Here is a 60948-nt window from a genome sequence, read left to right on the forward strand (position 1 = left end):
ACCGTTGAGATATGAAGGTTGTAATGGGCAGAGGCTGGTATGGGTTGGGGAGCCAGGCCAAGCAAGATTGCCAGAGGCCTTTGTAACTGCTTACTGCGGCTGTACTGGTCTGGAACCAGCTCCAAGTCAAATATATGTACAAAGAGGAGGCTCGAACCCCGCCTGGTAGGCCAGGCCTGCCCGCCTTGCTGCCTCCACTGGGGAGATAAGGAAGCAAAGACACAGAGAGGTTAACACAGTCACATGAATGTAAATAAGGTAGTCAAGAATTAACCTCATTAGGAAATACCTAATTCCTGACTTCTTAAAGGATTCAAGCTACTGAATTTCTGCCAACCTGAGGTTTTCATGAGCTTCCAGAGGAAAAAAAAAATGCTCCAAATGATGTCACCATTATAATGACAGTGTGGGACTGCTGGGGTCTCAGGGGCAGACTGGCTGGCCATCAGTTGGTTACTCTGGATTCTTGGCATTGTTTAGTTAAGATTTTTGGTTTTAAGTTTTTGCGAGTGAACCAGAATGCTCGTGGCATGTACTGATGTGTCATTTTGCAGGGCCCAAATTTAAATCACAGCACTGGGGAGCTGGCGTGCTGGAAAGCCTAACAGCCAGTAAGTAAGCCCAGCCTGCTGCCCAGTGGCTACATTTCAACATTGCTGCTTTGGTGCCACTTGTCATTGACCTAGAATTCTCAAGAGACAATATTTTTTTAATAAACTTGGTTTTCTATAAAATACTAGAGGCCCGGTGCTCGAAATTTGTGCACAGGTAGGGTCCCTAGGCCTGGCTGGCAATCAGGGCCAATCAGGTTCCCCGCTTCCTCCTTCTCTTGCTCCCTCAGCGCCCCAATGCCACTGCTGGTCACCCGCCATGTTCCACACCACCCCCTGGTGGTCAGTGCATGTCCTAGTGAGCGATCGAACTTCCATTCTCCTGGTTGAACTCCTGAGGGGACACTTTGCATATTAGCCTTTTATATGTATAGATGGTTCCTTGAAAAATAAGTCAACTTGTCTTGGTGATAGAAGGCAAGAGTAAGAGAAGTTTAAATTTATGTGGGTCTTTAAAAATGGAAGTTTGGGGTAAACTAGCATAGTGAAAGATTGAGGACATACAGAGGGCCGAGAGACATATGAAAACATGCTCGAAGTCACTAATCATCTGAGAGATGCAAATCAAAACAACAATGAGGTACCATCTCACACCCTTCAGAATGGCTATCATCAACAAATCAACAAATGACAAGTGCTGGCGAGGATGTGGAGAAAAAGGAACCCTCTTGCACTGCTGGTGGGAATGCAGACTGGTGCAGCCACTGTGAAAAACAGTATGGAGTTTCCTCAAAAAACTAAAAATGGAACTCCCATTTGACTCAGTAATCCCACTTCTAGGACTATATTCCAAGAAACTAGAAACACCCATCAGAAAGGATATATGCACCCCTGTGTTCATAGCAGCACAATTTACAATAGCTAAGATTTGGAAACAGCCTAAGTGCCCATCAGCAGATGAGTGGATTAGAAAACTGTGGTATATCTACACAATGGAATACTACACTGCTGGAAAAAAAAGGAACTCTTACCATTTGTAAAAGCATGGATGGAACTTGAGAGCATTATGCTAAGCGAAGTAAGCCAGTCAGAGAAAGATAAATATCACATGATCTTACTCATATGTGGGATATAATGATCAACATAAACTGATGAACAAAAATAGATTCAGAGACAAGGGAGCGGGGTAGAGATCAACCAAAGGACTTGTATGCATGCGTATTAGCATAACCAATGGACACAGACACTGGGGCAGTGGGGGCTTGCCCATGGGGGTGGGAGTGGCAGGGGGAGGGGTCAATTGGGGATAAAGGAGACATATGTAATAGTTTAAACCAGTGGTCGGCAAACCGCGGCTCGTAAGCCACATGCGGCTCTTTGGCCTCTTGAGTGTGGCTCTTCCACAAAATACCATGGTCTGGGCGAGTCTATTTTGAAGAAGTGGCGTTAGAAGAAGTTTAAGTTTAAAAAAATTGGCTCTCAAAAGAAATTTCAATCGTTGTACTGTTGATATTTGGCTCTGTTGACTAATGAGTTTGCCGACCACTGCTTTAAACAATTTTTTAAAAAAGAAAGATTGGACTCAGTGGGTGTTCACATCTCAAAAGTGACAAAGTTCACCTTCTTTTCTATACAATAATTTTAAAGCAATTTATTAAACCATAGCAGTCAACAGCAATAACAATAACAAAACAAACGAAAAAACCCCCGCCTCTTTGGTGAACAGGAGAAGAAATTTTACAGTAGTTGAAAAAGTATTTGATTGTGTAGCAGGAAGATGTAACCATAGATGGAAATGGGGTTCTGGAGTAAGGCCATTACCCAAGCAAAGATTTCCATATATACAAATTTAGGATTCACAAAGGTCTCAAGCTATTAGTCTGGAAAACACTGGAGGCCCACTGGCCTCACCCCATCAACCTGCTCATTCTTCAATTTTTACCCCCACTCCCAGCCCAGCCCAAATAGGCTGTCATGGTGGCATGCCATCTAGTGGTCAAGATGGTCACTGCAAGTAGCTGCCTCAGGCTTTATGGTTTGATTTCATTACACCGTCATTCATTCATTTGTTCATTCAATGGATTGTTATTGTGTGCCTGATAACATAGTAGAGAACAATATAGACATGGTCTTTCCTTCAGGAACCTCAGAACCCAGTGTGGGGATCAGACACAATATACAATATGAAGGTAGGTTCATGGCATATTATAGGGAACTAACAGAGCAGAGGATGGTCAGGGAAGACTTCCCAGAGGAAGTTCCACCAATGCTGGGACCTGAAGGATGAGTAGCAGTTCATTAAGCAAAGGGGGGGTGGGGGAGGGCAAGTGAAGAGACAGTCTTCCAGGCAGAGGGGACAGCATGCCTAAAAGCCAGGAGTGAAGACAGCACTATCAGCTCACACTGGGCTTTAGGCTTTGTTAAGAACTTTGAAGTCCATCCTTGGAGCAGTGAGAGCCATTTGCTTTCAGGAAAAAATTAAGGAAGCATATAGAATTTAAATTGCTTCCAGGCCCTGGCTTACACCTCTTCCTCATAGGGTCCATTCCCTCACAACTACACCTCCTCCAAGAGTGGCATGGTGTTGTTCTTTGATTTTTTTGTTTTCTCCCAGGCTGAGTTCTTCGTCCCACATGCCCTTGATCTCTCTTTTCTGTCTGTCAGCAAAGAAGTTTTTCTCACATTGTAATCATTCCTGAGCCAGGGCAGAGATTCAGCTCTTGCAAGAATAGCTCTGGAAATGCCAAATTCCTTTTGAGGGCCAAAGTCCTTGATGGGGGGACAATGGCTACTCTCAGGGTGAGGTCCTGGGACCCTTGTGCATCAGCATCCTCTGGAGTGTTTGTTAAAGAGGTGGCTTCCCAGATCCCAGTCTGGGCCTGCTCAGTCCTCACCCAGAGCGGAGTGGGCCTGGGAGGGGCACCGTGCCACAGGTGACTGCAGCTCAACTAGGTTAGAAGCACAGGTGCAGTGGTCAAGAGCACAGGCTCGGGATCACTCCCTCCATGGTCCGGTCCCAGCCCTGCCTTAACTTTCATGTGGCTCAGCTTAGGCTGTTACTTCATCTTAACCTTAGGCCAATTACTTCATCTCCCTAAGCCACTGCTTCCTGTTCTTGAAAATGAGAATAATAATCATAAACGTACCTGATAGGGTTATGGAGAGAAGTAGACGCAGTTAAAGCATTCAATGCACTTGGCTCAGAGTCTGGCATACAGGAAGTGCTCAATAAAGATTAAAGAACAGAAATGGTCATGTCTTGAGCCTCTTTTTAGTCATAAATGGGCACGGGGGTTAATGGCAGCAGACCTGGATAATCAGGGGCCAGAATCTGGGATTGAACACACCCAGAGGAGTGGGCTAGTGCGAAGGAAAGGAGGCCTAGGGGTGTCAGACAGGTTACCCAGAGAGGAGGGGCAGAGCCAGCAGACCAGACAAGCAGACTGTCTTGGGGCAGCTGGGAAAGGGTAACAGAGGGTCCCAACTGCACAGCAAAAGGAAGTGGAAGTAAAATCTCCACGAAACGTTCAGAGAATCTGATAGAAAGCTCAGCTCTGCCAACTCTAGATAACAGTCAATTCTTGCCACTATAAATCAGCTTAAGGAGGAAAAAAAGGACTATTTGGTTCATTTCACTAAAAAAGGCCAGGGATAGTTGAATCTGCTTTTAAGCAGTGTCATCGCGAACCAGTCTCCAGACCTTGGCTCTACTTCCTTCTGTCTTAGCTTTGTCCTCAGGCAGACTTGCTCTTTGTAGTGGCCAAAGCCAACCAGCAGCTCCAAATGTATTTTTGCAGGTAGCAACCCTGGTAAAGAGACAGCACTTCTTCTGCAATTGCTCCAGCAAAATTCCTGAGGCTGACAGTTATTGGCTCGGCTTTGGTCACATGCCCATCTCTGAACCACTCACTGTGACCAGTGAAATGGAATGTTCTGATTGGCCAGGCCTGTATCATGCATCCAATCTGGTGTCCAGGATTGGGTCAACCCCACCCAAACTACATGAACTGAACATGAAGAGTTCCCTGAATAAGATAGGAGCCCAGTTTCTGCAAGAAGGGATGAGAGCAAGCCTAACAAGGGGTGTCCTCAGTTTGTGTATGAGACACTCGTGTGGTCGGCTGTGTCTGGAGTGAAGTACCTGGGCACCTGAACATTCATGTAGCTCTGCTGTGGCCACCACAGGCGTGGTTCTTGGGTGCGGGACTGTCGCAGCACCAGGCGGCAGGTAGGAGGAGTCTCTCCCGAGAGAACGATGGCACCACAGATGGTGCTTGCTGAAAAGGCAGTTCCAGGGAGCAGCAGGCACAGCTGGTTTGCACAAGCCCTCAGCTAGATTCACCTGGTGTCCTTCAGGAGAGGTTGTAAAGGACAAAAACTCAGCGACCTAATGGGGGTGGGGAGTAGGAAGAGGCTAAAATGCCTTCAGCTCTCCAGAAGGCTAGAGGTTCTCAACCAGGGCACCCACAGTCCACAGGAAACTGGCAGCCATGGCTGGGGAGGTGTTAGGGATAATGTCCCTCCTCAGCCACTCTTGCCCCCCTTCCCTTCTTTCCAGGCCATCCCACCCCACTCAGCACCCTCTGAACTATGCATTCCTTCTCTGAGTGCATCCCTCACTCCCGATACACACCTCTTGAACCCTTGTATTCATTCAACAACTAGATTACTGCCTACAGTGGGCCATGCCCTGTGCCTGCAGCTACACTGAGTCCCCAGGCACAGTGCACAGCTTCACAGAACACACAGCTTTAGAAAGCGTGCATTTTTTATTTTTAATTGCACACGTTATACATGACATGATCCTCCTTGTAAAATATTCCAACAGCATACTTACTACTGAAGCTGCTTGACTCCCAACTCCAGCCAGCCTTTCTCAAAAATACTCAAGAAGTATTTTAACAGCTATACAGCAAATAAGTAACCTCAAATACTTGTCTACAAATGGATGTCCTAATATGTTCACATGCAGAAATATAGTGCTTTTGTTTTGTGGATGTTTTATAAATAGGTCCAAAATGGGTACACCAAGTCTTTCCCCTACCCTATCCCCCAGCTACTCAATGGTCTCTCAGAGCAGCTGGTGAAGGTCACCAGTTTCCTTCAGATAAGTAAGGCCAGAAGTCAGCAAAACTTGTCTGTAAATGGCCAGACCATCAATATTTTAGGTTCTGCAGGCCTATGGTCTCTATCAAAACTAATAGACTCTGCCATTGTATTGAGAAAGTAGCCATAGACAGACAATGCACAAATGAATGAGCATGGCCGTGTGCCAATAAAACTTTATTTATGGGCATTGAAATTTGAATTTCAGGTCATTTTCACATGTAATGAAATATTATTATTATTATTTTTAAATAAATCTTTATTCAGATTATTACAATTATTTCTCCTTTTCCCCCCCATAGCTCCCCTCCACCCATTTCCCACCCCACCTTCTGCCCTTACCTCCCCCCCCCACTGTCCTCATCCATAGGTGTATGATTTTTGTCCAGTCTCTTCATGAACCCCCCATACCCCTTTCCCCCTGAGAATTATCAGTCCACTCCCTTTCTATGCCCCTGATTCTATTATATTCACCAGATTATTCTGTCCCTCAGGTTTTTAATTCACTTGATTTTTAGGTTCACTTGTTGATAGATATGTATTTGTTGTTCATAATTTTTATCTTTACTTTTTTCTTCTTCCTCTTCTTTAAGAATACCTTTCAGCATTTCATATAATACTGGTTTGGTGGTGATGAACTCCTTTAGCTTTTTCTTGTCTGTGAAACTCTTTATCTTCCCTTCAATTCTGAATGATAGCTTTGCTGGGTAGAGTAATCTTGGTTGTAGGTTCTTGCTATTCATCACATTGAAAATTTCTTGCCACTCCCGTCTGGCCTGCATAGTTTCTGTTGACAAGTCAGCTGACAGTCGTATGGGTGCTCCCTTGTAGGTAACTAACTGTTTTTCTCTTGCTGCTTTTAATATTCTCTCTTTGTCTTTTGCTCTTGGCATTTTAATTATGATGTGTCTTGGTGTGGTCCTCTTTGGATTCCTTTTGTTTGGGGTTCTGTGGGCTTCCTGGACTTGTAAGTCTATTTCTTTCACCAGGTGGGGGAAGTTTTCAGTCATTATTTCTTCAAATAGGTTTTCAGTATCTTGCTCTCTCTCTTCTTCTGGCACCCCCATAATTCTGATGTTGGTACGCTTGAAGTTGTCCCAGAGTCTTCTTACATTATCTTCAACTTTTTGGATTTTTTTTTTTTGCTTTTTGCTTTTTCGGTTGAGTGTTTTTTGCTTCTTTGTAATTCAATTCTTTGACTTGATTTTTGTGTTCCTCTTGTCTGTTTTTGGGTCTCTGTATAATATTTTTTATTTCAGTCAGTGTATGTTTAATTTCTAGTTGGTCCTTTTTCATATCTTTGAGGGTCTCGTTATATTTATCGGCCTTTTCTAGGATATTCTTAAAAAGCCTTATAACCGTGGTTTTGAATTCTATATCCAGTCGTTTGTTTTCCTCCATTTCTTTCGTTTGTGATCTGATTCTTTTTTTTTTTTTAAATATATTTTATTGATTTTTTACAGAGAGGAAGGAAGAGGGATAGATAGTCAGAAACATCGATGAGAGAGAAACATCGATCAGCTGCCTCCTGCACACCTCCCACTGGGGATGTGCCCGCAACCAAGGTACATGCCCTTGACCGGAATCGAACCTGGGACCTTTCAGTCCGCAGGCTGACGCTCTATCCACTGAGCCAAACCGGTTTTGGCAATGATCTGATTCTTTGACGCCGCATTTTCATTGCTTCCCTGAGTTGGTAAGGTATATTTGTGTGCTAGGTTTCCAATATGGCCCAGTGGGTCTGCCTCCCCAGTTAACCTGAGGTGGACACTCTTGGTGCACCCCTTTGTGGACTGTGTGTACAGCCTTGTTGTAATTAAGTCTTTATTGTTGTTGGTATCACTGGGAAGAATTGACCTCCAGGCCAGTTGGCTGTAAGGATCAGCTGTGTCTATGCTGGGAGAAGTTCGGTGCTGGAGACAGCCTTATAGGATTAGACTTGCCAAATTGCAATAGCCTCTGTGCTCAGCTTGGATGGGGTGGAGTCTCAGTCTTGGCTTCCCGTCAGCCTTGCCCTTGCGCGCACGTGCGTGCCTTCAGACCTCTGCCTTCCCGGCTCCCGAGTCTCCGCCCGAGAGTCCAGACTCCCCCCACAAGAGCGTGGGTCCCCAGGGGCTCGCCTGGAACTGAGGTTCACTGCAGTCAAAACTGGGGCTCAGTGCATTCAGGAGCCTCTGACTCCCTTCCACTAGGGAAAGCCTGTGGCAACCTCCGCAGCCTTTGTGCGCACTGGCATGCGCGCGCTTTCAGTCCTCCGCCTTCCCCGGCTCCCGAGTCTCCGCCCCAGAGTCCAGACTTCCCCCGTAAGAGCGTGGGTCCCCAGGGGCTCGCCCGGAACTGGGGTTCAGTGCAGTCAGAACTGGGGTTCAGTGCGGTCGGGGGCTTCCTTCCCCCTTCCACCAGAGAAAGTCAGCCAGGCTTTCAGCCGCCCTTTCTCTCTGCGCGCACAAAGACCCTTTGCCGTACCTCCAATTCTCTGTGAGCTTTTCTCTTTCCTTCTAGTTGTAGAATTTTCACTCATCCAGCTTTCCTGTGGTTCTGGATGGTGTCCGTTCTGTCTTTTAGTTGTAGTTTTGAAATTGTTGTGCGAGGCAGCAGTTTAGGTGTTTACCTATGCCGCCATCTTGGTTTCTCCTATTATTATTATTTTTATTGTCTTCCAACTGTTGAAAATCTAAACACCATTCTTAGCTCACTGACTACCAAGACAGGCAACAGGCTGGATTTGGCCCACGGGCTGTAGTGTGCCCACCTGGTCTGGCCACAAAAAAGCAAGTGTACACAAGCATTCTTTCCCCTCACTTTCACATGAGGGGCGCACGCTGCACACATTGTTCTAGACCTTGATTTTCTCACTTGGTGATATGTCTTAGAGATCATGCCACATTAGTTCATACAAAGCTTGTGCTGTCTTCTAAGCCTTGAAGAAATCCAACTGGTCCAGGGAGCATTTCGTGACCAGCAGAACGACTAGGTCAGGCTGGAACATAGGGGTGTTTCAGAACAGGTCCTAGGACCCTGGGAAGCAGGTCCTTTTGCTGGAAACATCCACATAGCATCATTCAAACAGAACTGGGGGAAAAGTTGGGTGTCAATTAAAGCCATCCCATCAGGAGACTAAGGCCCTAGCTAGGGAAGTGACTTGTTCCAGGTCACACAGCTAATCGGGTATGAAGCTACAAGTGCAGCCCAGGTTCTGATTCCAAGCCACTGCTCTTTCCTGATACATGTGGAATCAAAGGATTCACCTCTAAACCCCTCCCTGAGCTCCTCTACTCCTAATTGGAGACCATGACCTTTCCCAGAAGGCAGCATAGAATGGAACTTAAGGACCCTGGTTTTCAAACCAGACGGCCCTGGATTCAAATCCCAGCTCGGCCCCTGAGGCAAGCTACTTTACCCTTTGAGCATCAATGTCTTCCTCTTTGATAGTTAATCTTATCTGCTTCACAGGATTATAGTCATATTTAATATTTCCTATCTTGCAGTTTAATGTCAGATTTAAATGAGCCAAATGCATTGCCGGGTTATACGTAAGCACACAATAAACAGCCTATTATTTTTCCCTCTAGTTCTCTTCTTGGTGAATCAGCTGTAAGGGTATAAAGACTAATTTGTCATAGTGTAGGAAACACACTGGTCAGACTCCATGGAGGTGGGTGGATCACTGTTACTTCATTTGGCTTGAGTTAGTTGCTGCCTCCCAAGTCCTTTAATGAATCGCCATTCACAGCAGAGGGACTGTCCGCACCCTCCTGTATCGCCACTGTGTTAAATTAGAAAGAGCTGAAAATGAGATTTCCTCTGAGCTCAGCGGTCTCTCAACCTCGGTCACTGTGGGAATCACTTAGGGGAATATTTCCAAACACCAAGGACTGGGCCCCATCCCCTCTCTTATCCTGATCAAATTGTTTGGGAGTGGGGTCCGGGCAGCGTAAGCTGCCGCAGTAATTCTGATTGAAGTTGGGTGCGAGAGCCACTGGTTTGAAGACCACTTCTGAATCACATGGAAGGTGGGGCCCCTTCCATTCAGTAGGTCTGGGCAGGACTATGAATTTGCATTAACAACTTACCATGTGATGTTGATGGTGGCGATCCGGGGAACACCCTTTGATAACTGCTGATGCCAATGAACCTGAGGGGACCTCTGTGGGTGATTCCTTCCCAGCATCTTTTCCCCTTTGGGTAAGAGCTGCTGACTTGCCTTTAGTGAACTACCCCTCCTCACCTCTTAGGTCATAAGGTATAAGTGATACTCATCCCACCTCCCAGCTTCAGGAGTGGGAACATGACCAAGTCTGGCCAATCAACAGAATCCATATCCCAGCTCTCATGAATGACTGGTTCACCCAGGGGCATGTCATTTAGCAGAATCCAGTGAGGTGTAGCCATGGGACTTGGTGGGAGCCCTGGGGAAGAGGCACTAGGCTAACAAGATGTAAGCCTGGAGCTGCTGCTGACCGCTTGTCTTTGCGTGAGAAGAACCTGCCTGGGGATGAGGCAGCCACAGGAAAGCAGAAGAGACAGAGAGACCAGGTCCTGATGACACCCTCCAGCCAAGCCTGACCCTAGGCCTGAAATTTTCAGTTATATGAGCATAAATTCCCTTTCTCACTTAAGCCAGTTTGGGGTGGGTTTTTGTTCTGTGCAACTTGGAGTGCTGACTACATGGGGCACTTAAGTATCTTCCCCCCAGAGAGTGGGGCTCTAGCCTCATCAAGCAATGAGCTTCAAAAAGGCCCCGAATTGAGCAGCAGAATTCTTAGAGGTCACTTAGTCTCACCCCCTCCTTGTTTATGTGGGGAGACTTGGGGGACAAGAAGGGGCAAGGACTTGTCCTAGGTCACGCATTCATCAAAGCCAATGGGATATCAGCCTTTGGTTCTGTCAATAAATACAGCCCAACCAGTGGGGTGATAACAGCCAGGGTGTGGTGCCAAAACACTAACCAAGTCTCCTTCTCAAGGACACCCCTGGGGACAAGGACTTTAAGCATCAAAAAATTGCCCTTTTCTCAGTGTCTCACTTTCCCTAATTACACTTGAACCAACAAACACATAATTATTATTGTTTTTAATCATATTTAATATTGTTTTTAATCATAAATGGAGTGGATGGACATGAAAACAATTTTCAGGGGACAAAGATGCACAAAAAGGGGAAAATGAAATCCTCCAATAATCTCCCCACTTGCACTGATACTGAAATTTTGGTAGCATATTCTTTTGTGTTTGTTTGCTTTTTCTATGAAAACTAGAGGCCCAGTGCACGAAATTTGTGCACTCAGGAGGGGGTCCCTGAGCCCAGCCTGTGCCCTCTCACAATCCGGGAGCCCTCGCAGTCGGACATCCTTAGTGCTGTGGTGGAGGCGGGAGAGGCTCCCACCACTGCTGCTGCGCTTGCCAGCCACGAGCCCGGCTTCTGGCTGAGCGGCGCTCCCCTAGTGGGAGCGCACTGACCACCAGGGGGCATCTCCTGCATTGAGCATATGCCCCCTGGTGGTCAGTTCACGTCATAGTGATCAGTCATTCTACCATTCCATCTATTTGCATATTAGCCTTTTATTATATAGGATTTATATCAGGCAAGGTGGGGATTAGCTCTGGGGGACCCAAACTATTCTCCTGAGGAAGGAATGGGGGCGGGGGAGGCTTGGAAGTGAGAGTGGGAGAGCGATCTTCCACTCCCGGGGGTTGTATCAGACAGGGCTCTGGTGCGAGCATTAGAAACTGAAGTGAAGGGGATTTCTTCCGAAGGCCGGTGGAAGCCTGCATAACTGATGAAAGACAGCAAGAGCAGGTGAGGGTCAGCAGGGGTTAAGGCAGGGGTGGGCAAACTTTTTGACTCGAGGGCCACAATGGGTTCTTAAACTGGACCAGAGGGCCGGAACAAAAGCATGGATGGAGTGTTTGTGTGAACTAATATAAATTCAAAGTAAAGGAGCGGAGGGGAGAGCAAGAGAACCGGATAGAACAGCCGGATCCGGCCCGCGGGCCGTAGTTTGCTCACGGCTGGGTTAAGGGAACTCTGAGGGCCAGAAAGCAGGAAGCAGGCAAAGCAGTCATTGCCTCTAACGGGGACAGAGGCGGGGATGCTATCAATGACCCCACAGCTGCTATTGCCACAAACGGAATGGCCAGAAACCATTCCCTTGTCCTTGCCAGAGTCAACATCTTTAGAAAAAGCATTTTAGGTCACATGTCCCCACTGATTCACCCAGGTGAGGAGAGGAGGGAGCTGACCCCTTTGACCTCAACCGGAGGAGGCCAGCTGTGGGAGGAAGGAGCTAAGAATGACCTCCTGTCTTAAGACAGTCAGGGAGCGGCCGTTTCCCTTAATGAAACTGGGGTGCTTTTAGGAGGGGAATGGGTGCTGTACTGTCCCAAACCAAGAGCCTAGAGTGAGCCTAGAGAGAGCCAGTGCTTGAGGCTACTGCTTCTAGGGACAGTGTGCATGCAAGTCAGGAGTCTTGATCCTTGGTCCCAGCTTGGCCATTAGCTTGCTGTGTGATCCTGAGCAAGTTGCTGGAGCTCTCTGAGCTCCACATCCCTCCTCAGGCAAATAACATCTGCACTGCCCACCCAAGGGCCTGCAGTTAAGGTTTGAATGAAGTTAAGGTTGTGGAAATCTAGAAAAAACAAGATAAAGAATTATTAACAAGATGTAACACAGGGAGATCTGCTGCTGCAATGTTGGCTTTTCTGTGTCTGCAAAGTTGAGAAACAGGGTTCTGGTTTAGAAAAACAGCTGTTCAGGGATGTGTGTGTGTGTGTGTGTCCCTCTCTCTCTGATTCCATGTTCCTCTCTGTCTCTGTCTCTTCTTTCGCCCCCTGCTCTCTGTCTCTCTCTCCCTCGCCCTCGCCTCCCCCACCTTCCCCCACTCTTAGCCAGGCCAGAGCTAAGGTGTTCTCACAAGTGGCAGCTGGGCCCTTTTAGACCAGTTCTTCCCTCCCCTGATGGCTGTGGTTGGCAAGATCAGACCAAGTCAAGACAGCCTGTGTTTTTCTGGGGCTCTGGTTCAGGATTGGAAGGCGGGGCATTTCAGTCTCTTGCACGTCCCAGGAGTGTGTGCAAAAGGGACCTCAGTGACAGATGGGGGCAGACAGACCCCAGACTGCTGCACTCAGCTCCTGGGGAGGAGAGACGTGAGGGGATCCTCCGGCACTTGGTGACTGATGGCTTCGAGCCAAGGTAGGCGGCACTGATGCCCTCAGCTCAGCCCTGCTTCCTGCCCATCCCGGCCTCTGCCAGCTGTCCTGCCGCTGCAGCCTCTGGGGTCCAATTCTGACTCCCACACCTCCTCGCTGTGTAACCTTGGGCAAGTCATTAACCTCTTCTCACCTCGATTTCTTTGTCTGGAGGGTGAAGGTGATAAGAAGCGAGTTGTAAGGATCAGGTTGATCAATAGCATAGCATGGAGCAGCAGTTGGCACACAGGCTGCCCGCCAAATCTGGCTCACCACCTATTTTCATATGACCTGCAAGCTAAGAAAGGAGTTTGTATTTCTAAATGGTTGGAAGGAAAAAAATCAAAAGAAGAGTAATATTTCGTGACACTGAAGATGACATGAAATTCAAATTTCATGTGTCTCTAAGTAAAGTTTTATTAGCCCAGTCATGCCCATTTATTCATGTACTGTCTGCAAGTGCTTTTAGACTGGATAGTTGAGACAGAGACTCAATGTCTAAAATACTACTGGCCCTTTACAGAAGAAGTTTGCCTATCCTTGGCACAGGTTTAAAAGTACAAACCACCTGGGTTCAAATCTCTGCTCTGTCACTCATTTTGTGATTTTGGAAAGGTCACTTAATCTACACATGCCTTCGTTTCTTCTTCTGTACGATGGGACTAATAATTGTTTTTATGGCTTCTTTAGAGGATTAAGTGAGTTTATATCTGTAGGGCACCAGGACCATGTCTGTACATAGTATTATGGAAGTAAAAAATGAAATCATATGTATAAAGAACTAAGCTTATATTGTGGGTTTTGGAGTCAGTGGACAACTGTTGTTTTTTGTCAGACACTCGAATGAAGACCTCTGATAAAAGCTGGTAGCATACATTGGGGGAGGGGGTGCGGGTGGGTGGGAGTCATCAGAGAGAGACACACGAGCCACGGATTGGATTGGATTCCCAGAGGCTCTGTCTAGATCAAATGCACTGAGTTACAGATGATAATTTGGAGGCATAAACCTAAACCTAAGTGAGGCCAGTTACTCTACAAAGATATCAACGTGTGTTTTGCTTTTTTGCTTTTTTTTGCTACATTGAAGAATATTTTTTAAAAATAAGAGCTGATTTCTTGTCTCCTCCCTAACCACTTCACCTCCCCAAGAGGACAAGATTTTTGACCCATGGAATCTTGAAAAGCAGTTGAAAATGGAATCAGTTTTCTCAAGGGGGATGAGGGATTGAAGACTTGAGGTGACCAGGGAGACATGTCAGCAGCATGTGTGACATCATTTAAATACCAAAGTGAGTGCAATCTCAGGCTGCATTAATGGAGTAGGTCTTGTAGAGGGAGGTGATATCCTTCACTCTACTCTGCCCAGCCTGTATCCTATTCTGGGCAATTTAAAAGGAAAATGGACACAGTTGGTGATATCCCCAGACCTTCTCATCAGTTGCACTGGATTTCTCCCCACCCTTATCATCCCTGGCCACCAGGAGCAATTGATAAGTGCTATTAGCTTCTCTCTTCCAAATGTTCTCATTTAAGTGGGACTCACCCAATTCTCTCCTGGTGAAAGCATGCCTGGAAAATGAGTCCTGCTGCAGGTCAAGAATTCTACTTTATCAGCAGCTACAAAAACATTAACCAGGTCCCTGGGGGCAGAGTTCAGCCTGTTTGGCAGCTCCTGGCATCACCTGGCCTCAGGAGATCCTGCGTCCCCCAGTGGTTTCAGAGACTGCGCGGTTCATCTCTAATTCTTCAAGGCCCCCTGCCATGTATCTGCAGCCTAATTTCCCAACCTTACCTTCCATTACCCCCTTTATACATACACAACTCAGCCAAAGGAGAGCACAGTTCAGCTTTTTCAAAAAACATGCTATATTAGTTGTTTTTTCATTGCAAAGGGCAGAATGCCAACTCAGACCGGGTTGACCGAAAAAGGAAAGTTTATTGGCTCATGTGACTGAGATATGCAGGGTTGTCTGGCATCAGGCCCAGGTGAATCCAGCCGCTTAGGGTCTCTCTGTCTTTGTCTCTCAGCTCTATGTTAGCTTCATTCTCAGACCAGCTTTCCCCTCAGAAGTTGCAAAAATGGTTGCTAAACGCTTGCAGCTCAACAGCCTAAGTAGAAATAAAATTTCTCTCCCCCAAGAGTTTTAGCCTAAGGCTCAGGAATTGACTGTCATGGAACAGACTGGGGTTCTGTGAGAACAATTGTTATTCCCATTTTGCAGAAGAAGAAACTGAGGCACACATATAGATTAAGTGACCTTCCCAACGTTATAAAATTAGTGACAGGACAGAGATTTGTCCACCCCAAATCAAGTCCTGTGGCAAGAGGCATTAAACACAGTGACTGAACAGACCTAAGTCACATGCCCAGGCTGCAGGGGATGAAACCACCTAAGAGTTGGGGATACCAAGGGGGTCAGTGTTGCTTACACCAAAGGGCTTGAGAGTGGGAAAGAGTGAGTCCCTAAAAGACTATGTGCAGTCTGCAGTTAGGAGCCAGAGAAACTGGTGATGGACAGGCAACAGTATGTGCCCACCACAGCATACATGGTATTCATCCTCCCAACAACCTAGTAGACTGGTAGTAAAGGAACTAAAGCCAGGAAGAGGACTCTGGGTGCTGGAGGGAAAGTCCCACGTTGGCTATGGTGGAAGACTGGGAGAAAGGATAAGAGAGCCATGGGGAGGATTTTGAACTTTGAAAGTCAACCTTATTACAAGGATTATGGCTAATGAAAAGCGAGATGCCTCTGGAGCTTGGGCACAGCCAAGGAGCAGGAGAGAAATTGTGCTCAGACACCACCCAACACCTTTTCCTTCTTCCTTCCTTCCTTCCTTCCTTCCTTCCTTCCTTCCTTCCTTCCTTCCTTCCTCCCTCCCTCCCTCCCTTTCTTCCTTCCTTCCTTCCTTCTTGAAGAGCCCTGTTCTATTCAGGTGTACACTTAGCACAGGTGAATCATAATTGGTCCAAGCCCGTCATGATGCTCCCACCCCTCTTGCCAATGATTGGATGAGGTATGAGCATGTGATGAGATTCTGACCAATGATACACACAGGGCTTTTCAGAACCATTTTCTCCACTGAAAGAGAAACACTCAAGAAGAAACAGACCAGACTCCTATGATGGACACTGTCATGTCTGAAAGTAGAACAGCTATCTTTTAACCAAGAAGAGACCCAGTTGAAACCAGAAAAAAGCAGAACAGAAAAATGGAAAGGACCTGAGCCCTTGATTATGACACTGAACCACCGAATTAACCAACCCTAGAGTCATTCTATTTTGGGACTTCTTAGAATTTTGTGTAATAACTCTCCCTTATTGTTTAGGCCAATTCCATTGGTGTCCTCTCTTATTGTAGCCATAGCACATTAAGTGACTCAAATAGGCTTTGTCTATTGAGAGAGTTCTTAAAGAGAGAGGACTGAAATTTCCAACACCAGTCATTGAGGCTCTAGGCAAGCCACATGGCCATTCTGGGAAGTGTAGAATGGTGGAAAGAAGATATGCTTCAGAGACTCATGCTTCTAGATCCATGCCCTTAAACACATTAATTCACCTCTCTGGGCCTCAGTGTTTTCATCTATAAAATGGAAGAATAATCTGCAACTTTATCAAGTTGTGAGGATTAAGACCATGCATGGGGTTTTGACATACAGTTACAATGGCTAATTATGGAAGGATAGCTTTTGTCTACATATCCTTGGACCAGGATCTCAATGATATCCAAACAATGACTTATAAAGTGGTGACATTTTACTAGAATTCCCTCAAAAGCTTTTTGAAAAGTCCCTATTTCTGGACTCCATTCATGGAGGTCACATTCAATAGATCTGAAATTAGATCTGTGAATTAGTCAGGATTCTCTCAGTTGCAAGTGGCAGAAACCCAACTCAAACTGGTTGAAGGGGAGATGGGGGGAGAGGAAGGCAATTTATTGGCTCGTGTGTCTGAATAGCCCAGGGTAGTGGTCGGCAAACTGCGGCTCGAGAGCCACATGCAGCTTGCGAGCTGCGGTTGGCTGCTCTGTTGACTAATGAGTTTGCCGACCACTGACCTAGATTCTCGATTCCAATAATTACAGGCTGTTGTTGTTCCTTGTGATTAAGCCCCTATCCCAGTGGTTGGCAAACTCATCAGTCAACAGAGTGGCAAACCGCGGCTCGCGAGCCGCATGTGGCTCACGAGCTGCAGTTTGCCGACCACTGGCCCAGGGGGATAAGCATCCGATATGGCTGGATCCAGGTGTTCACAACATGTCAGGAGGCAAGTCTGTCTGTCTGTCTCTTGTCCCTGGTCATGGTTTGCCTCTGTGTTAGCTTCATTCTTAGCCAACAGTTTCAACCTGACAGCTACCAGCCTAAGGCATCTGGAAAAGAGAGCATCTTTCCCCCTACAGCTCTGCCAAATCCTGGGGCTGCCATCCAGCCAGGCTTTGACTTTGGGCTGACGGTTTTGTCTCTGATTGGCCCGGTCTGGGGAGCATGCTTGCCTCTGGAGACCAAGTGAGTAGGGTCTCCAGCCAAACCACATGGGTTGTGTGTGGGCAGGGAGGGCTCTGGAAGAGAACACGGAGGCCATCCTCAGGGGAAGAGAAGTGGGTGCTGAGCAGGCAAACATGGCTCGGAATCTGTATTTCTTACCAACTCACCCAGTTGATTCTGATGCACAGACATATTTAGAAAAGATTAGAACACTGGTTTTAGGACTTCTTAGAGCCACAGTATCCCTTTCTTCCTAGGAAATCTTAAACAGGAGAAAATAAAATAGATCCAAAAACAGCCCTGAGCTGCTGGTGGAAGGCGGGTTTGGGGGACTTCCCATCACCCCCCCACCCCCCGCCCCCGCCCAGCAGCCCTGAAGGTCCCCAGGGGCTCCCCTGAGCTCCCTCATTTCATTGCTCTTTGAAGTCCCTTTCTTTCTGATTCCAACCCTGTATTTGGTGAACAGACAGGGCAAGGGCGGGGAGAGTCCCGAAGAGCTCACCTAATGCTGTCTCCCCTCCAGCACCCACCCCTCCCTTAAAGCCAGTGCCAGAGGATAAATAGGAATAGGAGGGGCCCGTGGCTGACTTAGAAGGGGCATCAGACAAGCCACATCGGGATGTTTCTGGCTTTGAAAGCCCATCCTGGCTGGAGGCCAACCGGCTTCATGGGCTCTGCAGAGCACCAGGCCCTGGGATGCGTGGGCGTTGATGACCGCCTGTCTGCCGGTGACAGAGGGGACGTCGCAGCGCCTGCATCAGTTGCAGCAGAGGGAGTGCTACAGGGACACACTGGCTGGGGAGGAGACGTGGTGGAGGATGAAGTCAATTTCACACTTTATTAGTCAGTCCCGGGCCAATTAAGGCCATCCTGAAACTGGGCTGCGGCCCCAACTCTCCCTCCTCCCTTTACCAGCAAGAAAGGCCTCTGTCGCCTGAAATTCTTCTTGTTGAAGGAGCAACATTTTTTTCTATTCAAAATCCCGAAGCATTCAAACAAGGAGTTGGGATCCCTTTTATTCTGCAAGAGAGGCCTGCCAGGCTGAGAGCTGAACAAATCTGATGTGTGTGGACCAGCAAAAACAGGGCCGCTAGTTAAATTTGAATTTCAGATAAACCATCAGTAATTTTTCCACATAAGCATGTTTCATTTGGCACACACCAAAGAGGATGTGGATTTAGCATTGAACAGGATGGATAAAATCCCTGCCTTTGAGGAGCTTACTTTCCAACGGGTGAGTCAGACAACAAACAAGAAAATAAGAGGGAGTGATACGGTGGATAATGACAGTAAGACAGGGTGATGCGACAGTGAGTGACAGGGATTAAGGTGGGAAGCTTCCCAGGCGGCGTGGCCAATGCTTCTTCTCCGGAAAAGCTGATGGAGAAGGTGACCTGTGTGACAAGAAGTCAGGCCTGGGTAGATCTGGGGGGCAGGCGCCCCAGGGAAGGGAAGAGCCAGTGCAAAGTCCCAGAGTCAGAAACAGCTTGCAGGGGTCCTCAAACTACGGCCCGCGGGCCACATGCGGCCCGCCGAGGACATTTATCCGGCCCGCCGGGTGCCGCTGCCTGTCCTGCTTAGCAGCCGACTCGTCCCAGGCCCGCAGTGCGCATAGGAATTTGTTCATAGTTTTTTTTTTAAACTATAGTCCGGCCCTCCAATGGTCTGAGGGACAGTAAACTGGCCCCCTGTTTAAAAAGTTTGAGGACCCCTGGTTAGAGTCTTTGAGGACTAGGAAGAAAGCCGGCAGGAGCGCAGGAGTGGGGAGAAAACCACAGTACATGGGGGGCGGGGGGGGGAGCGAGGCGGGGGAGTGAGAGGGAGGCAGGGCCCATCACACAGGGCCTCTAGGGCAGAGCTAGGAGTTGGGGTTTTGTTCCGTTTTAAGCAGAGGTGTGACATTCTCTAACTTACTTTTTCCAAGAATCACTGTGCTCTGCGGAGAGTGGGCTGAGGGTGAGGGAAAGGGTGGGACCCGAGAGACCCGCAGGAGGCCCTGCAGGAGCCGGGTGAGAGGTGACGCTGCTGTACCTGCAGTGGAGATGGTGGAGCAGGAGACGGGGACCAGGTTGGGAAGGTTTTAGAGATCTCGCTGAAGGATTCAATGTGAAGGGCTGAGAGGAAGAGAGGAATTGGGGTGAATCCCGGATTTTCGTGGGAACAACTGAGTGGATGAGGGCGCCATTTACTGAGGGGCAGACCGTGGGCAGAGTAGCTTTGGGGCTGTGGCTGCAGGTTAGGTATTTGCTGGCGCTGTGCCTTACAGGAGGCCAAGAAGTGTAACAGACTTGGGGGAGGAAGTGATGTAATTCACATTCCATATTCAACTGTATTAAAAATAAAGTATTAAACGCACACTGTAATACATGAAGAAACACAAGAGCACAGCATTGGCGCCATATATACCGCAGAGAGTAAATCTGGACCTCTGGCGGGTCGTTGATTCTCCGGTTGGGGGTGGGGACACAGAAACCCTAAGGGGAGTGCCAGATCTTGGATCTCTGGCCTGGGAGGTGGCCAGAGGGCTGCTACGAGGGGAAAGAGGATGGATGTTGAAATTTTTTCAATAGTTTGTGTATGTGTCATTGTAGGTGGGTGTTTTTTTTAATGTTTTTTTTTTAATTTTTTATTTTATAGTTGCTGTTCTGACCTATGGCTTCTTTCTTTTTGATCAGGAAGGAGAGATGAAAAAGAATGTGTGATAAAAATATTTAGAAATGTATGGGTTGGGGTGGGGGGGGGGGGGGACAAGAAGAGGGAAGGTAGACCCAGAAACTCTGGTCTTATCAGGAAGGCTATCCACAATGCACCGAGGAAGAATAAAGTCATGATGGCCGACTAATCACAGAGAGTATCTGAGGACGTGGCCACAGTTACAACCTTTGGCCTCTTATGACATCCACTTGCTTTCAGTTTGGAAAGAGCATAGGCAGTGAGGGGCTATTTTCCAGAGTCTGAGGTGGTGAAAGGTCAGGAGCACACGGCATTAGAGGAAAGTTGAAGGCACGGGGAGTGTTGGCCCAGAAAACTCGGGCGCAGGGTCACTCACTGCCTGCAAAGTGGGTAGGAATACGGAGGAGGGGCGGGAGGGAGCAATGCGGCCTTGTGAGATCGGGGACCAATCATTATTAAGCACTCATACGTTCCCAATACAGGACCAAATGCTTCCATCCTTATCCCGTTTCAACATCCCAACAACTCTTTGAGGTAGGACTATTTCCTGGTTTACCCACAAAGAGGAAAGTGAGGTTTTTAAGAGATGAAGTAACTTGTAGTTACTTGTTCAACGAGGTCACACAGCTGGTCAATGTGGAGTCAGGATTGAAACTCAGGTGCTTTGCGATGTGAAGTCTGGGCTTCTGACTGCCCCAGCCTCTACCTGAGCCCTTCTCCCAGGTCCCGCCCACCTGGCTCCATAGGTGCAATCCTGGCCTCGGGTGGGAGGGGTTTAGGCAGCACCTCCAGGGCTGGGTAGGAAGCCCGCTGCATTAGAATAGAAGCTGGCCCCTAACCTGGTGCCCAGCTCTCCATCTTGTCTCCTGCCATGATCTCCATATCTTTAGTGGGCCTGACCCTAGAGTCTGCAGGGCGGGTACTCCACCCTCAACCCAAAGATGGGGCCCTGCTGCCCACTCTGTGACCTTGATCTCTGTCCTGCCTGGACACTAAGAGATACTTGTCATCAAGTGCCCCCTTGGGTCTCCAGCTGCCTGCTGGGTACTAGCTGCCTCCCCTACACCCTGGGGAGTGCGCCCTGGGATCACCATGCTTCCCAACCTCCCAACTTCTTCACCTGACTTGACCTTCTTGTAGGACTGGCAGCTGCATCTGTGTCCCCAACCCTGGCTCTGCCCCAGGGGAGAGGCCAGGACCTCAATCCCAACTGTGACACCAGCTTATCCCGTGAAATGCCTCCAGAATGAGGTTCGCGGTGGCTGGGCTGATGGAGAGATTCGTGTTCGTTTTTCAGCTTGCAGCTCTTGACACACAGGAAAATGTGTCAGGCACTGGGTTCGTTGTGTAACTCCCTCCTGTAACACCCCATGAGCCCCATGAGCAGTGAAGAGAAGCCGCAGAGAGTGCTGTCAACGCACTGGCCTCTCCCCAGGCCACAGGCTGGGCTGATGTGCCCAGAAGCCCAGAGACCCCAGAATCAAGACAAGCAGCCTCTTCCCTGGCCAGAAGCCCCACTTCCTGTCTCCTTTGCCTGGACTCACTGCCACCCCTTCCCGAGTCAGGGCCAACGCAGATGCTGCTGAGACACTGTGACTGGAAGGAGGTGACCCTCTCCCCTGCTCATAGCCTGGCCCTGCTCTCACACAGCAGCCCTGGGCCCTCCTCTGTGTGTGTCTGCGCTGGGCTCTGCAGGAACAGCCTCAGCTGGTCAAAACTAGGAGCGGCTCAGCAGACTCACAGCCACTGGGCCTGAGTGTGACCCACTCGGCTGCTGTGTGCAGCTGAAGACACGTCCCCAAGTTCTAGGTGGAGAAAGCAGGATGGTCCCGACGCAGGGAAGGTACAGCCGACCTGGAGATGGTGCCGTCCTCCGTGAGGGTTGGGCAGCCTGAGGCACAGAGGCACCTGGGAGCCCCACAGTTCCACTACCCAGTCCCACCTGTACCCCCAGCTGTGGAGTAGCATGCCGGTCACTGTCCATTCAGAAAGAGAACCACTCTATTCATTCTGAACAGAAGGAATTCAATACAGGAAGGAGGTCATACAGGTGAATGAAGATCTGAGATGTGCCCCAGAGATTAACAGCAAAAAGACACTCCAGTTCTTAGGCTGCAGGGACATGGGAAGAGGCAGTGTTAGTAGTGTCCAGTATCTGCGGCCACCGGACAGAAAGGGGACTTCAGCCAGACCTGTCCAACCGGACTGAGGCCTTGAGGAAGGGGCTGTCCGGAGGGAGCTAGAACCACAGAGAAGACCAGCCACAGGCAGAGATGCTGCCTGAAGCAGGGAGAGGGAGAAATACCTTGGGTTCTCCCCTCCTCCTGCCTGCCAGTGCTTCCCATTGGCCAAACCCACCAGGAAACCAGAGGGCAAAGGGGCCTGGGAAATGTAGTTCCTTAAACCACTGAGCAGAGCAGGGCAGGGAATGACTATGAGCGCAAACAAGCAAATAGCCATCCTCTGGAGATGTGAGATGCTCAGAGGGTGGCAGCAACCCCTATGCCCACGCTAGTCCAACCTCCCGGGGCGCAGGGCTTCCCAAACCTGCGGCCACTGCTTAGAGCTCTTTACACTCACAGGGCCCAAGGATGCCCGAACCCCTGATGACAGGCAGATGGGCCCGAGGCAGGGAACCCAGAACCACCTGAATATCCTGGATACACTGGGGCTGCCTGAGACCTCAGGATTAACTGAACAGCAGCTGCTGGTGCTCATGAGCCCAGCCATAGTCAGAACCTATGACAAGCCTGGCCGCCTCCTACTCTTCACTCCCTAGTGAGGATCCGGGGGCCCCAAAGCTGCTGGGTCCCTTGGAAACACCCCAAGAGGATGCTCCTGGCGGCAAGGCTTCCAGCAGTATCAGTGTGCCTGATTCTTTCCTGAGCACCTGCCCAGCATGTCTGGGTGCAGTGGGCAGCAGGAAGCCCTATGGCTGGAGAGAGGCGGGAGAGTCTGGGCCACTGGCACCCATGAGCATTGTCCTGGATGGAAACCTGGCCACCCTGACCCAGCTGGCAGGATCAGTGATAGCCAAGGAGGGAAAGTCTCAGGAATGTCTTCCGAGTGTGACAGCCAAGTTCAGCCAGGCCCTCGGGAGCCCAGACCAAGGGGCTTCATCTACATAGGGGAAGGGTCAGGCCTCGTCACCATTCCAGAGGAAGATAGGCCCTGCAAACCTTTCTCCAATGTCAGGCCATCTCTTCCACAGTCCCCATAATAACGGTAACTGTGTTTGCTGAGCACTAATGAGCCAGCTGCTGAGCTAAGTGATTTTACATCAGTATCTCATTTAATCTTCAACAGCGTCTTGTAAGATAAGTGCGATGGAGACCCTCACAGGTGAGTCAGAAAATATGGTGCACAACCTAATAAAAGCTTGAGACAACAAGTAATGGTGGCATAAAAGGAAACAGTTCTCCCCAGAGATCTAACGTAGAGAAAGGAATGTGTGGTGAGTAAAGTGGAAAGACAGGAAGGCATTTCACAGGAAATAGAAAGATATGAAGCCAGTTCTTCAGAAGAGATCCTCCACCAGGATAGTCAACCCACACTCCAGCAGAAGATACAAAGAGGGGCCAGTTGTGGCCTGCACTACCTCCACGCAGAAGACTTCCCTCACATCCAAAGAGTCAAACAAAACCCTTCCAAGTTCTAACCAGGCCCAACCCTGCTTAGCTTCCGAGATCAGATGAGATCGGGCAAGCTCAGAGTGGTATGGCTGTAGACCCTGTAGCTCAGCTGGTTAGAGCGTTGTCCCAAGGTGCTGGGGTTTCGGGTTCAATCTCTGGTCAGGACACATTCAACTGATGGATGCATGAATGGGTGAAACAACAAATTAACCTCTCTCTCTCTCTCTCTCTCTCTCTCTCTCATCTGGTTTCTGGCTTCTCTCGAAAAGCCAGACTGGCACCACTGGGGCCTCATTCTGATGTGGCAACACGGAGCCTAGAAGCTGCTCCTTTTTTCTGACCCTGTATGCCTGGGAACAGCACAGTCTCCACCACTCCCTAACGCCTTTCACCTGGTCCTTCCTCTGATTTGTTGCCCAGTTTGACTCCATGGAGCCACGGGTCCTCCCACAGCTGAATTGTGGAGTCCTGCTGCCACCTGGTGGTCACAGTTCACATTTCCTTGTTGCACAGCCGTGATGCTCCTCCTGTGATACCATTTGTGCTGATTATTTCATTTACTCCTCTCACGCACCCTGTGAGAACAGGAATTGTACCCATTTTACAGATGAGAAATCAGAAAGGGTAAGTTCAGAAATTACCAATAAGAAAACAGATGAGCTCTCGGGGAACACCTTGTAAAGTATATGATCGTCTAACTACTAAGCTGTACACAAAATAATATCAAATGTAATTGAAAAAAATAATACATACATAAGAGGAAACACATGAGCAAGGTCAAGTGAATGGGTTGTTTGGGATCCTAGTTCCTTGTGATGTTGCCAGGAGTGGAAACCGGCTCTGCCTGTACCCTCGTCCATGGTATTTAGTCTCTTCCCTGCCACAACAGGCCCTAAACTGACTTCTATACTGGGAGTTAGGTCCTGGCGAAGGGAGCCCGGACTCCTAGAGATAAGCCGGAACTCTACAATGAGCACTGTGGAACTGATTGGGGAGGGCAGGGGAGACTGGGCACCTTATCAAACTTCACATGCAGATAGGTGCGTTTGCTACTGCCTGTGGGCAGGTAGGCTTTGACCTCAGGTTTTCTAAGGAAAAGTTCTGGACACTTTCACACCACCACACTACCTCCCCAGGCCTGAGAAGGCCTCTCTTTTCCCTTTCGCCTTCCCCCGTCCTACTTATCTCACATGGCCCAGCACCTGCCCCAGCTCTTCCAAGATGCCTCCATGACCACCTCAGCCCCCTCAAACCTCCCTCTTGTCTCCTGCCCTGTGGGGCCAGGTAACTGTGTGATGCTCATATGTCTTGCTTCTCCAGCTGGATGGGAGATTCCTCGGAGGCAGGGCTTCTGTGTTCCCCTCCCCTCTGGCATGTTTATCTGAGCAATAGGTATAGAACATCTATTACCTGAGGCTCGTGCACACTTAGGGAGCTTCCAGGATGCACCAGAGCTTGCACCCTAACATACATCCCTGGGCCTGTCACTGCTCTACTCTAAACCTTTTAGTGCCCCACCCCCTGCTGCATAGCCCTCAGAAAACCAAAGCTCCTTACCATACTGACCTCGCTATACCATCCCTCACTGCACCCACCACCCCTACACACACCATGTTCTTGCTCCACAGCATTTCAGTTTCCTGACCAACAGTGCTAGCTCTTATCTCTGGGCCTTGGCACATGCCCTCCCTCCCACCTTCACTCAACCTTAGTGACCCATCAGGCCTCGGCTTGGATATCACTTCTCTCAGGAAGCCTTCCTTAGCCGCCAGGTCTGAGTCAGGGCTGGACACCCGCCCACCCGCCCCGGCCCAGGCTCTGGTGGCATCTATTATTGCCCCAACACTCACACTGCATGTAACTGACTGTGGACTGACCTCTCTCACCAGACTGTGGGCTTTGGGAGGACAGGGCCCCCATCTGTCTGACTTGTTGCTGTATCCCCAGCAGCTGAGGCCGACTCCAGGAGGCACCCAAGGTGTGCTGTAGACACTCCCTAAGTGAACACACAAATGCATGAGGTGCCATTTTTACGTGCAGCAAGTGCCCAGAGAACAGATGTCACCCTGGGGAATCTGACTATCCAATGGTTAGAGACACACGAATTCAAGGGGCATTTTTATCTTTGAAGTCCTTTATTCCCATTGGTTCACCTCAGTTATTCACCAAGCTAGAGCTCATCACATTAACCAAGAATCCACTCATCCTCCCTTTGATATTGTAATCTTGTCCTCATGTCCAAAACTGGGCTGGGGCCCAGAAGGTTAAAGAGGTGTCACTCCGCTGCAGGGAGCAGGGGACACCCCTGTGATCGGTCTTCCACTCTTAGAAGATTTGTTTGGTTCATAGGCAAATACCTTAGGATCAGCAGTGAAATAAACAAGATACAGTGCAATGGTCCTAGGCATTTGGGGGGGGGGGGGAGCACATTATGCAGTCTCCTAAAGAAAACTCAGGCCATTCTCCATCTTCTCAAGATGCATTTTCTCACCCTTCAGTGACTTTCAATCTCATCCCCTGGTCCACGAGAAACCGTAACCCATGTGCTATTGATACATTTTTATTTTCCCTTCATGAGATCCATTTAGTTCCAAGTGTATTTCCGTTTCCTCCCCTGTACCTACAAGAACATCCAATTTTGTTCAGGTCCCTTTTATCAGCACTTAATAAATATACATTCTGGGACCTGACAGAACAGGCTGTCCTGTTTCCAACCACCTCTGAAGCTGCCTGTTCAAAACCTCTGAGCTGGCACAAGGCACAGAGGGGCACGTCCTGGCTTACAGCTGGTGGCCATTTCCGATCCCAGGACTCTCTGGTCCACCACTGCCTGCCCAGGGCAGAGGTTCCCAACCTGGCCGCACACTAGGCACCTAGAGAGCGTCCTGAGGTCCTGAGGCCCAGACCAATTCCGTCAGATTCTCCGGGTGGGCACCGTGGAAAGCTGTCCAGGTGACTGCAGTGAGCGGCCACGCTGAGAATCCCTGAGCGAGGGTTCTAGCCCAGGGCAGGCTCTCGGTAGGTACTGTGGGACCACAGATAGATTTATTTTATTATCTGCTTCCTATTTGTATCAGAAATCTGAGCAGGGGAGAGAACAGAAAATGAGTCAAGAGCATCTTGTAAAGTGAACTGGAGCCAGAAAAGGAATTGTGGGAACCAGCTCCCTTGCATTATGCATTCTTCACGCTTTCACAAGCCCAGAGGAGGTGAGGTGCAGACTGTCTGGCACAGACATGTACTAGTATATACATCTTAAAAGCCCTCTACAATCCAGGCACTGCAGTTATAACAACAGAGAGTTGTTCTTGGAAATAAGTCTCAACTGCCACCTGTTTTTACAGACACACTAACGGGTTGGCCCCGAATTTTGTCGTTTGTATTTGAGATCATGCTGGGTCACCCTTGTGTTCTTCTGTGAGCCTCGCAATTTATCTTAGCCCACAGTGACATCCTAGAGGTGATTCAACAGCAGCTGCATCCAAAATTGCTCCAATGGGTCAGTCTTTATTGAGGGGCTTCCATTTCCAGATTCTAGGAAGCGATGACAATAGATTCGATCTCACCAAGTTCACGAGTTTGGCTCCTGGACTGCAGCATTGAGAAGGAGCCTGCGGCAGACCCTGGGTTTATGGGAAAGGACGCCACGTGGATTAGCAATGCCTGCCGTGGGCACGGGAAGTAGCAGAGTGGATGCTAATGTGGGGGCCAACCTGAGACCACTTCTGGCACATCCTGCTACCGACGGTAACTCACAATATATGCACTTCGCAATTTGCAAGGAGCTTCCATGCCCTTCGCCTCATGCCAATCTCACCGCAATCCTGTGAGTTAGGGCTTTATGGATGGGAAACCTGAGGTTGTGTCCCAAGTGGAAGGTCCCACAGTCACCTGACATCAGTCCACTGTTGCTCCAGGCCCTCAGTGGCCTCCTGAAACCACCCAGGTTCCCCTGCTCCCAGAAACAGGAAACCAAGCCATGACCTAACCTCCCCACCCACTGGGCCTGTAATCACCTGCTTCAGTTTCCTCTGGGATTTGCATGTCCCTTTGTCCCCTATTCAGAGAACACAGCAACAGTGTGCAACTGCTTGGCAACAGCCTCGCACACCCCACCTAACACACCCTCCAAATCTCTTCCCTGGAACGGGCAATGAATGTACCTACACACATTCCAGAACTGTGACTTGGCCACACCCACTGCCAGGCCTGGGCAAGACTGTCCTGGGAACCTCTCCGCTGTCCCAACAAGAACCCGCTTCCCAACTAGAGAGGGCTCTCAGGGGTTCACTGCCCAAGATACCTCACTCCCAGCATGGAGAATTAAAGACGACAGACCGGTCAGCTGCAGTGCCTCCTGGTACCACATGTAGGAAGTGAACTGTCAGGCCAGCAGTCCCAGGCTTTTCCAGCGCCCCACCCTACACCCACACAACACACGGGTGACATTGACCTGGGTGGCCCTCTCCATGGGCAGGCCCAGATGGGGGCTCTGGTAGGACCGACCATTAGCTACGGCAAATCCTTATCAACTTGACCTGCCATCCTCCATGCTGTGACTCCAGGCTGGAACAACCTCTTCATAAAGATATCTAAGCTGTCCTGGCTGGAGCCTTCCGTGCCCGCCCACACCAGGCATTGTGCAAGGGCAGCACCCAACTCTTCTGGCTGCCTTATGGGTGCCCTTCACCCCATGCTGGCCTCTCTCCCCTCCACCCTGCCTTCTCTTTCTTCTCTTCCCTCCTGGGATCACAGCCTCTAATCCTCCTCATCCCTTGGCAACTTGGGCTCCAAGGAGGGCAGCCTAGGGGGGCAGACTCCAGCCCCAGGGAGCCGGGCTCGGGGCCCTGGCCAGGAAGCTGGAAGGCACATATCCCCTCCGTCCGTCCACTTCCACGAGGCTCCATTCCGGGTTCCCCTTCTTTTCCTGGGCCTCCAGGACAGTCACTGGCTGGCCTGCTTGCAGACTTACTTCATGGCTGTTTCTGGCCACAAAAGGGTACATTGCGACCACCTGAAACGTGGGAGTGACACAGCAATGGTCAGGGTGGGAAGACAGACAGACCCCACCCAGGAAGACTGTTGATCCCTCCCAGCCAATCAGTCCCCACTGCTGGGCAGGCATCGCCTCCCAAGCACATCCTTGGTCTTTCTGTTTCTGCTGCTCCCACCGCTAACACCCACAATGTGGCAGGCTCTGTCCTAGCGCTTTGCCTGGTCTTGATTGTCACAGTTCTATGACTCCATTTGCCCCATTTTTCAGATATGGAAACTGAGACTCAGAGAAGTTAAGGAACTTATTCAAAATCACATGGGTAGTTTTTAATGTGTTCACGTGGCTGTGCAACAATCACTACTGTCAAATTCCAGACCATCCCCATCACCCCAAAAAGAAACCCCACACCCGTTAGTGGTCACTTCCCATCCCTCCCTCCCTCAGCCCCTGCCCACCACTGATCTTTCTGTCTCTGAACATTTCATATACATACAGTCATACAATACACGGCTTTCAGAGTCTAACTACATGTGGGAGCATGCACTGGCACTTCCTTTCTCTGGCCCCCACCCTTGGCCAGGACACTGGTGTGGCCACCAATCAAGGCCCCAGACTCATAGGGTAGTGGCTCCTCCAGAGAGGAGAAAAATCAGAGCCTCACTCCAGACAAGCCCCCCTGCACTCCCAAACTCACCTGCGTCCCGGTTTGGACAGAGGCAACTAGGGCTGGGGTGGGCTCCGGTGTTGGATGCCGGGAGTCCTCGCGAGGCCCCGCCTGCCCCCTGAGCTTCTCCTCCTGGGGGACGATTTGGTACGGCTCCAGTTTCCCAGCTGGCACGTACCCTCGATGTCCTGTGGACACAGCAAACATTAACTGGCTACAGGCCACCTTCTCCACCCCTTTGAGTGAGAGGAAATCACTGCCATGCATGGATGTCAATGCCTCCAACACAGCTTCTCAGCACTAAAAGGACATCTAGGAACCACTCAGTCCCACCCGCCACTGCCCGGCACTGGCTGTCTCTACCTTCTGCCTGCACACCCCCAGTAACAGGGAGCTCATTCCCTCCTGAGGTGGCCCACTCGGTTCTGAACACTCTGACAGAGAACAAGTTCTTCTCGGTCTGGGATGAAAACTGCACCACTGGTCCCTTTCCCCTGAGGCAGCTGCTTCCTTACCCAGGACAGCCTTTCCGAGGCAGAAACGGCCTTTCTCTTCTCCAAGTGCCCGGCTCCTTCTCATGTGGAACTACTCCAGTGCTGTCCTGACTGCTGTCATTAGGAATGGCCACCCTAGGTGCCAGGCCCGGCACTGATCATCTAGTCTTCACCCCAACTCCCCATCTTCCTGCTGAGCCCGCCGGGCTGGGTGAGGCTCTGACTTCTCCAGCTTTATGCAGCTAGTTAAGTGGTGGGACTGGGGTCCACACTCAGTCCTCGCCCCCCGTCCCTCTCCCCGCCAGGAGCCTTGCTTTAATCCCCACTTAGTTGTTTTCAGCTGAGTCATGAGACTGTTCTTCCACCATTTCTGCTGGATTTCTCCTCTTTTCTTAATGTTTTCATAGACTCACTTTTTAAAATCGGGTCTGTACTATACAATAATAAAGTCATGGGTTTATATACTAGTTATTTTTTCCCAATAAAATTAATATCCTTAAGCAGCAATGGTAATGAAATGTCTGATGGGGGGGGGGGGGCGGGAATTGTCCATAAACCCTCTCCCATCATCCTGTGTAACCCCCAGCCTCTGGGTCACATATTCTTTGGAAGATGCTCTGCTGGTCCATCTCTTCCTGGGTTCATAGTGCCCCTTACCTCCTGCCCGGCTACACTGGGGCACCCAGACCTGAGCACCACACCCCAAGGGTGTGACCAGTGCACAGGAAACTCCCCCTCATTCTGAACATCAGACACCTGTCCACGTAGCTGGATCCAAGCACCCCTTCTCTGCGAATCTGTCTCTCAGGGTGACGCTGAAGTTCTGTCCACCCCCCTGGTCTGTGAGGTCCCCAAGGCAGGGTCCTTGTCTCCCTTGCACGGTGCCCAGCACACTGGGTGCTTGTTAACAGATGTGGCGATGAAAGACTGAACTCCTCTTTTTGGCCTTTCATGCACCACCCTGCCCTGGCTATGCTCCAAGCCCTGCATTTTTGCCTGGGCTCAATTCCCACCTTGGATTTGCATGGCCAGACTCTGACCTCTGAGGGCACCTGCGTCTCCCACTGGTCCTGTTGGGTGGTTTTCCCAGAGGGATGGGGAAGGGCCCACAAAGTCCCACATACCCCCGGTGTCCACCAGCCAGCGGCTGCTGTTGCCTTTGGTGTCCTTGTTTTGAAGGAGGGCCACAATTTGGCCCCGAGGCAATGACAGGTCCAGAGTCCTAGACCCGCTGGTGTTGCTTGTCACCTGGTACAGCTTTCCTGGGCCATACTTGGTCAGAAGAGCCTGCACCTGACGTTCAGCCCCTGGAAGGAGTGGCTGAGGAGAGGAGGGATAAAGACAATGCATGAGTTAGCGTGTCAAAGCTGGGGCCAATATCTGTCCAATAGGCAGTGGATCAGATAAGAAACACATGCAATTAGTATCCAAGGGAATCTCACCTCATTCAACCTCTGAAATCCCTAGCCTGTTTGGCTCAGTGGGTAGAACATCAGCCTGAGGACCAAAGAGTCCTGGGTTCGATTCTGGTCAAGGACACATGCCTTGGTTGTAGGCTCCCCCTCGGCTCAGACCCTGGTCAGGACGCGTGCAGGGGGCAACCAATCGATGGGTTTCTCTCGCATCGATGTTTCTCTCTGTTCTTCCCTCTCTCTTCCACTCTCCCTAAAAATCAATGGAAAAATATCCTCAGGTGAGGATTAACAAAAAATAAAATAAAATCCCTCCCAGGTCTAACCTTCTTGAGTTTTCCAAGTTCTACTTTCAGGTTCTGAAATTGCTCAGGCACAGAGCTCCAATTTAGGTGCTCTAAATTCTGCCCCTTGCACCAGGCTAAGTTGACCCTCAGGGAGGTTCCTGGTATGGGTCTTTCAACCCATTAGATTGTGAGCTTCATGTGGCACCAGATCTTATTCATTGGGCATCTCAGCCAGCACATGGCAGACACAGGGAGACCTCCCACACATGGGGAGGAAGGGAATGTTACCTTTTACCCCATGAGTTTTCAGTCCACAAGTATTTATTGGGCACCTACAAGTGTTTACTGGGCACGGTAAGTGCCGGAAGCTAATTCCAGCATGTCATAAATGCAAGAGTTTCATCAAAAGGTTGATGGAACTTGGGGACTCAGCAAGAGCTGAATCACATATGTTATTGCCTGTTGGAAATGGCTAAGGGCATTTCCCCAAACCTGAAAAGGATGCATAAATGATTGCTTGCTGCTGGACAGCTGAGGGCATCTTAATCTACATGTTATTGCCTCCTATTGGCCAAATACCTGAACAGCCATAGGCAGTTCTTCCAATCTGACAATGGATTCTGTATACCAAACCCTGGCCTTTGATATGTATATCTACCTTGCTTTAAGACAATTTGTGTTAATAAAAAGCAAGGGGTCGAGAGAGACAGGAGAACTTGGTTTCTTTAGCTAAGCTCCTCTGGCCCCCCAAATGCCTTTCAAAATTATGTTTCATCTCTGGACTCTTGATTAATTTACACACAGTGCCTTCTCCAGATTCCTGAACCCTTCTAGATGCTGGAACAAGACCACCAGCATTAATTGGCGCCCGAACAGGAATGTGAATGGTGTAACAGAAACACTGGAGCGAGTGAACTGCCACCTAGCTGGGAGAATGATTCAGCTCATCCCAAAATCTCCTGGCAGGACCTTTGTTTTTTCATTCATTACTTCCAGCAAAAGTATCAACAAGAGGGGACCCAGGGATGACTGTCCCGTTTTTATAAAACAAAGAAACTAAAAATGTTGAATATAGATTTCCAGTGTATTCTCTTTCTCTTACTATACACATGAATGTATTCATATTCACCATGTTTCTGTGGTTAGTTATTTCTGGGTAGGGAGGTGCTGGGTATAGGGAGATAGACAGAGATGCCCTCAGGGACATTTGGGCATAGACTCTGCCATTACCCATACTCCAATGGGTTCACCGAGTCAGGATCAAGAACCAGGAGAACCCAATGTTTCAAACAGGCCCTAAAATGGAAGTGTAGAGATGGGGCTGCTTAATTCAGACCGGTGGTGTTAACATGAGTGTAAAAGCCAGTGGTGTAGCAAACATTTGCCTTCTTTCTCAAGTCTGGCAGCGCCTACCTGTGTAGAGAACAGCAGCTGTCCCTGGATGAGCCACTTCATTTCTGTGGATTCTGTTCCCTTAGCCAAATAAGGCAGGAATTTAATTTACAGGAGGGTGTGTGTGTGTGTGTGTGTGTGTGTGTGTGTGCGCGCCAATTTTCAACATGCACTGGTATTTGTATGTTCCCATTTGTTTCTTCCTTTTGTTCTTCCAAGTCTTCTCTTTTTTTGTGCAATCAGCATAGATTGCTTTTCCAGTAAAAAAAAAAAACAACACACCTGTCATTTTGTTTTAACTAGAAAGAGAGGGGAGGTTCCTGTGACTCAATTGAGGGCTGCTCTGTTCTTCCTTTTCTGCACACTTCCTCTCCCGGAGTTGCAGGGCCCATGTCACCCGCCCCCCCAAGAGACCTCTGCTGGGGCAGCCTCAGTGTGGGGGGAGTGGGACAGCTGGGGTCCAAGGAGTATCAACCCCAACCCTTCAGAGCAGACACGCATCTCCAATGGTCTTTGACGGTCTCTGCCCCGTGGACAGGTGTGAAGGCTGCCGGCATCTGCCAGCGCTGCTGGGCTCCTTTCCTCGTCTCTGTGTCTCTGGGCCCCCTCTTCCTCCTGGGGAACCTTGGGGCTGTCTCCTGACCCTTCTCTTCACATTCACGTGTGATTGAATACACAGTTTCTATTTTCTGAAACCTGGAGAGCCCCGTATCCCTTCAGCTACATCAGTTACTTTTAAAACATACACTACATGTGTATAGTCAAGAGGACTGACTGAAAGATACCCTTTCCTCATATTTTAGAGAAACATACCTTACCAAAAACAGCACTTGGCCATCCAAAGTTTTATAAGCCATTATGGAGCATACAAACTTCATTTAAAATAAGTCACAGGATATAATATACAAAACAGAGAATATACTCAATAATATCATAACTTTGTACCGTGACAGATGGTCTTACCATGGTGATTATATCTTAAGGTACATAGATTTTGAATATACCTAAAACTAATATAATATTGTATGTCAACTATACTTTAATTTTTTTTAATCCTCACAAAGGATATTTTTCCATTGATTTTTAGAGAGAGTGGAAGGGACGGGGAGAGACAGAGAGAGAAACATTGATGTGAGATAAACACATCAATTGGTTGCCTCCTGCACACACCCCAACTGAGGCTGGGGATTGAGCCTGCAACCGAGGTACGTGCCCTTGACCGGAATCAGACTCGAGATCCTTCAGTTTGCAGCCGATGCTCTACCTACTAAGCAAAACTGGCTAGAGCAACTATACTTTAATTTTTAAGGAATTCCATAGTGAAAAGAAAATTTTAATGTCTTAATTTTTTTGTAAATTTTCTTTTTTTTAATCCTTGCCTGAGAATATTTTTATTAATTTTAGAGAGAGGAAGGGAGAGGGAGAAAGAGAGAGAGAGGCAAACCTGGATTGGTTGCCTCCGGCATGCACCCCGACAAAGGGTTGAACCTGCAACCTAGGTACATGCTCTGACCAGGAATCGAATCCCTGACCTTTCAGTATACAGGACGATGCTCCAACAGAGCTACACTGGCCTTAAATGACTTCTTATTTAAACGTTTTACTCATTGAATGCTGGTATTTGAAGCAGGTTCAGTGAGAAGGTGTTAAGGAGACGGTAAATTTATATGAAAATTTTGAAGAAGTTCCAGGTTTTTGATGTTAAATGCCACTTGCTCATTATTATGCCTGATTTCACTTAATAGTAAAATGTTTGGGCTTTCTTATTCTTGACCCATGAATTCTGTTCTCTGATGCTTACTGGCCATGAAGAGCATGTGTGGATGGGAATGTGAATCCCACCCACCTCTACCCCCAGCTCTGAGAGAGAAAGGGAGAATGTGTCCCTGGATAACAGGAAACACTGAAACTACAAAAGGGGGAGGAAATAGGGGACTGAGCCTCACCCCATTACAGGAGGGTCACTTACTTGAACAGTGGGAGGTGTCAGCACTTTCTCGAAGTTCTCTTGAAAGGAGCGAAGCTGGTGACCGGTCTGGCCCAGTGCATCCTCCACCAGCTTCCTGAAGGCTGGCTCCGAGAGGTGGTGGTGGGGCAGCTGGGTAGGGACAGACACTGTCAGCCCACAGTAAACCCAGGTGTGTTAAGATGGGCCTTTGTGTCCTGGTCAGCCATCGTTTTTGTCTGCCTAGTGCCCCACCTTCCTTTGAGGAAGTGTCCTTCTATGGGGTCCAGTAGAACTGCCCATCCTGGTGCTCTAGCCACAGAAATGGCAGTCATGGCACCCCTTCTCTTAGGCCCCATGATTGGTCCAAGGATCGGAAAATGGATCCAAGTGGGACCAATCGGAGTCTTCCCATCAGATTTAGGCCATGAAGGCTGGGAGTGAGAGGGTCATTCTTCCTTTGGATTCTGAGATGGAAAGGTAAGAGCTTGGCGCTGTTAGGAGCCATCTCTCCCACCACATAGAGAAAGGCCTGCCTGAGAACAGAGCCAATCCAGAGAGGGAAACAGAGCTAGGGGTGGAGTGAAGTCAAGCCCTGCGAACATCATTTGTACTGAATGCAGCTGGGTCTCCGGCTCCATCCCCTCATGGTCTCCCAGTTATGCAAGACAATACATTCTTCTTTATGCCTGACCTGGTCAGGAACCCCAGGAGTTCTGAATAACGCTCTGTCCAGAGACTTTGGCCCTGTTAGGCATCTCTTGCACTCTGATCAGATAACCTAGGAGTGAGTGAGACCCCACAGCTAACAAAGACGCGTCCTCTCTGTTAACAAACGTGCTGCTCTAGGTTCTGATTTAGAGCCTCCTTTCCCCTGTCCCCAGGATGCAGACAGACTGAGGTTCTACCATGCAGGTCTTTCCCAGGCTCCGAGGACGAGTCCATCAATCACTGACAGGCCCTAACATTCTACGTTACAGGACCCACCAAGATGTGCCCTCTTTCTGCTTTTATAAAGTTGACCTCTCCTGCCGGCATCTGTAACACTCCCCAGCCCAGCACATCCTAGGCTAAATACAACGGGGGCTGGACAGAACCCTAGAGGGAGGGAGGAGAATGAAAATATCATCTAATCAGATTTCCCCTCTGCCTTTAGGAAAGATACATGCTTCTTCCTGCAGTTGGTTCAGGCCTAATTCAATTCAAAAAGAGTATCTGAGAGAGAACTCTATACTAAACGCTGTGAGGGCCAAAACGAAGAAAAGCCTATAGTCCCAGCCCCCCTCAAAGAGGAGAAACAGCTATCCATCACCCCAGGAGGCAGGCTCTGTAAAGTGCTAGTCTCCCAGCAGAGCCTCTCTGCTTCTGAGTTCCAGAGCCTGGAAATGGCCTGGAGTTCCTGCTCCATCCTTGCTTTTATGATCCGACTCTACTAATGGAAGGAGAACAGGCATAAGAGAGATCCAGAAGGCCCCCACGGCCTCCTCCTCAGCACCTGATGGCCTGTTTGGAAGGCCCAACCTCCCTCCTGGCTCCTGCAAAAGACGGCTGAAGAGCTGCATGGCCTTGCCTGGCTATTCCCCAGAGGTACCCCAGTCCCGGAGGCCTTACCTGGGCCAAGCTGCTCTCTGCCCTCTGCAACACTTGCTTCGCAAGGTCCCTCTGGAGAGCCATGAATGTGCCCAAGATCTGGCCCAGCCACTGCACGGCCAGCTGGTTAAACTGCGGGAGCTCAGCCACCAGCAGGGAATTGAGTGCCTGGTACGTGTGCCGGGCCTCCTCCTCCTCGTAGGTCACGCTGCCCTCCTCCAGCAGCTTCTCTTCCAGCCGCTCAAAGTCCAGTAGTTTGTCCAGACGTTTCTTGATCAGGTTCTGAGGACCGGCCAGTGCTTTGGCCAGGCTGCACAGCGGCTGCCCCACCAGGTCTTCCAGCCGCTGTTTCTGTGGGAGAGGGGAGCTTGGGAGTCCAGGAAAGAGGTGGCAGCGGGTGGGCACCGGGAAAAGGGAACTTTGAAGGTAGGCAGGCCTGGGCTCCAGCCCTACCCCCACTGACTAGCTGTGGCCTCTAGCACGCTATCTAACCTTTCTGGGTCTCAATGTGCCCATCTGAAAAATAGGGACAGTGCTGGTAATGAGGTTAGCAGCATGCCTGGAACAGAACAGGTATTTAATATGTCACTTTTCTTTAAAAATATTTTTTTATTGATTTAAGAGAGAGAGAGAGAGAGAGAGAGAGAGGAAAACATCAATGACGAGAGAGAATCATTGATTGGCTGCCTCCTGCACGCCCCCTAATGGGGATCAAGCCTGAAACCTGTGCTTGGATATTGAAAATTATTTTGTATAGAGTGGTGTTCAAAAGCATAGACTTTGAGGCTCAGATCCAAGCTTGTCACCATCAGAATAACGTGGGTGGTCAGCCCCTCTGAGCCTCAGTTGTCATTTGCAGAATGGGGCTATTAATAGTATCTACCCCTAAGCCCGTAAACAGTGTTGTGAGGATTAAATGAGGTGAAGAATGCGAAGGGCTTAGCTCAGTGCCTGGCAGACAGTGAGGCTCAGTAAACATTAGCTGGGGCTATTTTTATTGGTAAAACACACTAAAAATAATCCCTGCCTTGCTGACTACCCAGGGTAGTTATGGATGTGACAATGTGTGAAGGACCTGACATCTAAATATTATCCTTATAGGTTCTGTCGCCTGCCCAAAAAAGAAAGAGGAAGGGAGAAATTCCACTCACAAACTCAGGGAAGGCCTGGAGCTGAAGGTCTCTTGCCAGGTTGCAATACTGCCCCACAGATCCCACGGGCATGTCCAGGTCATATTGCTGCGGCCGGAAGCGGAGGAAAGCCTGGACCAGGACAAATGAGAGACAGAAAATCATGGCCCGTCACGGATATCTCACACCTGCATCCCCTCCACTAGACCCCTGAAGAGGCTGTCCAGGCCGTCTGCACATCCCCTGTGACAGGGAAGCACACCCTATTCTGTCCTTGGAAAACTTGGTTGATTAGACAGTTCCTCAGCTGAGCCCAGCTGGCATGGCTCAGTGGTTGAGCGTCGACCTATGAACCAGGAGGTCACAGTTCAATTACCAGTCAGGGCACATGTCCAGGTTGGAGGATGGATCCCCAGTAGGGGGCATGCAGGAGGCAGCCGATAAATTATTCTCTCTCATCATTGATGTTTCTATCTCACTTTCCCTCTCCCTTCCTCTCTGAAATCAATAAAAATGTATTTTAAAAAGAGAGACCAAGCTGACATCTTTATCCCTATTCCAGCGCTTCCCAAATTCACACATCTGCATACCTCCCTTAGGATTTTTTTGCCATGTCTATATTCCACATGTTCTATTAACACTTTTTTTTAAATCAACTAAGCATTCCTACTTAAAACAATGCATTTAAAAAAACAAACACCTTATGACACTACCCTAAAGGGAAAGCCAGTAATAACTGCCATAAATAGTCATGGAAGAATAATTGCTGTGAAAACAAAATTATTAAGTCTGCCTGGATGTCAGTGCCTGCTGCAGGCTCTGAGCCCAAGACTGCCTCTGCCATGTTAGCAGCATGCCAGCCAGTGAGGCTTTTCCTGGACTCAGAGGATGAACAGAGGGAACCACTCTGTCCCTGTGGGATTCCATGTAACACTGGATCTGTCCCATAAGTCCTGCCTCTAGGAAAATGCAGCCCGAGAGCCTCCAAACATTGTCCTCCTCGACAAAGCCAGCCGCATCTCTCCTGTGCCTCTGGCTTCTCTCCCTCGTGGCCCTGAGTGTTTTCCCTTCCTTCTCCCTGTACTGCTCAGATCCTTCCACTGGGGGGCCAGGATGAAGCAGGAACAAGCAGGGAGATGTGTCCACAGAGGAGTGTGAAACGACCACCCCCCACCTTGAACGTACTTCCGGCAATGCCACCCCAAGTCCCATTATCCAAATAGCCCATTATCGTGTGACCAAAGCTGGGTTTGCGCAAATGGACGTGCCTGAGAACAAAGCCACGTAAGAGGGACACAGTAGATGGAGTGAGTCAGCATCGATGACAGGAATGAGCAGGGGATTTTGGCACAAGGAAAATAACATGCTGGATGGGCATGCAAGCGGCTGTTCCTCTAGGCTGGATTCAGTTTATAGAAATGTATTTCCTTGGGCCTGAATAACACATTTTCATTTCATTAGCTGTTCCCATGGGCACATTGTGAGATTTCACCTAAAAATCTGAATTTCCAGTTTTCTTTTTTTCCTTACAGTCAGAACTGGCTGACCAGGGCTCACAGCAAACACTCCCCTGAGTCAAGTAATAACTGCCCCTTTAAATTTTATTCACTCATCCGTTCAGTCAGTCATTCAAATTCCAAATATTATTACATATTGATTTAATTACCAAAAAGGTGTCATGAACAAACATGAGGCTTTGTATACATGGACACTTCACTCAGTAATGTTACCTACTTGGCCCCTTTAAGCACCCGAGTTTGTCGCCCCTGCTCTGGGTGCCAGTCTGACAGGGTTCTTCTGAGGGTTCTGACCCCAGTGAATTTTTATCCTGCCTAGTTGGAAGCCCAACCCCTGAGAGCTCAATGGGCTCAGAAGCTGCCCCTGTCCTATGGCCTGTCGGCTGAGGTGTGCCTGCCCCGGGGCCCGCTTCTGGCCTGCAGCCGGGGGAAGACCTCTTCCATTTGGTTCCTGCAGCTGGTACCTTTGCCAGCTTGTTGGATGGGCCCTGCACGCCTTCTGCCCAGGGATCCCAACCCAGCCCCACCCATTATTAACTGCAGGATGCTCACCTCCAGATTGTCCAGGTAAGCTGCCACATTGTTCTTCAGCTCAGTCACACACAGCGACACCCAGTGGAACCTCTCTTCTAAGTCATCAAATTCCTTGTCTTCTGTCTGAGAGACAAGTTATTCTCGTGAGAGCCATGAAAATCCACAAGGGGGCAGTGTGCACCATATACCTGCATCCCCAAGTTTTCACTGGGGACCACCTTTCCTCAGATCTCCCCCAAAATTGAGTGGGACAGTTAGAGGCAGGGAGTGCAACTTAGTGGCTTTGTATTCAGACCACAGAATCAAATACACAACAAGCATATGAGTCCTGGTTCCCCTGCTTCCAAGCTGTGTGACCTCGGGCAGGTGTTTTACCCTCTCTGAGCCTCTCATCTGCAAAATGGGGGGAAGAGGGGAGGGGAACAGGAACACCAACTTCATTGTATGGGCCAAGTAGTGCCTGGTTCACAGTAAGTACTTAATCAACCTGAGCTGCTATTGGTAGCCATCAATCAAAGCTGGTTCCATGCCCAGACCCAGAGATTAGCTCTGCTATCTGTGTAAAGAGGTCCCAGAGAGAAAGCAGTACAAGGTGCAGTAGAGAAAGCCCTCCCCAGGCTCCACAGATTCAAGTGGGATGCCAACTCTGCCTGTACCTGGCTATCAATGCTGGGAAGTCATTTCCTCCCTGAGCCTCCGTTTCCTTGTCTCTGAAAGCCGTCTAAGCACCCTGACCCACCTCCTGCACAGTCTTGCTGGTCCCTTGAGATGTGACCCTTCCTCCTGCCCATGCTCACCCTCAACACGAGCCCTGCCTCCTGCTTCAGCAGCTGGCTCAGCCGGGTGGTCTTCTTGGAGAGGGTGTGCGTGTTGATGCGGGCCAGCCGCTCCCGGAGGGTGAGCTGCTCCACTTTGGTGTACTTAGAAGCTGCACCGACAGAGAGGGAGGGTGTGGGGACAGAAGCTGAGCCAGGAAAGCAAGCATCCAGCACAGCTGGCTAGGCATCTGACTGGGCCCTCTTCTCAACGTCAGGGTCACACCCATGAAAAGATGGTGAGTCAGGGAACACAGGCACAGGGCTGAGCCCTCACTCCGAGGTGTGAGCCCCAGCTGAACAGCCTGCTTGACTTGGATAAGTCGCCCCTCTCAGGTCTCAGTTTCCTCATCTGTAAATGAGGTCAGCCAGATCTTGGGGTTGCTGGAGGATACCTAAGATGATAGGTCTAAATCTACTTTCTAAAGAAGAACCCAAGTGAGAGGTGATTTGCCTGAGGTCCCTCAGTCACGGTTAGTCTGGCCAAACTGGGCCCATATTTTCCTACTCCTGGCTCAGAACTTCCTACTGATTTCCTGACCCCAAGCCTGAGTTTTAAACCTGGCTCTGTCCCTTATCAGCTCTGTGACCTGGAGCAAATGACTAACGCTTCCAGTTTACCCAACTGTGAAATAGGACTAGCAGTGCCAGCCTCGAGGATCAAACAAGATAATAAATTAAAAAACATGTCCTAGTTAGCCCTTAGTAATAAACCTTAGCTAAATTATCGTTATTATACTGTCTCAGTTGTGTAAATGAGCTTTTCTCTCCTTGGGACATTGCTTTATTTTTTCCCCCCAAACCTTTCTATTTTAACAATCTGAGAGGCAGGATCCCCACTTACCCCCTTCCCTGCCTGGGTATATACACAGCCCTTTGCCTCCCTGCCCTCCCCCCCTCCCCCATCATTTCTCCTCCATAGTATAGCAGCCATGTGGTTTGGATGGAACTGCTCCTATTTTAGTTCAAGGGGTGGGTGCTAAGTGCTAAAAACCAATCCATATAATCCCATCCCCCTGGTGGCAGTGATTGGTTCAAAGAACTAAGCCAATCAGCTCATGCCATTCCCCTAACCATAGTGATTGGTTCAGGGTGAGCACCTGACCCAAGTGGGTCCTATCAGAGTGAAGCTCCAGTTTAATTTTTATGGCCAAGAGGAAAAAGGCCCTGTCTTATCTTGGGGGGTGTGGTATGCAGATGTGTGTCTTGGAATAGCAACAGCCATGTAGTGCCATGAGGGAGGCTATCTGAAGATGAAGGTGACACACAGTAAAGAACAGAGACAAGAGAATTATAGGGAAACTGACCCAGCAACCTGATCAAACCCTACCCAAAGGCCACTTACCTCTGGACTTGTGGTTCCATGAGCTACTACCTGCCCTTCATTGGTAAAGCCAATCTGATATGAGCTTTTTATAACTGGAAGTATGCTCACTGATGTATCCTCTAAATTACCCAAGTCCTTACCCACTTCCTTGCGCCTCTTGTACTCATTGATGTTGGTGTTCACGTCCTGGAGGGCAGAGGTAGCCCTCTGGAGGACAGAATAGGCACTGGCATCGGGAAGTGTGTTCTCCAGAATTTTCTGCAGCAGCAGTGGGTACTTGGTAATCCTCTGCAGAGGGATGACCAGTAAGAAACTGAGGCCTGAGGGTCCAGCTTGTGGCCTGAGGGAGAAGGCTGGTATTAGGTAGGTAAAGCCCACCCTTGGGGGCATCAGGGGGCCTGCCACTGAACTCACTGAGTGACCTCAGACAAGTCACCTTCTGTGGCTCTCAGTTTCCTCATCTGTAATGTATGAGGTCTAGAAGTTAGATGGATGCTGCTAGTTCTCATTTTACCCCCTTTATGGACCTTGGTTCCCCATCTGCGTCAAACCCAATGATCAGTTTTCTGCACTCAGCTTATTCATTCACCCAACAGCAAACACAGATGACCGCCCCCTCTTTACTCAAACACTTTTAATTGGCCTCAGAGATTCCCTCTGTCCATCTCCTAATCCACAGACCGCTCTCTTGGCCAACTCTGCTGGCCTCTCTCCAATGCTGGGGTGCTCTGGGGCCTCCTCTTCACCCACTCTCTTACTGACTTCATTTAGTCCTATGGCTTTAAACACATCCAAAACTCAGATCTTCATTTCCAACTTCTGCTTGGAGTTCCAGATTCCCATGGCCTATTTAATATCTCCACTTGGATATGTCCCAAACACAACTCTCTATATTGGGCATCCACATGATATGTCATTTAATAAAATGGTTCTGCTACTTCACAAAAGAAAAGCCTTTAAGATTATAGAAGCTTAATGTTTAGAGATGCATTTGAAGTATGTAAGGGAAAAAGTCATAACATCTGTATTTTCCTTTAAATAGTTTAGCATAAAAATAAATGAAGCAAACAGCAAAAGATTAACACTGGTTCATTTCAGGTAGTGTGTATGTGAGTGTTCATTACATTCTTCTATTTTTCTATATGTTTGAAATTTGTCATCAGAAAAAAGTAAAAAATAAAGTACAGGAACTAATAGTGCCAAGGTCCCTTCTGGAGCTCTGGTTCATGACTGGATGACTATCCCTCCAATCCTCTTCTTGATGATGGCTGGTATTTGCAGAAAGAATGCCCAAGTCAATGGCACCTGGGACATGTAGGTTATCTCCAGCAATCTTTCCTTGACCATGACCCATAGCCCTCAGCCCTGGCTTTCGAGAAACCCAAAAGGGTTCCAAACTTCAATGTCCAAGCACGCCTCCTCCATGAAGACTCACAAGTGTTGCTCATGACCACTCTCCAGCCGCCCTCTCTATGAGACCCTAGCCTCTTGCTCTTTTTCCTAAGGGAAAAGCTCCAGACTAAATGGCCAGGAAAGATCAGCCATGAGGCTAAATATAGGCGAGCAGGTGGGAACCCTTCCCACCCTCCCTTGCAGGGAGTGGGCAGGCAGGGCTAGGATCAAACCTTCAGGACACACCTACGCCGACCATCTGCTTTCACCAAAGGTTTCCTAGTGCTTGGCTGACCATGGGCAAGGGAGGTGGAAGCAATTGCCAGATTTTGGCAAAATCTGTCCTCTGGTCTCATTTTCCATAGGAAAGGGCCAACTGCTCAGGGGGACAACTGTCACCTCACGAATCAGACGGCAGGGGGTCCTCAAAGAGATTATCACATCTCTTCTCCGCAATTATCAAGTAACCCTGTCATCGCAGAGTAACATCAGCCTCTTACCTGTACAGTCTTTCTAAGGTAATTGGGAGAAAAATTTGTATGCAGCCTTTCAGATAGGCAACAAAAATGGCAAGATAATGCCCAGAACTAGGGGAATGGGAGGAAACAGACTCTCTTGGTGGGAGTATCAATTGGTGAGATCTCTTTGGATAGCAGTTTGGCAGTACATGAAATGTACAAACCCTTTGTTCCATCAACCCTACTCTAGTAATCTACCCACATAAATATCAACTCACGTGAGCAAGGTAGAAGTTATTCAGCAACTATATTTATGACAGTAAAAATTTGGTAACAACCCAAATATCTACCAACAGGATAATGGTTAAATAAACCATAAACCTGCCCTGGAAAAGAACTCTATGCAGCTATTAAATATATATATTTGAATTTGCTTGTATATGCATAAAGGAATTATGCAAAGATCCATTAGAATTTTTTAAGTGGTTACCTTAACCTTGGGGATTGGAGTTGTAATTGAGTGGATAAAGGAGGAAGATTGGGAAGATCATTTTTACTGTATAAATTTGGATGTTTTAAAGATTTTTGAACCATGTGACTATGTTACCCACTCAAAATTTCAATTTAAAAAATTGTTCTCTACATATCTCTACCTGGAGCTTCCACCCACTGATGTCAGCTCTGGCTGTGATGCCACTGGGGCAGTTCTGAGCCTTTTCCATGGGGCAGAACTTCAGTGTCTGTAGAGTGGCCTCCCCAGGTATTACACGCCTGCCTCCTAACACTGTTGCTGACAGCATGTGGTTCCCCCCGACCTCACTGCCCTTCCTATTCTAGTCATAAAAGCTGTTCACCAAATGTCTCTGCTTCTCCACTCCTAAACACATGGCAGGATAGCACATCCTGGCCTCCTGGTAGTTGGATAAAGCTATAGGATTAGTTCTGGCCCATGAATTATGAGAAGCGATGGATATCATTTCTAAGCTGGAGCATTCGGTTACCAGCATTAAACCCTCCAGAGTTCCTTTTTCCTTTGCCACAATTAGTGACAAAATTCTGACCAGTGGCTGCTGTCAGCTTGGATGCCAGAGTGAGGATAGTGCAAAGAGTCCCAGGTCACCTGCAAGGAGGAAAAGGAAGGCATAAACCTTTGTGGTCTGAAGCCACTGAGAGCTGGGAATTGTTTTGTTCTGTAGCATAGCCTAGCATAGCCCTTGCTGAGGCACTCCTGAAGCTGTGTGAGCAGCACCAAATGGAGGTGAGACCTCAACGGTCCCTGACCTTGGGGTCCATGCACCAGGAGCAAAGTCTCACTGGTCATTCTACTCACACCACTGCCTCAATGATGGCCTGGATCTCCCGCTGCAGCTCTGGCTCCCTTCGGTACGACTCCACCAGCAGCAAGGCCTGGTCATAGTTGGCACAGTAGACCTTATAGACTTGCTCCAATTCCTCTTGGAATTCCAGGAATAAGTTACCTGACAGTGGAAAAGCAACAAGAAGTTCACAAAGGCATGTCTGTGTGGCCCCTTGCTTGGGACTGGGAGGTAGTGAGGAAGACAACTTGCCAGCTTAATCTACTTTCTCGCCTTGGGCAAGTTACCTCATCTTCCTGAGTTTCCATTTGTTTCATTTTACTCCCATCATTTTGCCAGAAGGACTGGGTGACAGAATGATGCAGAGCTCAGGCTAATGCACTGTGAGTGCTTAATAAATGGTAGCTATAATTAGAGCAATAGTATTGATAAGGCTCATTATCAGTGCTTTACAGTTGACAAAACGTGCTCATGTTATGTCTTTACAGTGACTGTGTGTGCCAAGTATAACCACTAACGCACTAAGCATGCTATGTAGCACAGACATGCTATAGCACAGCCCAGGAAATGACAGGCATGGATGGGTTTCGGGCTCAGGGAGAGCTAGGGCCAGATTTCTAGTCAACCCTTTCCCAGTTCTGCAACCTGGGGCAAGCCTCCATTTTCCCATCTATGGATTGGAATAGAAATAGTACTCATGCCCTGGCTGGGTAACTCAGTTGGTTAGAGCTCATCCTAATATGCCAAGGTTGTGGGTTCCATCCCCAGTCAGGGCACATGTAGGAATCAACCAATGAATGCATGAATAAGTGGAGTGGCAGATCAATGTTTCTCTCTCTCCCTTTCTCTCTTTCTCTCTCTCTCTCCCCACACAAACCCTTCCTCTCTCTAAAATCAATGAATTTTTTTAAAATTTAAAAATAGTACTCAACTCCAAGTGTGTTTTTTTAATGAGGATTAAATGAAATAATGCATGTAAAGCATTTTACACAAATTTCATTCACCAAATATTTACCAACTGCTCATTTATTGACTATATGCCCAGCACTATTCTAAGCTCTCTGAATGAAACAAAGCCCCTGCCTCATGGGGCTTATATTCTAGAAGAAGACAGACAATAAATAAATATCATACATATACCAGGTAGTGATGAGTGCCATGAACCAAGACAAAGCCAGAAAAAGACTTAGAGAGCGGTAGGAGATCTAAGGCTTCTATGAAGCCTTTTAACCAGAGCTCTCCACTAAGACATAACTTGGGTGTAGCCATGAGACCTAGGACAGCTCCCACACTCTCCCCAACATGGATGCTTCCACAGGAATGTGACTGATGCCAAAGAAACTGTATCATATCAGTATGGCCAGGGACAGGGACATGCCAGTAACTGAGGGGCAGAGGAAGACAGACTCTCAGAGAGCAGAACTGTCCAAAGTGGGAGGATTGCCCAGGACACCAAAGTAAAGACTTATTTCCTCTCCTCTTGTCTTTCTCCAGTTACGGATTGCAAAGGAGTAACAGCAACAAAGAAGTTACTCCCAGTGTCAAAGGGTACTCGACCTGTAGCTGGGATTAGTGAAAAAGAAGAGTAAAGGAGGCAGGATGGTCAAGAGCTAGGGTTCTAGAGTCTGAAAGAGCTGGGTTCAAATCTTCATTCTCCCTGGTCAATCTGTGTGGCCCCAGGAAAGTTACTTAACCTCTCCGAGCCTTGGGTTTTTGTTCAGTAAAACAGGGATAATAATAATCAATAAGTAATGGTGTCACGAGAATGAAAAGGGCTACTACATGTTAAGTACTTTTATGTCCATTTTGTAAAGTGGTGGGTTGGACTATCAGGGGTCCTCAAACTACGGCCCGCGGGCCACATGCGGCCCGCCGAGGACATTTATCTGGCCCGCCGGGTGCCGCTGCCTATCCTGCTTAGCAGCTGACTCGTCCCGGGCCCGCAGTGCGCATAGGAATTTGTTCACAGTTGTTTTTTTTAAACTATAGTCCGGCCCTCCAACGGTCTGAAAGACAGTGAACTGGCCCCCTGTTTAAAAAGTTTGAGGACCCCTGGCACTAGATATTATTTGAGGGTCCTGCCAGCTCTGACATGCTAGGTTTCAAGGGTCCCAAACTCAGACTCCCATTGAGCTGCATTTCCCTGAAACTCTGGGCACAGTTCAGCAATGACCCCACGCTGAGGACAACTCCGCAGGAATCTAAGGCTGACAGCTGCCCTGTCTTTTGCTTACCAATTAGCTGCACTTGTTTCTCTCCCATGGCGTCTGTCCCCTGCAGATCCTGAAGAAATTTGCTGTTCACCTTGATGATGTCATCGATGTTTGAGAACAAGACATCCAGATCTCCCTGTGGGAGCTGGAAGGAACAAAGAAGCCATGGGAGGTTGCTGGGAGGTCAGTGGAGTGGGTTGATTTGTAGGCTTTGGGGAACAGTCCAGAACACACACACCCCCAGGGGCCCATCCCTCTTGGGAAGACTGCCCCAGTGGAATGTTTGCAAGGACTTTGAAATTTTATAAATTAGGTTATTTCCATTATTCTACAAGAGAAGAAAAGATGGACACTCAGCATGGAAGGAAAGCTAAGCTAGGGTTTTACCCTAAGTCTGCTGCCAACTATCATTTTTCTTCCCTCAGTTTCCCCATCTGTCATAAAAGGGTGGAAAGTTGGATTTCTTTCCAGTTCTGATATACATGACACCTTCCATCGTGACCTTGAGATGTATTCTGAACTCCAGCCCCTATTAACCAGGCTATCCCACTGTTTAAAAGGATGCGGGGCCCTGGCCAAATTGGCTCAATGGTTGGAGCATCGACTCTCGGACCAAATGGTCTCGGATTCAATTCCCAGTGGGGGCACTTGTGGGGAGGCAACCAATCAATGTTTTTATCTCTCTCACATCAATATTTCTCTCCCTCCCCCCTCCTCTCTCCCTTCCACTCTCTGAAAATCAATGGAAAAAATATCCTCAGGTGAGAATTAAAAAAAAAAAAAAAAGGTTGCTGGACATCTATAGGGTGTCCCCAAAATATGTATACACACTTTGAATAATTATTAAGGCAGAGTTTATTCAAATACATTTCATTTTAAAAATTGAGCTCTCAGCATTAAAGTGTATATACATTTTGGGGTGGGGTATCCTGTATTTATGTGCAGGGACATACACAGGAGATAGATATGTAGAAAGAGATGTCCTGGATGCATGACCAAGTGGGAAAAACGAACTGTAGAAAAATACCTAGCGTATGATCTTATTTTTGTTAAAATAAGTAACAATCTATTCTTGTTTGTTTAATGCCTACAGAAAAAAATCTCAATTTCTGAAGAGTAAAATATGAGAGAATTTTCACTTTCTACATTACCTACTTTAGTATTTCATTCATTTAAAAAACACTAATTGTAGCCCATTATTTATATGTCAATAACTGGGATATATTGCCCTAGCTGGTTTGGCTCAGTTGATAGAGCGTCGGCCTATGGACTGAAGGATCCCGGATTCTATTCCGGTCAAGGGCACATGCCCCATTTCGGGCTCAAGCCCCAGTAGGCAGGAGGCAGCCAATCAATGATTCTCTCTCATCACTGATGTTTCTATCTCTCCCTCCCTCTCCCTTTCTTCTCTGAAATCAATAAAAATATTTTTTTAAAAAAGAACTGAGATATATTAAACTAAGTGGTCTTTGTTATCAAGGAGCTTACATGTTAGGGAATTCTTGAAGTTTTATAGAGAAAGCTTGTATTATTTCTGCAATCAAGGAGAAAAAGGCATAAAAATGAGTACTAAAATAGAAAGCTAGCATAGTAATAACCTCTCCCTCCCACCATCCCCCAAATGAGACAATGAGAATGTAGGTTGGTTTAAGCAACCTGCTCTAAACTTGATAAAGGGCTATTTTACCCATTAGCTCACTTAATCTCTGAGGTGATTATCCCTCTCCCCGTTCAGCAGATGAACACACTAAGGCTCCAGATCTTGCTGAACATTCCATGGCCAATAAATGGAAGTACAGGGCTTACATCCAGGTGACTGCACATCCACCATGACTTTCCGTCCATCAAGCCTGTTCCAGGAGCCAATGTGAGAACCGAGGACCCATTTTGCCCCTAGAAAGACAGGCTGTGTGTGGCTCCGCCCAGGTACCTGCTTCAGGCGGCTCCTGATGTCCAAGGCGCAGAGCCGGAGCATGTGCAAGTAGGAGACCTCGGTGTCAATGAGCTCCCTGATGGCCAGCCTCTGATGGAGTGACCACCTGTCCTCAGACACCTGACTTTCTCCGTCCGGACTCTCTGTCCTGGAGGATGGCTCATCGGCCCCATGATCAGCCATGCCAGCAGGTTCTGGGGAAGACAAGCACACGCCAACTCATTTCCAGGAGCTCTCCTGGGACATGCTGTCTCTAACCCGAAGCTAACTATTCACCCAGCAGCCAGAAAACATCTTTAGCTGCATAGAGTCAAGATGAACTGTGTATTAGCATTTGTGGGACGTATCTGAACAACCTTAAGAGGTAGAACACAACTCAGGACATTGTTTCATTTTTAATTCATGGCCCAGGACAATGTGCTGTCTGGCTTGTCTTCTATTTTCTGCCCCAGCTCTTGACCCAGATTTCTGTATCTGGTTCAGCTGAGTCAGTCAGTCTCTCTCTCTCTCTCTCTCTCTCTCTCTCTCTCTCTCTCTCTCTCAACCCCACCCATACTCCAAGTGGTTCCCTCCTCTCTCTGACCCCTGTCTTCCCCATTCAGGCCATACTACATGTCATCTGGGCTATTTCCACAGCCTCCAAGATCAACTTCCTATATCCAAACCCCTCTCCCACCTGCTGCCACCCACACCCATTCATCCTGGACAAGGTTCTAGTTTAAATTTCCTGAAAGCAAGCTTGTGACTACAGTAGTCCCTGCTGTGAGATGTCCCCTGTGGCTCAGGATCCCGCTCCAAACCTCATTTTCCCCTTCCTAGACCACTCCAGCGAAAAGTTACATGCATTTCTCCATACATGCATGGTCACTTCTGGCCTCTGCTTTTGCACCTGCTGGGCGCCCTCCTGTGTCTATATCCTCCAACACTCATCTTCTCTGAGGCCTTTCCTTATCTTCCCAGCCAGATGTACCTTCTCCATCTCGAAGTTTAAAAAATACAAATGTCTATCGACAAGATGGCTTGAAAATCCTCTCTACCACAAAATATCAAAATGCTAGATCAGCTATAACAAGCTTCCTTTTCGCTATATGGCACGGTTTGCAAGAGAGTAAAGGAAATCAGCAGGGCCCCCAAACAGAGGGAACTGAAAACCAGAGCAGAACAGCCAAGTTGTGCAGCTGTCCCAGTGGCTGGAGTGGGCAGGGCAGAGCGCATTGCCGAGCTCAGGGAACCAGGGACTCGGGCAGTAGTGCCCAGGCAGGATCAGGAGACAGTCTCCTTCACAGAACCGGGGTCCCCAAGGACTCCGGTGACATGGTGGATCTGAAAAAAACAAAACAAACAACAACAACCATCCCCCGAACCACACAGGCCCTTCCTGTAGTATTGCTTTGGGATCCATTCCTAGAGGCCCACTCTGTGGCCTGCTCCTCCAGTTCCTCACTAATTTGGTAAACACATAATGCCCTCTGGTAAACCCCTTTCTGGTTAAAAATAGAATGGTTTGTGTTCTCTCCAACTAAACCCTGATTAATACAAATAAGAACAAGTAATACACAAAAGAAAAATTTAAATGGCTAATACACTGTTGAAAATATGCTCAATTCACTACTAACTAGACCAGTGGTCAGCAAACTGCGGCTCACAAGCCACATGTGGCTCTTTGGCCCCTTGAGTGTGGCTCTTCCACAAAATACCACGGCCTGGGCGAGTCTATTTTGAAGAAGTGGCATTAGAAGAAGTTTAAGTTTAAAAAAATTGGCTCTCAAAAGAAATTTCAATCGTTGTACTGTTGATATTTGGCTCTGTTGACTGAGTTTGCCACCACTGACTAGACAAATATGAATAATTAAAACCACAATGAGATACTATTTCACTCCCATCAGATAGGCAAAATATAAAAATAAAATGTTGGTGATACTGTAGATGGAAAAACTGGTTGAAGGGTACATGGAACCTCTGTATTATTTCTTACATCAACGTCTGAGTCTATAAGTATCCCAAAATTAAAAGTTTTTTAAAAAGCCTCAGATACCACTATATCCCCTTTGATACTCGCCCTAATCCCATTCCTCTGTCACCTTTTCCAGAAGTTACTACTATCCTGAATTTTTACAAAAAAAATTAATGCCTGTGCTGCACATGTATGTATCACTAAACAATAAGTAGCATTGTTTTACATATTTTAAACTTTAAAAAAAATAGTATCAGACTCTATGTACCCTCCTGGGACTTGGTTTTTGTTTTTTCCCTCTTTGCAATGTTTATGAGGATGTCCATGTTGATACATGAATACAGTATTCATGAATTCATTTTCACTATTGTTCAGAATTCCATTACATGGCCATACCACAAGTTATGTATCCACTCCCCTGGGGACATTTAAGTTGTTTCTATTTTTCTGTTATTATCAACATCGCTACAGTGACCATTTCTTGTATCTTCTTTGTTTAACTCTGGAGAAGTTTCTTGAAGGCAAGATATATCTAGGAGTGGAACTCCTTGGCCTGACGTGGTGAGAAGGCTCATATATTGAGATGACAGTGTAAATTGTTACAACTACTCCAAAGAGCAAATTGGCACTATCCATAAAAGTTGAAAATGCACACACTGTCAGGGGTAGCAATACCTGCATCAGACAAAATAGACTTTAAAACAAAGGCTATAACAAGAGACAAAGAAGGACCCAGCATTTCTACTTCTGGGTATTTATCAGAAGAAACCCAAAACACTGATTTGAAAAGACATATGCATCCCTATGTTCATCGCAGCATTATTTACAATAGCCAAGATATGGAAGCCACCCAAGTGTCCATTAATAGATGTGGTACATACTCAGCCATAGAAAAGAATGAAATCTCGCCATTTGTGACAACATGAGTGGATCTAGAAGGTATTATGTTAAGTGGAAGGAAATCAGACAGAAAAAGATAAATGCCATATGATTTCATTTTTATGTAGAAAATAAATGCATAAATAAACAAACAGAAACAAACAAAGACACAGAGAACATTTTGAAAGTTGCCAGATGGGAAGGGGGCCAGGGGTCTGGCTGAAAATAAGAGATTAAGCTATGCAAACTGCCAGTTATGAAAACAGCCACAGGGATGTAAAGTACAACTACAGGAATATAGTCAATAATATTGTCATAACTATGTAGGGAGTCAGATGTGTATTAGACTTATCAGAGTGATCACTTCATAAGGTATATAAATGTCTGATCACTATTGCATACATGAAGCTAATATAATATTGTATGTCAACTGTACTTGAAAAATAATACACTATTTTAAAAAGACAATATCACAACCTGGAGATTGACACTGATGGTCAAAATACAGTACAGTTCCATCACAAAGATCCTTAATGTTGCCTTTCACCCTTGGCACCAGCCCCATGCCTTCCTTTACCCCTGGCAACCAGGAATCTGTTCTCCATTTCTGCATTTCAAGAATGTACGTAATCATTCAGTATGTATATATGAACCACACAGTATGGAGCCTTTGGGACTGACTTTATTAAATCAGCACAATTCCCTGGAGATTCATGTAAGTTGTTGGGTGTATCAATAGTTCCTTTTTATTGCTGAGCATCTAAGATGTTTTAGTCGTTTTTTAAAACTAAAGTAAATATGGCAAAATGTTAAAAATTAAACAAAGCTAGGTGGGAAGATCATAGGTATTTGTTTATTGTTCTTTGTTCTTGTCCTGATAGTTAAAATATTTCCTACTATTTAAAGTGGCATGCATCCCATTCAGCCTTGTACTTGGGTTATTTAAGGCTATGCCTCATCTTCCTGGCTAGACACGAAGCTCTTAGAAACAAGATGAGCACCAATTCATCTTGTGTCCTCCTCTATGCCTCATGATACTACATGTTTGCATACATAAATGGTCCTTTTGGATGCATTAGTACCAGAAGTTTCTGTCCTGTGCCATAAACACTGACCCAGGGAACAGATAATATGTAAACTGAGTGTTTGGGGACAGCTGTTCAGAAGGCAAAGAGCCTAGAAAGGTCCTGGAACACATTTGTCTGCTGCACAGATCTATTCCAGCTCCTGAACACCGCCTGTGGTCTGCTGAGCTGTCCCTGGCCGGAATCACTGGCATTCACCACCCCATGCCCAGCTTCTCTAGAAAGATCCCAATAGGATTTCAGAACTACTCAGATCCCACTATTCATAACTGTTGCTAAATAAACAAAAAGCATACATAATACTTTATAGGGAACTTCAAAATATTAAAAATAGCATTAATTAGTAGTTAGGTTAATTGCAATCTAGACCTTCAAGTAGGTCTGGCAAAAGCTCTCCGTAGCAGCTCTGTTTTATAGACTTGCCTAGTCCAGACATTTTCTTTTAAAAAAAAATATATATTATATATTATATATATATATATATATATATATATATATATATATTTCTTTATTGATTTCAGAGAGGAAGGGAGAAGGAGAGATAGAAACATCAATGATGAGAGAGAATCATTGATCAGCTGTCTCCTGCACACACCCCACTGGGGATCAAGCCCGCAACCCAGGCATGTGCCTCCGGCCAGAATTGAACCTGGGACCCTTCAGTCCGGAGGCTGACGCTCCATCCACTGAGCCAAGCCGGCTAGGGCTAGTCCAGACATTTTCTAGAAATGTTTTATTGGTTTTTTAAAAACAGAAAGTAGATCAGTGGTTTCCAGGCAGAAGGGATAGGGGCTTAAGGCATGGTAGCTACTGGGTGCAGGGTTTCTTTTGGGGATGATAAAAACGTTCTAAATCTGTTATGGTGATGGTGCACAACTCAGTGCCTATACTAAAAACCACTGATTTGTACACTTTAAATGGGTGGATTATCTGATGTGAATTATATTGCAATAAAGCTGTTACCAAAAAAATATTCTCTGCTGGCAAGGATACGGAGAAACTGGCTCTCTCGTACATTGTTGGTGGGAATGTGAAATGGTACAGCCACCCTGGCCGGTGTGGCCAAGATCTAGAAACAACGAAATGTTTTTATAGTAAATATAACAGGTGAATGGTTGTTGTTTTTTTAAAATGTGATATATCCAATATCACTGAATACTCAGAAGTAAAGTGAACTATTGATACACAGCAACAATGTGGGTGGCCCTTGAGGGTGTCATGCTGCCTGAAACAAACCAGTCTGAAACGGCTACATATTGCGTGACTCCATACATATAATACACAAAATTACAGAGACAGAGAACAGCTTAGTGGCCATCTGGTTAGGGATGAGGGTGAAGGGCAGGTAACTGTTCTATTAAAAAATAGCACCAGAGTGGACTTTGTGATGATAGAACAGATCTATTCTCTTAACTGAGATGGTGGTTACACACATAATAAAATGGCATAGAACCATCATATCCATATAATACACCAATACTAATTTCCTGGTTTTGATATTGTGCTATATTTAAGTTGTAACCATTGGAGGAAGCTGCTGAAGAGTACACAGAACCTCACTGTACCAGCCTTACAACTTCATGTAGATCTAACTGTTTCAAAATAAGTTAAAAGTTAACAGAATCGTATATAGCTTAAGTGATCCACTATCTTTGCAACATTCTCAGGACAAATGCAGCTTAAAAGCCCAGGAGAGCAGGCTGGGTGCCCTTGTTCCTTTTCCTGGTGGGCCTGGTAGGGAGGCTTGCCTTGGAGAACACACTCAGGGAAACGTGGCTTTCCCTACAGTCCAGTCCATACGCCATCCTGAGATCTCCTTGATGCTGTGTGAGAGCCAAATAGGAACTAAAATCAGTCTGGCAGCAACTGCTATTGACTCTAAGATAGGATAAAACAGTTAACTCCCTCCTCCTCTCTCTTCTCCTTTGTCCACACTGGCATAGAAGAATTGGGGCATTCACAACAAATATTTGGAGCAGCAACTTGGTGCCAAGCATTCTCCTAGATTCTGAGGATACGAAGATCAAGAAAAAAAATGACTTTACAATAAATCCTTAAAGGTGTAACCATTTAAAATATCTGGCTATTTGTTCCATATTTCACTCCTTTGAAAGAAGAGGAACTAAATAAATAGGATGGACATCCTGATTATTTCATTCCTTCAAGACAAAGGAAGTAACAGGGGAAAATCATACTCCTAACCCAATTCTGACCAGTTGGAAGAACTGGAGAAATGAAAGTAAGAAGATCTATATGGAGAAGTGAAACCACCATCTTGAAGTTCTTTTAGAAAGTAAAATGTCATGGCAAAGAAAGTTGAACATCCATCCTCTTACCTCAAGTTTTAGAGGTAGGTCAATTTAAACATTTAAGAAGAAAAAAAGGAAGTAAAACCCCCGGGTTGAGACTCTAGGGATTAGGGAAGGCTGTCAAAAATGAAGTTCAAGCATCATGATAGCCAAGACCCTGTTGAAGAATAAAGGGAAGAAACACCTTTAGAAACAAGCGTGTCCACATGGGGATCCTGGTTAATGAGAATGGATTATAAAGATATAAACACTAGTCAGAGGGCAGGGTCCTCTACAAAGAGCTTCCAGAACTCTCACACTCAGAAGGAGCTAAAGCTCTGCCCCTACTAGGACTGCCAACCACATTTTAGGGTTCATGTTCAGAAAAAGTAAGAAATGGGCACACATTTGATGGCTCTGCTTCCCTCTTGGCCCTAAAGAGTGACTGTAGGAGGCACTGTGAAGGTTCGGAGCCCAGATCCTGGAGCCTGCAACCCTGATTTCAAATTTGGATTCTGCAATCAATTGGCTGGCTTTCCTGGGATAATTATATAACCTTTCTCATAATTAGATAATCCATGTAAAGTGTCTAACAGAGTGCCCGGGACATTGTAAGCTCTCAATAATAGTAACTGTTGCTTTTGCTATTATTGTTAAATTGGAAACCATTACATTACCATGAATCAGATGAATGAAGAAGCTATCTAAGGACATTTGACTGGTCATGTTAAAGCAGATGGTGAGAACAGGTAATCATGATGATAATAATAAGAACAACACACCAGACCCTGACTGAGAACATAGCTGACACCAAAGAAATGGAGCTGAGACATAGAGGGACCATGAGACTGAGCTGTGATGGCATTACTCAGTCCAGCCATGATGAAATCTGATTCCCTTTGAACTTTTTAATATTTTCATCCCCCACCCTGCTTTGATGTAATCCATGCTGAGTTGGGTTTTGGCCACCTGATTAAAACAGATGGTCTGTCAACCTTTGGAAAAGGAAACAGAGCCCTTGGAGCCAGCAGAGCTAACAGCAACAACAACAAAAACAGGTCATGCTAAGCTATCCTGATTTATTTACTTAAAGTTAACTAGATCAGTAGATCAAAGGAATGCTGTAAGCTAGTGTAACTGGACCAGCAAGATGTTGATGTCAGTCTCTCCTGACATCCTTACAAATAAGGAAAAGAAGGCTGAAGGTGGGAGAGGCAATAGGACAGTAATGTAGACTAATGGATAAAAACTACCAAATTCAAAGAGCATTGATCAGTATCAACCTGTGGGATCTGCCCTGTCTTATTAAGGATATCCCTTAGTGCTTTCCATCTCTAAGACCACCTGAATCTAAACCTCTATTACCTTTCTCCTGACTGAATGCACAGCCCAAGAGTGGAGTGGTCATTCAAAAACATGGAACTGCTTGCTTTACTTCCCTGCTAGAAACCCACACAACTCCTCCCTGACTCTCATCCCCCTTCCAAAGAACCACTCCTTTCCCTCAATAGTTACTTTTCTTATTTTACTTGTTTTACTAGTTCAGTGGTCGGCAAACTGTGGCTTGTGAGCCACGGTTTGCTGCTCTGTTGACTAATGAGTTTGCCGACCACTGTACTAGTTCATTCAGTAGAGTGTAAGGTCGCAAGGCCAGGGGTCATGTCTCTTTTATTCATCAACACATTACCTAGTGTCTACTATAGCTTTAGCACATAGTAGGTGCTAAACTAGTTGAATTAATAAATGAACAAAATGGATAAATATTTGGCAGAATAATGATCAAATTGCCAATGACACTATTACAAGTGGAGTTAGACTAATATAATCATACACACAACTCTTGAAAGCCACCAAAAGTTTGAAGTCAATTGTATATAAATGGAATTGTACAGCATATACTCTTTTGTTTTTTTGGTCTGGCTTCTTTCAAAAAAATTATATTGAGGTTCATCCTCATCCATGTTGTAGGATGTATCAATAGTTCATTACTTTTTACTGCTGAGTAGTATTCGTTATATGGATATACCACAGTTTGTTTATCCACTGGTCACTTCCCATTTGTCTATTACAATAAAGCTGGACCTAGTAATGGAATGTCTGTGTCACATGATAGGTGCATATTTAACTTTTTAAGAAAATGTAAAAAAATTTTTTATACTTCACCTGAGGATATGTTTTTATTGATTTTAGAGAGAGAGGAAAGCAGAGGGAGAGAGAGAAACACCAATGTGAGAAAGAAACATCAATCAGTTGCCTCCCCTACATGCCCCGACTGGGGATCAAACCCGCAACCCGGATGACACTCCAACCAACTGAGCCACACCAACCAGGGCGAAAATATAAAACTTTTTAAAGTGTTGGTGCCATTTTACATTCCCACCAACAGTGTATGAGTTCCAGTTCTTTCACAACCTCATTAACACTTGGTGTAGTCAGTCTTTTTAATTTTAGCCATATCTAACAGGTATGAAGCAATATCTCATTATAAATTTAGTGTGTGTTTCCCTAATGACTCATGATCTGGAGCATCTTTTCAAGTACTTATTTGCTACCCATACATCTTCACTAGGACATCCTGGGTGGTTTGTTTACTTGTTTGTTGAAATTACAAAAGAGGCTCTAACTCATTACATAACTAGACAAAGAATACAGACATTTAAAAGAATAGTATCCCACTACTAATCCCCACTGCCCAACACACGTAACCAAAGGTGTATAGGAATCACCAGGAGCACTTATTAAGCATGAACATTCTTGTCCCTAGCTATTTGCCCTAAGCCGTCTTTCCCTGGCTATAATTATAAGGCCTAAAATGGTAGAAAAAAGAAACAACACTGTATTTAGTAAAAGCAGTTCTTTTTATAGATAGGCCTGCCGGGGCCCTGTCCCCACAATTTTGGATCCACAGATTTTTTAATTCTTAAGCTTGTCAATAAACAAGCTATAGACTTTGGAAAATCACGGTCAACAAATGCCATTTTGCTTCAGTTGCAGCACCCAAAGACACCCTCCTCCCATTAGTTAAATAAAAAGCCATTTATTTGATCAGGAGGAGAATCAACCAAAGCACTGTTTTCCATAGCAAGCAGCTGACCCAAAAGGGATGTGAGCCAACTGCCAGCAACTCCGGTACCCTGGCAGGAACTCAGCTGAACCTCCATTGCCAGGCAAGACTGGATATTACCTAGGTTCCCACCTATGTCTTCCTCTTTCCTCTCATTTAAAAATTCTAAGTGCTGACCCAGGCAAAGAGGGAAGTGAGGCCCAATGAACAGTGCTTGGCTGGTAGTTTCATGGGTTTTTTGTTTGTTTGTTTTGTGTTGTTTCCTCTCTCTCTTTTTAATGTCTGGTTGTTTCTACTTTCAGCATTTGACCTTGGGTCAAATATTAAGTCTACTGCATTATCCTAAATAAGTGCACTCTGATTTAGATTACTACCACCAAGGTATGTGCTGCCATTTGTAAGTCATAATAAGGTTGATTTTATATTCGTGGGTTTATAACGTTTTGAAGTTTATTTTATTTTGGATATTGACCAATTTTCTCCAGGTCGTCACCCTTTCCAAATGGCACAGCTGTGATTCACGGGGCTATGGGCACTTACTACGAGCTCAGTACTCTGCACTCATTCTTAAGTCTGTCAGTAGCCTGAAGTATAAAGCGGACAATCTTATCTCCATTTTACAAAGAAAACTGGGCCTTGGGGAGGATCAACTATATGTCCGAGATTACACAGCTGGTGACACCAGGACGCTGCCTGGGCTCACAGCAGATACTCTGTAACCAGCCTTAAAGGAAAAGATAAACTGTTCTGAAACTGCAGCTGAGTGACAGCCTTTAGCTATTCCTGACAGCAGGAATGCTTCATGTCAAATCTGAAATTGTGTGAAAAGTTATGTGTGAATCCCTCTGTGGAGAGGGCACCAGACTTGTAAGGGGTCAGTGATCCCAAGGTTAAAACCCAGTGCCTGGGCAGCTCACTTCTCCATTCCCCTCTAAGGTCTAGGGGCTCACTGGGCAGGGAGCACTGCCGCAGTGCCTGGCGTTCTGGCTTCCAGTCCCAGCTTTGGCACTATTTTTCTGAGGGCCCTTGGCCAAGGCAACTCGCCCAATGAACATCCGATTTCCCATTCGCTTGTCCCCTGGCCTTGACTGTCTATTTATAATTATACTTTCCTTGGCAAGGGCTCTTTAGCTTTGTTTGTATTATTCCATGGGTTCTTACTAAAAGTCGGCCCATATCCTACAGTGACGTAGGCAGGGATAAACAGAAACAAGGCATGATGAGTTTTTTCTAGACCAGCTTACCTCTCTAGGGCCTCAGTTTGCCACCTGTAAAGTGACTCGGTTGGGTCACATGGATCAGGTGGCTCGCGTTACCTAAGGCTCAAGACACAAAGTAACTACAAAGCAACCTGGGACTGGGCGTCGTTGCTCCCGCGCTCCCCACCACCCTTTTCAGATCTGACAGCAGCTGTTTGCCCGCACCCTTCCCGGGCCCTGTCCTGCCAGGCAGACTCACCGCGCGTGCAAGGTGCCGGAGCTCACGCGCGCGCGGAGCTCGGCCGCCCAGGTGACTGCGCAGCCAGGGCGGAAGGGGCGTCGGGCTGCCGGGACCCACGCCACGCCGGGCCTCCGAGCGGCTGTCCCCACGGAGGGCGCGGGCCGACAGAGCTCTGCCCACGCTGCGCGCGTGCGTGCGGCAGGAAGGGGCGGCCCGGTCTCCCGCCTTTGTTAATTGTCTAAGTGGAGCCAGGTTGTTTTCCTCTCGCTGCTCCTGGGAGTTGGCCTCAGCCGAGGTGGCCCAGCTGCAGCAGCAACACCCCTGAGCGGCGCAGTCAGGCGTGAAGCATTACAAGTGGGTGTTACCGCCACGCCCCGGGGCACACCCACCCATGGCTTCTCATTAAGCAGCCTTCGCTTTGGGTCTTTCTTTTAGTCATCACCCCAAAAACAGGGGCGGGCACTTAGGCCACCCAGCGGGAATGTTGATGCCTGGATCACTAGATATCTGTACTCTTGCTCGAATTGCCAAACGTTAGGGCTGGACCTTGATTTAAATCTGCGCGTCACTTGTTCAGTACCTCTGGTTCTTGTCCCAGCACTCCTGGGAGCCCTATGCAGAATCTTAGACAAACCTGCCAGCCCCCCTGCACCCTATTTTCCTTTTCTATGATATGAAGGTGTCCATTCTCTTACTACTGTGAATGGGACACTGTTCTGAAACTAAGTATTCAGCAGTCAACTCGCCCTCTTGGGGGTGGGTCAGACATTGAAGACACAACTGAAAGTGATAATTACTATGAAATGTATGGGAAGTTTCATATCAGAGCAACCAAACCTTATTTATGGAGTCATGAATTGAATAGATTCACATTTCTTTTCTTTTTTAAACATTTTTTTTATTGATTTCAGAGAGGAAGGGGGAGGGAGAGAGAGAAACATCAATGATGAGGACCATTGATCAGCTGCCTCCTGCATGCCCCTTAGTGGGGATCACAGACAACCTGGGCATGTGCCCTGACTGGGAATCTAACGGTGACCTCCTGGTTCATAAGTCTACGCTCAACCACTGGGCCACACCGGCTAGGCTAGATTAACATTTCTAAATCCTCTGGGTTCTAACATTTATTCTTATCCTCATTATTAGAGCTTATATATGTATTATTATTAGTGACAGCAGCAGTAATATTGCC

At 47.4% G+C, this 60948-nt stretch overlaps 1 protein-coding gene across 3 annotated transcripts; it reads right to left on the minus strand.

Annotated features, from left to right (window-relative positions):
- Window positions 1-25758: 25758 nt before the first annotated feature.
- ARHGEF37 (Rho guanine nucleotide exchange factor 37) lies at window positions 25759-60207 on the minus strand. 3 transcript variants are annotated; one of them, XM_080675691.1, is made up of 13 exons: window positions 59775-60207; window positions 49044-49240; window positions 47135-47258; window positions 44915-45062; window positions 41875-42074; window positions 40390-40520; window positions 39611-39715; window positions 37563-37673; window positions 36433-36762; window positions 34846-34974; window positions 30910-31105; window positions 29322-29479; window positions 25759-28645 (listed from the first exon to the last, which is right to left on the minus strand). In XM_080675691.1, exons 2-13 carry the CDS (start codon window positions 49227-49229, stop codon window positions 28436-28438), a joined length of 2028 nt encoding a protein of 675 aa, XP_080531817.1. In that variant the 5' UTR covers window positions 49230-49240; window positions 59775-60207; the 3' UTR covers window positions 25759-28435. The 3 variants fall into 3 exon arrangements, with proteins under 3 accessions (XP_080531817.1, XP_080531818.1, XP_080531819.1); XM_080675692.1 differs by lacking the exon at window positions 59775-60207 and having other exon boundaries at window positions 48920-49115; XM_080675693.1 differs by lacking the exons at window positions 49044-49240; window positions 59775-60207 and adding an exon at window positions 48602-48647.
- Window positions 60208-60948: the final 741 nt, after the last annotated feature.

Source organism: Plecotus auritus (genome assembly GCF_963455305.1).
Source record: "Plecotus auritus genome assembly, chromosome: 6".
NCBI lineage: Eukaryota > Metazoa > Chordata > Mammalia > Chiroptera > Vespertilionidae > Plecotus > Plecotus auritus.

Excerpts from the sequence above, each read along its gene's own strand:
- ARHGEF37 (XM_080675691.1), bottom strand. The coding sequence starts at position 49,229 with ATGGCTGATCATGGGGCCGATGAGCCATCCTCCAGGACAGAGAGTCCG. Across the intron at positions 45,063-47,134 it reads GAAACAAGTGCAGCTAATTG|GTAACTTATTCCTGGAATTC; the intron begins GTAAGCAAAAGA and ends TTCCACTGTCAG. Across the intron at positions 37,674-39,610 it reads CTTACCTGGACAATCTGGAG|GCTTTCCTCCGCTTCCGGCC; the intron begins GTGAGCATCCTG and ends GTCCTGGTCCAG.